This window comes from Akebia trifoliata, chromosome 13 (assembly GCF_017979445.1).
Source record: "Akebia trifoliata isolate Shusen 1 chromosome 13, ASM1797944v1, whole genome shotgun sequence".
Classification (NCBI taxonomy): Eukaryota; Viridiplantae; Streptophyta; class Magnoliopsida; order Ranunculales; family Lardizabalaceae; genus Akebia; species Akebia trifoliata.
In genome coordinates, this window is record NC_141387.1 from 28540771 (window position 1) to 28612859 (window position 72089).

Here is a 72089-nt window from a genome sequence, read left to right on the forward strand (position 1 = left end):
TAGTGCCTTGGATTCTAGCATAAAATCATGGGGATTTGTGTTAAAATTTGGAGGTGCCACACAAAGTTTGGTTAATTTGGTTGGTTGAACCATCCGGAGTTGATCAATTCGAGTCCAATGATTATCTTGTAATTATTTTTAATATGGTTATTTTATAATTTTCTTGTAATTATTCTTTCTCTATGATCAATAAATAAATGGAAAGCTTCATATTTAAGGAAACCTCTCTCAACTTTTAGATTGAGAGAGCTCCTCATTTTTTTTAGAGAATTTCAATATAAGGGATTAGTCCTCTAGGATCCCAGAAAATTTTTAAAGAAACAATAAAAGAAAATTCAAATCTTGGGAGAAATTCTTCCTACATTACTGTAAATTTGGAGTTTTCACTCCCAAGTGTAATAAAAGAATAATTTTAATTCAGATTTGGAGAATTTGTGCAGATCAATGTAAGTAAGATCGAGTTCATGTTAGATTCATAGAATTGTTATCTCAGATTTTAGCTCTTTTTCATTTTTTTTAGTCTGAATTCTATCATGATTCTAGCTTGCTTACTCGTTCTTCAATCAAAAATAAATTTATCCATCGTCAATTAAAGTCTGATTGTTAGTTCTGATCTATGTTTGTAGAAATTTGATTTCAAAATTTTAATGAGTTTGTCAACTTTCATTGAGATGATCTTGGCTGTGATTAGTTCTATCTGAATTTTGTCAATTTTTATTTACTTATCGTGATTTTGATCAGATTTGACAATTTTAATTGCACGATTTCAATTTCTGAGTTTTTTTTTTTGTTTTAATGATGTTCTCTCTACCTTATGTATATGTTTTATTTCCTTGAATGTCTTTTTTATTGTTACTCGTTGTTTTGTTTATTCTATTTCTTTCACATTTGAATTTAAGATTTGTTTTCATTGTTATTCGTTTGGTTTCATAAGTAGATGCCACGCTACTATTTCATAATGTTTTGGTTAATTGCTTTCTTTAGATGTTTTTCTATTGGGAAATGTGTTGGAACACCCTAGTTTCACCAATTTTTGTTGTTTATTAATACTGCGATCACATTGCAGCTACTTTTAATGAAAAGGTATTTTTCTTTTCTTCTCTAGCTCTTTTTTGGATTTAAAGGGGTCAAATTGCTATTTATGTTAGGTAATATTGTTGTATGTTGTGGTGTCGAAATAGCTATATAACGATTTTCAACATGACATATTCTCTTTGAATCCATATTATTTTACAATGTTTTTCTGTTTACTTCTTATCTCCTTGATTCATTTTTTCCTATGTTTTTGTTTTACTTTTGGGCATTTCCTTGTCTTCTTCTTCTTTAGTGTTTTGATTTTTTTGGGTGAGTTGAAAATTGAGTAACACCCCATATTTTGTTCTTCGATAAAATATTACCATTCAAATGGTATTAATTCTTTATCTCTATTTTCTCTTTTGGGGTGATTTGAGATTTGGATTGATACTACTTTGAATTGTAGCATTTTATCCCTTGTGAGGCGTTATGCTGCTCAATTCTTCCTACCTATTTTATTTTTTCTTTGTTCTATTTTTTTAATATGTCATGTGTTTTGAATTAGATGTTCTTTGTAGATTGAAACTTCACCAATGTTATGGTCATTTTTGTACTTGTTGTGATTATCATTGTATTTGCCTTAACTTACTAATTAAAACTAATATAATGATGATCATTACTATGCTTGTTATGATCACTATTGCATTTGGTATTATTTATCATAGTACTTATACTTTTTCATGTTGTCTTAAATTAGATCTATTCACTATCTTTGGAATGTTTGGATTGTTGTTTAGATCGATTATAACATGATATGTTACTATTTTGTAGCGTGATACAATTCTTTGACTTGTTCTCTATCTTTGGAATGTTTGGATTATTGATTTAAGTCATTCTTGCATAATGTGTATATGTTCTTACTCTGATGATCAAACTTATTATGTTTTCATAATCATGTCGTTTTCTTCTAACTATTATTTTTGAATATTTTTTTAAGTAAAAAAAAAAACATGAATTTGTTTTCTTTCCTAAAATTCAAAATTCAAAATAATTTTTAATGTTTTATTTTCAAAATAACAAATTTCCTCACCAAGGGACTGTAATACCCCATATTTTATGCGTATCTTGAGGAATATTTGTAGGTCAAACAAACATGAATTTTTTTTTTTTATTTCATTCTGATAAATCCGACTACATCATTGAATTTCATTTTTGGGACATAAGCTTACTAAACAAAAAAATAAAACTTTTAATGACTATTACGTCTCTGGTACTCTATAAATACTAAACCTAAGAAAATTTACCCATTTTTTACTCCTTTTACACACTACTCTTTTTTGAAAGAAACCCTAGCCTCCTCCCACCTTTCGACTCGATTTCCATTTACTCAAATTCTCCGTTAGGGTTCTTCGTAGGAAGAGAAATCATTCAATTTGTCATAGCCTTTATGGAGAATAGAAAAGCTAAAGCTTTCAATCACTTCTAAGAGGAAATCTTCGAACCAAATCAATTTTTTATGTTCTTCAAAAATTTGCTCGACTTAGATCTAAGTAGGGAACATCTAAATCTTCCTAATAGTCATAGTTTTCAATGCAATTGTAGTTTTTGATTTAAAACCTTATAAGTTTTGTTATAAATTAGGAAGATATTATTCTTTTTGCAAATTCATGTGTAGAATTGTTTGTTTGATTTATTTTCTTTTAGGATCGATTCGAAATTTGTTTTTGAAGAATTGGGCGAATTTGGGGTAAAATCGCCAAAGGAGATAACAAAAATCCCTTCCGCTCAAACGACCCAACAAGCTCGATTGACTCACCTTCAACTTCGGTCGACTGACCATTTGCCCCATGAAAAACTTAAGAGTGCAAAACTCTCAAGTTCAGTCGACCCAAGAAAAGTTCGGTCGACCCACCACCTTGGTCGATCAACTTATTGCCTAACATCATAGTCTTTAGTATGCAAGTTCGAGTTTTGATAGACACGGGCTCTTCCAATTCTTATATTTCTGCTAAAGTTGCACACATGCTAGAATTAAAGATCACCAACATAGGATGCACCTTACAATTATCTACTCCCTTAGGAGATTGACGCATACCTAAATCCATTTGTAAGGATAACACCATCAGAGTAGCTAATCAGGAGATGACCAATAACCTTACGCCCATGTATTTTGTGAGGACAATGACATTCAAAAGATTAAGATATCCAAAAGTAAAATTTAAAGAGTTTAAGAAACGATTAGAAAGCCTCTATAGGAGCAAGTTGAACTATTTGGAAATTTTAGAAGAGACCATCCTTTTTATGACAAAAATACCAATGGTTAAAGACTTTTAGATGTCTTCCAAACGAGTTATCGAGAAGGTAGAATTCTTTATAGACCTAACACCCGGCCCATAACCGATATCCATTGCACTAGATGGCATTGGCAAAGACTCGAGAGTTGAAAGCACAAATTGATGAGCAAAAGTTTGGATTTTATTAGACCAAGTTTTTCACCTTGGGCAGCTCCGATTCTATTTGTGAAGAAGAAATATGTGTTATTACGGTTGTGCATCGACTGCAGAAGATTGAACCAAGTAACCATCAAGAACAAATATACTCTTCCTCGAATATAGGACTTGTTTGATTAACTACAAGTGCCCAATACTTTTCAAAGATCGATATTAGAACTGGATACCACCAATTAAGGATAAATGAGAGAAATATTCCGAAGACCGTTGTAGACACCCCAATTTGCACGAACCTGTTAGGAAGATCCAAATTTCCTCAAGTTGATTCCGATTTATAACTCAAGCTCTTTTGACGGACCCACATTGTCACTTGGCATCATTATTCATGCATACATACATACATACATCATGTCATATAGTTTGCATGCTCAACCTTGTCCCTAATCCATTTTAAACGTATGTCCATCACCCATATCCTAACCCAAGTCCATAAATAAAGTCTATATCCCAAACCCAAAACCAAGTCCATATCCTAAGCCCAAACCAAAGTCCATATCCCAAACCCAAAATGAAGTCCATATCCTAAGTCCATAACCCAAGTCCAAAACCGAAGTCCATACCCTAAATCCAAAGCCAAGTCCATTCTAAGCCCAAACCCAAGTCCATATCCTAACCCAAACCCAAGTCCAACACTAAGCCCACTCCAAGTCCATTCTCTCACCCCTTCACAAGATGACACATGTTGATACCTCATAAGCCCCCAATACCCAATGCATCATCTAATTGGAGGGTCAACTTTCCTTTTGTGAAAACTCAGGAATACCCTTCTCAAAAAGTTTAGTCAAACAAAAAAGGTTATTTAGTATTTGGTAATGGTCCATAAAGGTGAGAGAACTTCCCATTATGCCCTCAAAAGGTGGGAATCTTCAAGTACATACATGGAGTTCTCCCATTGATCCATTTCAAAAATATACTTCCACCCTTGCTTTATGTGTTATTTACAAATGAACCAATGTCTACTTTTCACCTACCACTTCACCTTTACACATGTCATTCTCCCATTCACCCTCCCAAAAGTACTTTGGTTTTTTCATTGGTCAATTTCAAAAATATACTTCCACCCTTGTTTTATGAGTTATTTACAAATGAACCAAGGTCTACTTTTTACTTACCACTCCACCTTTACACATGTCACTCCCTTATTCACCCTCCAAAAAGTGTTTTTGTTCTCTCACCTCTATTTATTAAAAAACCAAGGACCAAAGAATGCTTTAGGATTTCTTCACAAATGTCATTTTTACCTTCATACAAATGGAAAATCCAAAAAGAAACAACCTAAACATCATGTCCATTTTCTTTATTATTAAGGTTGGACCACTTTATCCCAAAAGTTCTCCAAAAACTCTATAAATACCTTCATTTTCTAAGAACAATTTATGCTCTCAAGCCCTCATCTCTAAACCTAAAACTCTACCAAATTCTCTATTCATCTCTCATCTCTTAACCTTCAACTCTCTCACCCTCAACTACATCCTTCAACACTCAAATTCATTTCTCAAGCTCAAGATCATTCAAGACCTCCAAGGGGACAAGGTGGGATAGTAGTTGTTTATTTATTTTCTTTTTTAACTTGCATCTTCTTCCTCTAACCCTCCATTTTTCTTTTTAGAAACCCTTAAGATGTAATGGAGAACCCTCCTTCATCCCGAGTAGATTGAACATCAACCTTGGGCATGGAATGCTTGAGGTGGTTTAGTCGAAAGGATAGAGGTTGAAATCATTTTTAACCCATTCTCATATCATGTTCATAATGTACACTATGCACACACCTCACATATGTTTGGTTATAATGAAGAAATGTGTAACTCTCTTGATGGGGTTAAAACACTAAGTTTCTAGCTAAACATGCATGCATTAAGGTTATGAATCTAAGGGTACTCAATTCATGAAATTTCTCTAAAATCCTAAACCAATATCTCAACTCATGCAAAAGTGTGTTGACTCCATAGAATATCTTCTTCCATAAGATATTTCTTATGTCAACACCAACATCAAATCCTCTTCTAAAGAGGTACATACACATCATGTGCACTCACCCACTTCATGCATCCCATGCACTTTACTTGTTATATTAATCATTTTTAAAATGGCCAAATATAAAGGTAACCACCATAGGTGGAGATAATGGGGTGCTTAACACCTTGTCCATTCTCTAACCGAATCCCTTTACCTAGATCTTAGGTAAATCATACCTTTTCCATGATTGAGAATCACTATAATGCCATAAAAAATGATTTTCAAAAGAATTGATTCGAGTGTCCATTCATACCCATTTACAAAAAAGAATGGTGGCGACTCCAAACCACATAGCATTGAGGTTCAAAAGTGAATATTTTCATGTCTATAACTTGGCGACTCCACTGGGGACATTGCGGGTTCAAACCATGACCATTTGGCCATTTTTTACAACAAAAAAAATAAATTTCAATGTGTTTACTAACATTGTTGTTGTTTGTGTTTTCTTTGGTACTTTACCTTCTTTTTCTTGAGGAATGGTTGTAATATTATTTAACATTTTGTGGGTTGACTGTTTGTAAAAGGAGGTTGATACTTGTTTTTTTTTTAAATGCACTTGTGCACTTATGCTTACATAGCCCATTACACAAACCTTCTCTACCTATAAAAGTTTAAACCCGGATGCTTAGTAGTTTCATGACTCGAGATCGCTTATTTCGGATATGGGGATGAACACATCCAAGCCAATCACCAACCTAACACATGTGTACTTCGGTATGCATTGAAGTTTGAAGAATGGGTAACCGTGAAGCCACCTATAGCCGCATGCATTCAATACGATTAGAGGCTTAGGACACAATTTTGATAAAATGAGTTATCAACCCTCTCATTATTGTAATTTTTTTGATCCAAGGAGATGACTTTATTTATTTATTTTAGCTCACGAAGGCAAGTTGTATAGGTTTTAATCTTGTTTTTGTTTTATTTCTTTACATGTCCCCTTAGGTAAAGGGGGAAATCTTTGTTTATGTTTTGCATCATAAAAAAAAATAAAAAATAAAAAAATTTATGTACCCCAAGCCAAAAAACAGAGGCTATGTACCTCAAAATCTAAAAAAAAAAAAGAAATTCGATGAAAATTAAGGTTGTGGTCCGTTTTTAAATAATGGACCAGTACAAAAGCACTTCGGTCCGCTCATTAAAAACAGACCCAAGAAAAAAAAAAAAAATTTGCTTATTTCGTCCATTACATCAGTCCTGACAACTTTTCTCTTGAACTTTATTTTTCTTTTAAATTTAAGGCTTGGAAATGATTAAATAAATCATTTCTTCGATAAACTCAGGGTCTACCCCTCGTCATTTTGTGGTTGATCCAAATGGAGCTCGCCTACACTCTACCTATCGAAATTGATCTCGACCCAACATGGCCCACTATCAACCTCACCCATAACCACTCCGAATCAGGTCCATAACTCATATCCATTTCTAATTGGGTCTACGACCCATATTTGTTGAACCACGTAAAAAATATATCTTCTCCATTTTATTTATGCTCTTTTTATTATTTTGTGGATTAAATGTCGAAATAATGATCAATGTTGATTTATCACAAAATCGGCATCCACAAATATCATATTTATTAAAATATATAAATAATTAAAACATAACTTTAAAACTCGAATTGAATGTTCATCAAATTGATTCAATTGAAATATTAGAAAGTCAACGCAAATGAGTCAAAGAAAATTATATTGAATTTATGAATGAATTTTAATAAATAAAAAATATTTATTTTTTATTTTTTACATAGATAAAAATATTTTTGACATAGATATTGAATTGGTCAATTTTTTTTGTTTGACTTAGTATATTTTTAGATCAAACCATTTTGTAAAGTTGTTAAAAGGGTATTTCAGGTATTATTATTATTTTCTAAATCGTCAAAAGATACTTAATAGACTAATATTTTTATTATATGTGATATGGTCCCAATAATCTCATTTTGGGATCTTAATTTCACCAAGATTATCAAAGTTTTAGCACTAGTTCCCTTAAAATAATAATAAATTATATTAAATCTCAAATTAATGTGGCTAACAATAGTTTGTTACTAATTTCAGGTGAAAAGGACACATTCGGAAACCAACAAAAAAAATAACAATTACTGTTACAACATGCGAGCAAAAAGGAAGTATCCGGCAAAATCTCGAGGATTTCGGGCGCCACGTCACCGCGTCGCGGTCATTTCGAGGAATTTGTCTTCGAGATTTTTACAAAAGCTTCGGTGGTTGTAACTGATTGGGCCATTTGAATCGAATTATCCGTCAAATCACCTCGATTACCCAAATACGAACATTATAAATTGGGAGGTTGATTTTAGAGAAATGGGCTCTTCTCCTCTTCTCTTCTTCCATAATTTTTTATTTTTATTTCTTAGAATTCTCTGTAATTTCCTTGTGAGAAAGCTCTTGAGTGTGGTAAGAACATCAAGAGTGGGATTTCATTGTTTTTGTAATTCTTTGGAGAGATATAGAAGAAGAATTTCAGATCGATCATCATCTTTTTCACCCATGTTCTTTGCTCTTTTATTAATTTCTGCAATTTTAATTCTTGTGATGATTGGCTAAATTCTCATTAGAGAAGTTAAGAAAGCCATAGCAAATTCATCCCTCTAATATAATTTTAGATTCTTACTTTGTTTACATGTTTATTATTCTGAAAGTTCTCTTATGATTAAGATAATCTAGCTTATAGTCTGATCCAACGTAGATAGCCATTACTTAGATAAGTTCAAGAATGGCTATGCTCTGTGAAAAATCAGAAGATAAGTTAGGCAATCTAAATCATCTTAGTATTTTCATGGATAACTTTTGATTACTTTTAATGGTTCAATTGTTTCACCTTCCAATCCATGAGCAATGACTTGCTCTATGGATTGAGTTATCTCTTAGAACTAATCTATATTATGGATGATTTGCAAATGTTTGATTGACTTCTCTAAGCTTTCTCTCTTAGATTTTCAATCTTTATTTTCTGTTTTTAATTTCAATTGCAAGTAATTTTCATTTCATTTGTGCAACAAATCAATTCTGTTTTTAAATCAATCTGAACCAAAACTTTGTTTTGGTTTCTAACCAAATGAATCTTTGAATCTTCATTGTCCCTGTGGAACGAATTCGACTTGCCCAAAGTCTTAGTTCACATATTAATTTTTGCATTTATTTAGCAAGTTTTACAACCGATCAATGTGGTATTTAAACGCTCTGTATTTTTTATTTTATTAAGGGACTATTCGATACATATTCTCAATAAATAGTCATGCACAATCATTATCTCAAAGGTTTTCTTCAATAAAAATACTTTTCTTACTTAACATAACAAGAAGTCTTATTAAAGATAGTTTTGCTCAAATGGACTACCACATAAGAAATCTAACACAACATCCTTCTAAATTAAAAAACTCAGATAAAAAAATATTAAAAATACAATTTCTTTTGGACTTGATCCAAGGTTTTGAAAATGGACAAGTATTAAACTTCCACCTAATTACCAATTTAAAATTAAAATTCAAGGGTGAAAAAGCACATGTTTTGGTAAAACATTTTCCAAAGTTCATAGAATTTTGTACTTTACAACTAAACATTGAATCATAATTTTCGATCCCACAATGTGACCCCAAGAATCATAGTAACCCTTACTATACTAGTATTTCTTGATTTTTGACTAAAATGACCCTGAATATAATTATATTTGTTAAAAAATTACTATTTTATTTTAATTTATAAAAGATATAATTTAAAAATTAAATTATTTATTTATAATTTCTTTTTTAAAATTTCAAAAAGGTTTGTTTAAAAAAGTAGTTGCACTTTTCAACAACTTTTGTCCTTTTATAAAATTCAAATATTTTGAAAGGAATTGAAATTTCTTTAAAAATTGTTAGTCTTAGGACGAATTATCTTTTTTACTTCTAATTTTTTTAGTCTTATATAAAATAGGAGTGAAACTCACCTTAAGCTAATAAATGACTTCTCACTTCTAATAAATGTTATTTTATTATAAAGACTATGTTGCATATGCATAACAACGGCTCGTCGTTGTGTTAATAAATGTGGGTCGACGATTGAGTGTTTAGGACGCTTTAGAGGTGTACTTTGCACTTCACATCATTGCAAGGAGTATTAATGAGCTCTTTCTTATTTGCTAAGTGTACCACTAAGGTTCTATCTTGATTGTTGGATAAAAGATCGAGTTGATTGGTGGTTTGGAGTTGTTGATTGTGGTCAAGACTATGGGTAAACATTGTTTGACCGCACAATGACTTGTCAATGGATATGACCACGGGTGAATAAGGTTTCTGCAAATGTTGGTGTCCATTCCAAAAGGGTGTGATGATCTAAGAAGAACCCTCAGATGACTGTTGAAGTAATAGTTATGGTGTCTATCCAAAGAGAGACATTCACTCTATAAATTCTAATTTTAAGAACCCATTTTAAAATACTGAAAATTGTAGATTTCTTATATTTTCAAATCTCTCTCTTTCTCTTTTTTTTTCTTGAGCATAAATTCTTAGTATTCAGATCACTTCCTGTTAGTACATAAACAATAAGAGATAATAGAGAGACTGGACTTTGTTATATTTTGAGAATGTATTTGCTTGAACCCATTTGCATTCTCAATTTAATACCAGAAGAGGGCAAATAATGTTTAAAGAAAACGTCGTTACAAAGTGCTTCGAAGAAAAATCAATCTTTTTATTAAGTTTAAATGTGAAAGTAGGGGCATTTGAGGGATTCAAAATTTGGTGTCAAACCAGTTCTACTCTACTTTCTCTCATTATAATAGTATTATCCCCAACTTGTAAATACTGAATTAATGTTACCTGTAGTGCAAAACTCAAAGTTCCAACTTTTTTTTTCTAATTTTTTATTAAAAAATAAAGATATTTTGTTTGACGTATGTATAAAATTTATTTAAAAAGCATTTATTATTACTCATTTCGCAAAATGGGAGTTTGTAAGCTTGATTTCATATGATTTCTTCTAAATGACAATAATGGTAATTATGTTTAGAGTATCACATGTTGGGAAGCGACCATGAAAATCTTATTGTGAAAACATTATTATCGACTCCCTTCCTCCCTTAGGAGATTAAGCAATCCTCGACTTCTGTGGAAACCCAAAGCACCTTCTACTCTTTCTTTACTTTTTTAATTTTCACTTGGTGCGACTCTCTCAATCCTTTTAGTTACCGATAGTATGAATAGTTTGCCAAGTCCCAACACTAGTGCCTGATCGATCGTTGTAAATTGGTGGAAGGGTGGATTGGTCGTTGGATCTCTTCATTTGTGTTAGTCACTGAAATCGCCTCGACCCCTTTTTACTAAATAGTGAAGGGGAGTTTGATTGATAAATGGGGGATTTTGAAAAGCAGGAGTCGCCACCTAGTTTAGGTCTATGAACCGAAAATAACTCCAAATGGATATGGGTCGATCAAAATGATCGGTCTCTACTACGATCCAAAATGGGTAAGGGGTCAGGTTACGGGTTTCGGAAGGTGTTAGGCACCGAACCCGCCCATTCTAAATGATCAGTCTCTACTACGATCCAAAATTATCTTATGGTCAACATACAAAGACTACGATCCCATCATCATCATCAACTTATGTCGGATTTGCCAAATGAATCCTATGACTAAGATTCTCCCCTTATTATATGATTTCTTTGATTCTGTTCAAAATGGAAGGATTGAAAAAGCTTTAATTTAGCACCATGATCTAAAATCAATTAAAAATTTTCACATGAAATATTTTCCGAACATTCAAAATAAGAACTCATGAAAATCCCTTAAATAGGGAAATAGGAAACTGTCAAATTGGAACTTATGAAGCTTCTAAATTAAGAACTTGAATTTTCCTAAATTAGAATTTGAAAAAGATATGGTGAGTTCCAAAATTAGAAGTTTATAAAATGAATTCCCTAAAATGGAAAGTTTCCAAAAATACCAATTCCAAAATTAGAAGATCTTGAATTTCCATACAAGCTAAGCTTCTAAATGAAAAATGTAAATCTTCTCAATTGGGAGATTGCTAAAATATGAAACTTCATGAATATACTTTTTTCCAAAATAGAAGATTATATACTTTCCATATTAGAGAGTTTCCAAATATCAATTTTTCGAAATAAACGTGGTTCATGATCTTTTGGAATAGAAAATTTGAGTAAAAAAAATTCAGCAATTTATGACTTTCAAAGAAAGATTTTATATCATAGGTGAAGAAGATGCTTGTTTTTAGGAGGATTAGCTTGTTTGTAGGTCATGAGTGAAGAAGTGATGTTGTAGCAACTTATTTGTATTTAAATCTTTCATTTCAATGAAAAGAATTATCCAAAAAATTGTCTCAAGAGGTCAGTAACCCTCGAAATAACCATTTCTTTTTCAAAATTTCAAGAAATAAAAGGCTTGCATGTAACACTATTGTAAAAGAAATTTGTTTTAAGAATGCAACACATTATCTATACAAGCATCAAAAACATAATTACAAATTATTTTCGTAAATATATAAGTTAACTTCTTTTTTTGTTTTGTTTTCAAAAACTAAAATCCTTCTTTGCAAGTAATAAATTTATATTAAATATGGATATTTTAAACTAGAATACATAATTCATATGAAAAAATGAAAGATTTTACGTAATATCTATTAGTTTTAAAAGTTACGAAAGTCTTCAATCATTTATAATATGGAAAAAATGGTAAAGTAAATTAGTTCTAGGTACCCATGGGGTAGAATTAAATTGTTCTCGTTCCTATTGAGTTTGATTTCTTTTAGACTCAATTTTAATTAGGTATTGAAATAGGGATCTGAAATCGAGGTTTTCAGTTCCGATTAAATGGGTATTAATAGACACCCCTAGCTACAACTTGGGTGTACTAAACCCAAATTCATTGGGGTTGACTTAACTAGGGTTGGCAATGATCCGAAATATACCCGATGTCTAAATCGATCCGAAAAAACATAAAAAATCATATCTGAATGTACCCCAATTTGCCCTAAAAAAATCCAATCCAAACATATTTTAATTTATTATTATTATTTTTTAATTTCATATAAATACATATAAATAAAATGTTTTTGTTTTTTATTTCCCTCTATATTTTTAGTTGAAAAGTGGATTTTTTTTTTAAATTTTCAAAAATTGATAATTTGAAAATAAGGCATGCGTTCAGATCGGATCGAATCGGTTTCAGATTAAGGATGAAATGAAATGGATTGGATTCAGTTTGCCTATTCATTAATCCGATCTGATTGGGTACATGTTCAAAAAAAATTGGATCGGTATTGATCCATAGTGAACCAATCTATTGACAAGTCCTAAACTTAACCTAGGGTTAGGTTTGGGAACAATTAGCTTGGGTTTAGTCTCGAGTTCTGCAAAATAAAAAAAATAATCGAAATAAATATTGTTGAGTTCAAGAATAGGCATGAGGTTGCTCAATTTGTCCAAACCCAACTTAATATGTTGTAACACAAAAACATTTTCCCATTTCTTTGTTTCTTTCTCATTTACTAATGCATGGTTATTTCATTAAATACTTAATTGCTTTGTTAGTAATATTTTTGTTTATGTAATTCTATACTGTAACATAATGATTATTTAGCATCTTTGAACATTTATTTTGTTAGAAATTGCGATTAACAATAAATAATGGACGTGGCTACTTTAGTTAATCATCTTCTTCTTTTTTAAATTTGCTTATAATTTTATTATAAAAACTTTGGAATACAATTTTAGAATAAATAATTGCAAGTTTTATATTCTTTTAGGTACCACAAAATTATCAAGTACTAGAGCTTGCTTCGGCCTATTTGGGGTTAAGGGGGTAAAAGAGAAAAATAAATAAAGTTGTAGGAGTGTTAATCAAAAAGAAGGAGAAGAAAAAAATTTCCTTGAGATGCGTGTAAGATTGAATCTTAACCCACTCTTTATAGTTGGATAAACATTGGGGAAAGAGAACCGGTGTGTTTAATTATATAAGATTAATGAGGAATGGACCGAGTCGGCTTTGGTTGGGTTCAGATTGAGCATTTCTTGCACTAGGTTGGGTGGGCTCTAGAAAAAGGAGGATTGGGCTACTTAATATTTGGGTCTAGCTTAATCAATCAATTTTGAATCTAAAAATCTAGTTCAATTCTGATCCATTTAATGGTCTACTCTAGGCAGGCTGGATCCGGGCTAAACGGGTCAATTTTTTTAGTCTAAAAATCTAGCTCAAGTCCGAACTATTTAATGGTCTTGGGGTTGGGGTAGTCTTGAGAAAAACTTCAGGTCCAAGTCCATCCTAACAACATTGGGACCAATTTTGAATATAATACTGAAGTATATGATCGAGAAGGGCTGGCTGCAATGGCCAAGGCATCCCTCCAAAAAGGGAGATGTCTCACGTCCTCTCGTTAGGTGATATATGGTGCTCTAAGAGGCTAGTTGCATCACCCCTACTTGTCAGGCCTACGGTCTGGAACTCTATTATTAAAAAAATAAGAAAATACTAAAATATATTCACCTTTCTGTGAAGGACTTTTCTTGCCTCTCCATCAAACGTGCCGTTGAGATTAGAGAAAACATAGATTTCTTAGAGATTAATTTTCTTGGGAATCCCTAACATCACAAGGTTCTGTTTGATAGAGAGGCACGCGGCTAATTTTTGTGCCAATAGAAGTTTTTCTTTTGGGTTAGTTAATGTTTTCAATTTGATTACATAGTCTTCTTTGGTATGATCCCACAATATCATTTATTCTTCAATGACAGAAATATTTCCATTTGCAAACTATTGAATGAAAAGAATGCCTCCCTAAACCCCTTCATGTCCATCATCTCTTACTCACTTAAATTTTCAATCATAAGGTTTTTTTTTTATAAGTGAAATTTTATTTGATAAGATGACGGGTCCTAAAAAAAAAAAAAAAAAGTATACAATCAACTATCTCCCACCTAAATAAAAAAATCTTCAAAAAACAACTCTCTAAACCTTTGAGCTGTTTAAACCACCGAAGAAAAAAAAAAAAAAAAAACCAAGAATATTGACAATTAGCTTTTGCATTGACCTTTCTTTCCCATCAAACATGCCTCCATTCTTCTCTTTTCCTCAATCTCCAACAAATTGCAAAGGGCTTAAATTTCCAAAGAATCTTCCTCTTGTCATAAAAGGAAGTAGACTTTCAACCAACCAAGAGAGAGATAACAAAATATTGTTGACACCAAGAAACCTTGAATAAAGAGAGAAAAAAAGAGCACATTCAGGAAGTCAACTCATAATGAATATGAAGATGATCCGCCAACTCCCCACCCACTTTACACAAATAACAATAATCCACCAAAACAAAACCCTTATGTCTTATAAGATCAATCGTAGGGAGTTTATTCAAAGTCACCAACCAAATGAAGAAAGAAACTTTGGTAGGCAAGGAAGACAAAACAAAGGAAACAGGGAAACAAGGGTTTTGGTTTTCTTTTACAATTGAGTAGATAAACTTAATCAAGAAGCATTTGTCTCGACTACCTTGCCAAACCCGTCGATCTGCCTTGTTCAAGGAAGGGTTCGTAGAAGCAAGCAAGTTTGGGATTGTAGTTACATCTCCAATCTCACTAACATTCAGTCATCTTTTGAGACCGATACCGAGGGATGGGAATCTCAACACAACCCGCGAATACAACACGAAGTTAGTGGGTTTGGGTCATAACAGTACCAACCTTTCTAACACTATTATGAAATTGGTTGGGTTCTGGGCGTCAACCCACTTAAATCGTTTTGACACATTTAGTTATTGTCATTAACGTGTAATTTTAAATATATCAACAATTGTTTAAGAATTTTTTAAATTATTCATTTTTTTTTTAGAATTTTTTCATAATACAATTTTTTTTCCAAATTCTGTCAAATATGAAAGGTGTTTTCAGATATTTTTAAAGCAATTAATGGTTAAGATTTAGTTTGTGAAAGAAAAAACACTTTTCTTACTAATTTATTTATATTTATAATTCTTTACTCTATTTTTTAAGTTTACTTTATTTTTTTCATTGAAATCTAGAGGTATGTAGTGTTTGATTCCCAATATGGGCAAAATGACAATCAAGAAGATTTAAGATCTTACTTAGTAAGGTTAGTATGTCTCATGTGATAATGAAATACACTTTATTTCGCCAATAATAATAATAATGACAAATGCTTTCCTTACTTACCATATTAAGTAGGGAAAGTTTTCTGACCACATCACCTTATGGCATCCAAAAACATGATCTAATGCCAAAGGTTGTAAAGGACAAAATTTTATGAATTTTAAATTTTTTTTTTTTTCAAAAGAAAGTCATTTTTCACTATTGAACTTAGTTTACGGTTGTGTGACATTCTTTTTAGTTATGGTATTTTTGTTTTTGTGATGGAAATAGAACTTATTTTTCCCAATAAAGATTAGAATTTTATTAAATAGGTTATATATGTGTTGGGTCAGGTATACCTATTTATAAATAGGTTAGGTTTGGGATTAAGTTTTTAATACGATTATTAAATGGGTTGGGTTTTAGTTTAGTAAATTTTTATAATACCCTTATTTCAACATGACCCGACCCATTGCCACCCCCACCGATACCCCAGATACACTACTCTCACTCGAGATACACTACTCTCACTCGGAACCAAGAAAACAGAAACAAACATTCTTTTCCTCAAGGACAATGAATACAACCCAAATACAAACTCTACAAGGGAGACTGACTGCACCAACAATTATCCAAAAAACGAATTCAATCACCTCTTCCAACATCATAATGAATATACTCCCCCAAAGTTGGACCCAACTAGAAATACCTCTCCAAAAATCACACCAAAAGGCAATCTACCCGATTTACACTCCCACACCAAAGGATCTTTCCCAAACTTTATTGTAATTATCTTCCTCCATAACTCCTCTTTCTCATTGCGGAACCACTAGTACCACTTACTCGACAAAGTTTGATTCACTAGCCTTAACCTCTTAATTCCAAGGTCACCCACCATCCTAGACTGACAAAAAACTTCCTACTTACAAGGTGAAGCTTGTGATTCCCTACATTGTAATTCCATTAAAAACCTCAGACCAATTTTTCTTGTTGAGCCTCAATCTTTCTCAGCAAATAGAACAATGACAAGAAATGAGTAAGTATGCTAGATAAAGTGCTCCTAATAAGTATCAAGTTACCACCTTTAGATAGATACTTAACTTTCCATGAGCCCTATCTCTTTCTCACCCTCTCCACCACCAACTCTCAAATCAAGACTTACTTGTACTCCGCTCCCAACTTGGCAACCCATGAACTCAGTCCAAGCATCTATGTCAGCAACCTCTTCTATCTCATACAGCTTGCTCTTATCGCATACATATCTCCTATCCTGCAAATTAATAGGAATGCCTAACACAACCTCAAACCAACTCAGCAGCCCCTTAAAAAAACACACTTGAAGACAGTGGAAATTTCAATTGACATAATCGTAAGCCTCTTCTATATCCATTTTGCACACTGAACCTAGTTTTCCCGATCTTTTCCTAGAGTCAATACACTCATTTGCAACTAGAACCTCATCTAAGATTTGTCTCCATTTAATGAATGCCCCTTGCTCCTTCTCAATAATCTTTGGAATCCCACATTTTAATCTTGAGACTAGCATCTTTGCCAGAATCCTATATATCAAAATATATTTTATTATCTTTTAAAACTAAATTTTTTTATGAGGGTATTTTTCTTAGACACATAATGGCTATGGACCGTTTGTATCCAACACCTCTAGATAATATAATTATGTTTTTAAAATAATTTATGATGAGGATATTTTTGTTAGAAGTTTAATGGTGTTGGATGTCTTATCCCCAATACCTTTTGATACATAATGATCCTTTCGAATATTTTTGATAGTTGGACACTAATCAAGTACAGAGGATCCACTCTTTTCAAGTGGCTGCAAAGGGTAATATTTGAGTGATTTATACTAATCAAGTAGAGAATTCGTACTTTGCACTCAATAGAAATAGGAGCATTTTGATAATTTTAGAATAAATACAATTATGGAACTAATATAATTGAGAAAATTGAAAAAATAATAAGGTCGAAGAGAATTTTCTCAAATTCATCAAGAGAGATGATTATATTTTAAAGATTACGAAATAACTTACTCAAGAGTACCCACAAACAAATCAGGAAGACCTGCTTCTTGTTCTCTACTTAGATACAAAAAAATGCGAACAATAAAAATACAAATAATTATATTTTCAACCACGCTACAATAACATACCTTACATAATTTGTTATTGAAAACCAACAAGACCCTAGTAGTCCAACTCTGATGTTCCACTCAAGGTGCCAAGCAAGTGATATTTGGGGTCCAACTCTCAATTAGCAATAAGTGGAGAGGCCTAGGAACTTATAAGGAGAGAGACGAGGCAATTTGTGTTTGATGTGGGACTAAAGTCAACATGCCCCTGCACGTGTAGGCCGGACTTAACCAAGGCACGTGGAGATATGAATTGGGTGAGCGATAGTCCCACATCGCTTGGGTATCATAACTTTGGGCTATATGTAAATTTGGGACAATCCTCAACTTACAAGCCGGTGTTGTGAGGATGAGTTAGGCCCATGGACTTCAACTTGCTATCAGAGCACTAGATTCGTATAGGTCACGGGTTCGAGTCTCCTCGAGGGAATTTTTCACCCTTATGGGTGAAGGGGAGTGTTATCCACCTCTGGTCCTGAGTGTCACGCTCTCACGTATCATGCCACAATCGACCTTCTTAAATTTCTAGTTGCACATTGCCAATCATATCGGTCTTTTGGGATAAATGGTTTGTCAACATGATTAGCAATGAGTGGAGATGCCCAAGAGCTTATAAAGAGAGAGATAAGACAATTTGTGCCCGATGTGGGACTAAACTTAACAGCAAGATGTCCTTTATATGAAAGTTTGATATGTTCATTATGGAGGGCATCTAGTTGAGCTTTTGATCTCAAATTTGCAAGCATGTCTTGGCGTAGATGAATCTCCTCTGCTTTTCACATTATAATGAAAAACAATATATATACACTTCACGAAAAGAACGATAAAGAGTCCAAAGAGTAACTTTCTGTGGAATGCATGGCTTCGAAGGTACAAGTTTAAAGCTAGAGATTGATAACCAAACCAACCAAGTTCAGATTTGGCAATTGTTCAGTTGACGGTCAGTTCCAATTTAATTCACATATGTTTGGGAAAGTTTAAGAAAAAATTCAGGAAATTTTTGGGGGTTATACAAATGATTCCCAAAAACCCATTAACTTTGACCTCCCTAACAACCTAATCTTATTCTTGAGACTTTAAGATTGAAGAAGATAAAATATTGGCGTTGAAGAGGTGAGGAGGGAGTGTCACGCCCAAAAAATATCTAAGACAAACCCCGAGGATTCCTCTGTTAAACCTCCAGGCATGATGATCAACACATCCCATGATAACATATAATAATAGATAACAAATCATGTTTAACAAATTTATCGCAGCGAAAATCTATATATTACCAATAAACTAACAAAGTGCAAAAGCTAATAACATTCAAATCATGACCCAGAATCTTCAAATCTCAACATAATAAGTTCCACCGACTAAAACAAAGACTTAACTACGTATCAATTCCGAATTTAAATTGGCACACAATGCGTTGACATAAGTGTCTCAAACTAAAACATAAAAATAAACAACTACTAAACTTTAATACTACTCACACTAACGGAGGTGGATGCTCCACCACATACTCAAACTCCGGTGTCTCCTCATAAATCTCTTCCTCAATGGCCGACTCTTTTAAAATCGTATGATCTGAAAATGTAAATGGTAGGGCGAGTTACTCAGGCAAATGTCTATCATTCTAAGAATAGTTACGGCCTGAAACAAATAAACATACTGAAATTTAAATCATGCAAGTTTTGATATAACATAGCATTCGGATAAGAACTAACAAAAATAATAAAACGATTCAAATAATATCAATCTATCAGTTCTATCAAATATATCATTAACATTTCTAACATGTTTTCAAAATATAAACATCTATCTATCAACATACAATAACAAGATACATAATACAAACACAACAATATAATCGATAAGAGTTGAGAAACACGCCAATAAAACCACCTCGGCTATGGAAAGTCGATATTCCAATACTGAACATCTGGTGTGGAATCCCACCATTTTATCTAATTTTGTGGCCGATCGCTACAACCACAATTGGGTGATCATTTATTCAACTCAAAATTGGCCGTTGATGAAGGTTCAAACATTTGACCCAATTACATTGGTCATTTGTTTGACAACTAAAGACTAGCCCAAGAGCGAACTCCCTGCATCTAAGCCTATCAAGAGGTAATACATGTGAACTTCGACTATCTCTACAAAAAACATCTTTACACATAGATGTTTCTTAAAAAGAAGAGAAATTCTCACATCTCATGAGCTACATTATTCTCTAAGGTATCCCATACTACCAAAAAGGGAAGGACATCAATTGTTATCATAGATTGACCAGTCACTTCCGAAAATATAGCAACACTTCACTCTTTCTAGGTTTCCTACAACCTTTTTCCAATAAACAAAAATAATTTTATTTGTGTACCTATATATAATTTTTTTTATAAAAAATACAAACAAATGTATGGTAATGCCATCTAGTTACATCCATCTATCAAACCATTCATCCATCAATCAAATCACACGTCGTCGTACGAACGCGACATCCATTCATCTATCTACCTATCATGCATAATGTGACATAGCCACTGCATAAGTTTGGTAGCACATTCCCGTCAATCAATCGAGAACATAAGTTCTCTCATCCATCCATCAATCCATCGATAAAACATCTATCACTCTAAGTAACTACCAAGATACATTTCTTTTTAAAATATTTATGATCCTAAGGTATCAACCAATTCTATATGATGATCTTAGTTGAGTAGAAAGACACGAAACACGATTAAACATAAAATAGTTAAAGCTGTGAAAATTTGGCTAGGCGTCAAAAATGTTATTTTTAACACATGATTTAACAATTTAAAACAAAATCTATTAATTGAAACAACTAATCATGCATGATTTTTGAAGGAAACGACCCTAAATTGAAATCACAATCGAATTCATAGATTTAAAATAATTTTCTACAAAGAGTATCGCAACTAAAAGTTAAAAGGGAAGAAATCCTACTTTGATTGCGTCTTTTACGAATGATCAAATCCGAATGATCGCTTTTGTCCAACCTTGAAAGTTCCTCTTCGACCAAATTCTCGGATCAATAAATCCTCGACGAGACAAAACTTTTCTTCTCTTTCATCGAACTTTAAATCCCACTCTACGGTCTTCGAATCATAGTTTCTAGCTCTAGGGAAACTAGGGTTAGGGTTTTAGTCCGAAGAAGAGATTAAAATCCTATAAATTTTCTTTAAAACTTTAGTATTTATAGAGACCTAAGGACGTACAGGTCATTTGCAAATTTATATATTTTCTTTAAAAATTGTATGTTCTGTGCTCCAATTTGCGCAAACTTATAGTCCATTTTCGGTAATTTTTCGATACAAACCCAACGGTATGATCAGATTTCCCAAATTCTAGTTCCAACAACCTTTTCCCCTTTTGGGTATAAATTTGACACGAAATTCAAGGATTTGACAACTTTTTCATTCGACCTCTAATTAAGGCATGTTTACAGGCTAAAGTAGTTTTTTTTTTTTTTTTGGAACCATTTGAATCTATTGGTCATGTTAGATTTTCTCAAATGTTTGTAAGTTAAAATCTACTTTTAAACCATAGTATAATCTCAAAATTTACAAGGTCATAACTTCAATTTTTTTCCTCGAGATAAGAGTTTAATTTTCAAGTCATTATAGGGAAGAGGGGGTGATTGATTGGCAAATTGCTGGTAAATTCATAGATTTGCCAATTTAATCGACCGGTACATAATTTAGTGGATTTTGCTGAATTTTCGGAAAAAAATTGCTAGCAACATAGTTGGCAAGCCAAACCAACTAACATATGTTTATTAGCCCCTTGAGAAATGTTCTAACAAGCCAAACATAAGAAAAAAACACCTATACCTCATGCTTAAGCACGTCTAAAAATGGGGGGAGGGGGGGCTCAATTATGGCCCCAATGGAGTCAATAATATACCTTTGATAGGCCATTTACATTAATGTCAAGGCATATAACATGCCTACTAGATGATATAAGTTAATAAAAATAAAAATAAAAATATAAAAAAACAAGCAGCAGAGTGTTGAAAATAAGAGAGAAGAAAGATGTCATTACAAAAGACAATTACAAAATTTGAAAAATTCAAATACAAGGTGCCATGACCTTGAAAAGCAATTAGGAACCATTACACTTAGAAGGAAAAAACTACAAATTAAAAGAGAGATGTACACCAAAAACCCTAAAGGTTGACACAATGAAAGATAGAAGATATATTGTAGCAATATACAACATATTGCTTCGGAGAATCTAATTATCGACAATCCCTGATCAACTATTTGTTGTTCAGCAGGTATTTTTTTAATCTCAATTCATTGTTTAATGGTTCAATGGATCTGATCACCTCACCCAAAACTTTAGGATAAGATTTGAGGTAAGTTTCTATACCACTAACATTTTATAATTCTCAATAATGTACTTTAACATGTTATTTAATATTATAACATAAAAAATGTAAATAAATTCATAAAATAACGAAATGATGGTCTTGTAACAGGAGTAATGATTATGATGGTAATTAAATTAGGGTCATTATCTGGTATGAGGGTTGGTAAATATGTGACATAAGAATTAATGTTTGACAGTAATTATATTAGGAGCATTATTTAGTTTGAGAGATTGGTAAATATGTGACATAAGAATTAGTGTTAGATGGATAAAATGGAAAAACACTTGGAGGTCATCATGCAAAAATTAATGTGTACAATACAAGATACAAGACAATCTATGCTTTATGGAATTGAATAACGGTCAATCAAGAAAGTAATGAATCTTCAATGGTTGAGATATATGAGTGTTAAGACTATAAAATACAAATTCAGAATGAGTACTTCAATGGGGTTTTTGATAATAACTTCAGTAGGAGATAAGATAAAGGAAAGTCAATGGTTTAGGCATATACAACAAAGAACAATGATGCCACCACTGTGAAATAAAGTTATAAAATCTAAGGCTCAGAAAAGATGATAAAAACTGAAAATTATGCACAACGCAGTAATAAGAAAAGATATAGAGAGGCATGTCTTAACTAAAGACATGACCCGAGAAATAGTTAAATTCAAAATATGGGATTTCATATCGTGGACCCCAATATTTAGGATTAAGGCGTAGAAGGAGATGGTGATACATACATATATCTAATAGGGTCGGGCTCCAGTGACTCACGAAGAATGACTCATGAGAGAACACGTGATCTCAACAGGTAAACATGAAATTCAATGTTTGGGATTTATACGTATCCAAGTAACACAAATTGCAATGATACTTAATTCGAGGATGAATATCAACTGTTGGATTTCATGTTTACACAGCTGGGATCATATGTTTTTTCCACAAGTCATTCTTCATGAATCAATGGATCCCAACCCATATATATATATATATCGAAGGACATCGAACCAGTGTTACTTAGGCATAGTCACTGTTGTTAGACCATGCACATCACACTTAGATGAACGACAAACCTCTCAATCAATTCAAAATTATAGTACAACGTAGGAAAATAATACCATATTTCCACTCATGGAAGAACTTACTTGATAGTATCCACCATTAGGTCCATTAAAAAGAGCCCAAAACAGGAATCTGTTATATAGAGATGATATGTTGAATTGCAGATCTGAGGAGAAATTGCTCAAACCACCCACCCAATGAAGTATCACGTGTAGAAAAAAGACGGAAGATCATCTTCTCTCGTCTTTATTTTCTCCCGCAATTAGTAAACATTGTATTCTTCTGAAAGTGTCACATTATACATGCCATTGGACAAGAAGTGAGTGCAGCAAACAGGAATTACTAGATCACACAAGTCAATTGAAGAACTATGGGCGATGCACCTGAAAAACCATCCCAAATTATTACTCATCTCATAAATTGATCAAAGAAAGAAAATTAGAAAACTGACTGAGGTTTTAACTCTTCAACTTCAGTACCTAAACATGCTTATCTTCTTAAGTTTTTAGCACAGGCGACCTTCAATTGAGAATTTGACTCAAAATTGATCAATCGATAATTCAGGAATATGGGAAATCTTTGACCAATCCTCCCCTCCTTGTTGGCACCGTTTCTCTAGCAATTCACATTTACGGATTTGTAGAGAACGAAGTTGGGCAGGCAAACCCCCGTCTGGTAGGGATTCTAGTTTATGGCAGGATTCAATTCGCAAGTCTTTAAGAGAAGTAAGGCCTTGCAGCCCCACAGGTAGAGAGCATAGATTCACACATGCTGATATTTTTAGACTTTTAAGTCCAGTTGGGAGACCATTATCGGGGAAGGAAACAAGTTGCGGGCACTTGTAAATGTCTAATTTTTCAAGGGAGGATAACTCATGTAGCTCATTCGGTAGTGACTTGAGATTACCGCACACACTGATAGAAAAATTTCTAAGTTTGGTGGGTAGTACATTTTCCTGGAAGGATGTCAGTTTGGGACAGCATAAAATGTCCAAATGACGAAGAGACACGAGGTTTTGTAAGCCCACCTCCCTTTGCAATTCTGTGAGTCGATAACAGTGCTGAATTCTCAATTCTTGCAGTAAGTGTAGAGGATGCAGCAAGCCTTCGGGTAGGGATGCTAGTCTTCCGAAGTTACAAATCTTCAAGGAGGTAAGAGATGTAAGATAAGGCACCGAGCTTAATATCATCTCATGGCATTCATTGAGAACTAAATCGGAAAGAGATGGAAATTTTGGGAGGGTAGCCATTTTTGGGCACTTCACGATGGTAAGCTTATCAAGGCAAGGAAATTCCCCTTCCTCCACCTCATTCCATCCCTTCAAATCTTTCATTTCTTTGAATTTTAGCGATTCCAATGATGGAAATCCCCTGACATTTCCATCACCAGAAAACTCACGACCAACATACTCCAAACCATTCATTGAATCAATGGTAAGATCTTTGAGTATTGGTAGCTGCCCAAGAGGTGGGAGGATTCGGCAACGGTTACAATGTAAGAGTTCGATGTTCACAATACGTGAAAATGCTGAATCTCCTACCCAATTTGGGAACTTGTCACCGTGATAAGAAACAATCTTTAGTTCTTTGAGGTTTGTGTAGGGTTGGAGACCTTCAAGTACCATCTCATCAACTACATCCGGTGAACAAAGCCTGCTACTCCATTCCAAGCTCAGCTTATGCAGAAGTTGTTTGTTCTTTAAATTTGCCTCCCCTGCTTTCGTAACATCGATGACATCTTCCAGCCTTTCAATCTGAAGGGCACCTCGAATATACAACATGTCCTTCAACTCTTCTATACCACACCCATTCTCTCTGCTCGTAACAAATCTATTCAATGTTTGCAGACAAGTTAATCTCCCAACACCATGTGGCATAGAAACAAGACGCCAACATCCAACTAAATCGAGATGTCGCAAGTTAACTAGGTTCCTCGATTCTCTGGGTAACTCGAGAAGCTTGTTGCAATTCATGAGAGTTAATGTTTGTAAATTGTATAGGCAACTAGTAGACTCAGGTAACCTCTTGATGTCAGTTCGAGAGAGGTTAAGGTACCTCAGATGTTTCAAATTACCAATTGTATCAGGTAATTCGGTCACAGCAACACGACTCAGATCCAATGTGCGTAAGCATTTTAAAATTACAATATAATTAAGAGCGACTTGCAAAGTAGAGATCTCATGAGTACGATTACCAGATAGTAGAAGAAACGTGCGTAGACTCTTTGATGGGGGTAAAGCCTCAGATGTGATTGAATTGAATATGTGAAGAAGAAACGATGCATGCCTGGTCCTCTCTGAGATAGTGCATGAATTATCACCCTCCATTGTAAAACACACATCCCCCGAAACAACTTGTGCCAAATCATGAATCAAGTCATGCATAACAAACCGTTTCTTGTCGATCTTAGAATGCTGAAAGAAGGACCTCAATAACAAATCATTGAAATATTCACGACCTATATCTTCCATGGTTTTCTTTCCCTTAGAATCAACAAAACCTGCTGCAATCCACATCAGGACCAAATTTTCCTTTCAAACTCATAATCTTTGGGAAATATCGAGCAATAGGCAAAGCATTGCCTAAGATGTGTGGGAAGATGATTATAACTCAATCTTAGAGCTGGCAAAATGTCATTTTCATCCCCTTCCCATATATCACTTTTTAAGATCTCCCACTCGTACTCGTCAACCTTAGCGTATAACAGACCCCCGAGCGACTTTGCTGCCAAAGGCAAACCTTTGCATTTCTTGAGAATTTCCTTACCAATCGCCACCAAGTTCGGGTAGCCATCTGAATTCCCATCCACAAATGCTCTTTGTTTGAATAATGACCAACAATCTTTTTCTGATAAACACTCTAAAAGATATGGTGTTGTGTCCATGGTCGTCGAAACTTCTACAATTCGAGTAGTAACCATAATTTTACTTCCTTTCGCCCCAGCCTTGAAGGGTAGACTTACAGCCTCCCATTCTCGCTTCTTTACATTCCATACATCATCTAAGACAAGAAGAAATCTCTTCCCTCTCAGAATATCCTGAAGCTTTTTTTGAAGTACATCCAACTCCATAAGATCACAAGGCGTCCCTGTGGCAGACTCAATAATCGATTTTGTAATCCCTTCTAAATTGAAATCGATGGACACACAAATCCACATTCTTCGCTCAGAAAAATGCTTCTTTACCCTTTCATCATTGTAAACCAGTTGAGCAAGGGTCGTCTTCCCCAATCCTCCCATACCTACTATGGGAATTACAGAAAATTCAGAATTTCGATGACAATCATCCGATACTAAGGATTCCACGATCTTGTCTCTATCATCCACCCGTCCGAAAACATAGGTTTCGTCAATCAACGAACTCGTCTTCAATGGTAGCTGTCTCGTTTCAATAAATCTCGATCCAACCCCCTCCTTCAACTCAAGGTCATCTTTTTCTTTCGCAATGTCATCTAGTTTCCCATTGATCTCCTTTATTTTTGAAGCGTACTCGAAATTGGATACAAATTTTTGGGGAAAATTGGGAGAATTGGATACCTGTTTCTCCTGTTTGAATCGATGAGCTTGGAAGTCGACTTCATCTAATAAATCTTCGATGTCGTAAGCCACATCTTTAAGATCAGTTAGCCATTCTTGGACAGAAGCGTTACTGATCTGCTTCTGCTCTGCATCGCTGAGAACGGCTTGGATCTTGGAAAGAGTTCTGGAAAGTTTTTTCAGATCCTTTTGAACCCCTAACAGAGATCCAAACTCTTTAATTATTGGGTTAGCTAATCTGTCGAAAGCTACCTGAAGAGTAGCAGAAGGAAATGCCCCTCCAACAGCCATAAAAACCAAAGATTTCTTTTTTTTTTTTTTTCTTTCAGATGGAAAAACAAGGAACCCTAAGAACCAGAGAGAGAGAGAGAGTGCGTGCGATGTTTGAGAGAGTGAAAAAAAAGAACAGTTCTGGAGTAACACAAACTTTACTGTGATTCTCACAATTCTGACGTAGACATGCATACGTAACCGTAGATGGTTTTTACCCGTTTCGCGAGGAAATTCATCTATGGTTATGTACACATCCCACGTCAGATTTGTGATAATCGCAGTAAAGACTAAGTGTCATTTCAGCATTTTTCAAAAAAAAAAAAGTGATTTAGAATTTAGACATACAACGACCACTTCTTGATTAATTAAATATTTTTGAGAGACTCTCTATTTTAAACTTATTACATGTGTGCTCCTCGCTCCAAATCGTCTGTGAGAGACTAAAGCAATTTACCTAAAATACCTCATTTTCAATCCTTCGCGTACTTGAGTTTGCACTTCACACATGGCCAAGACGGGATCATGTGTTTTTCACATAATTCATTTTACATCATGGGTTTCAAATATCAGTTTCACGTCAAATAATGCTGAAGTGACCTCATGATTGAACCTCACATCGCACATCCTGAAATGAAAATGTATGAGAATCATAGATATTTTTCATCGATATATGAGTGAAAAAGCGTTTATAGTTCCTATCCGCTTTCACGTTAAGATATGTGATATGAGATCCAATCTTGAGATCAATCCAACATTACTCTTTCACGCCTTCTCTCATCTTATTCATAGATGAGATCGAGTTGTCTTGAACAAATCATCTTGTCACAAATGAGATAGATTGAAAGATGCTAAACCTCTTCATTATTATCTCGTAGAAAATCAATGATTTTCTAACAAAATTTCACCGTCTATTACTCGTCCAAAAGTTCTATATTATTCTCAAGGTACAAAGGAACTAGAATTATAAGGTCAAAAATCTAAGTGAAAAAATCTGATAGAGTCAGGACAATGTTAAGAAAATTCAAGATTTTAGCTAGAGATTGAAAATGAGGGTTTAAGTTCAATTTTTACTAGTCTTTCAAAGAAGACATAAGGCAAGGCATATTGTCGGATGAAAACATAGGGAGGTTACTCAAATATTAACCAAAATGTAGAGGATTGCGCCAACTTAAAGAAATCAAGATGCCATTTGGATAGGACTCCTTGACTATTTCTGACTCTTATGAAGAGTTAGAAGTCATTTGGATGCATTTGGATGAGCAACTCTTTTAAAGAGTTACTCCGCGCAACAGCAAAAAATTACTTTTTGTGAAAAAGTCACTAAAATCTATTTCTCAAAACTCATCTTGCGAGGAGTCAAAATCTAACAATTCGTTTTATCAAAATACCCTTAACTTTATTGAATTTTCTATGAGAATATCCCTAAATTCATTTGCCCTAAACCAAACGAAAGAAACCCATCGTTCGTTTGGCCTCCAACCCTCCATTGCTGATTTTCACTCATTTGGCCTCTTGTCGTTCGGCCCCTTCTTCTTCATCGTTCGGCCTCCATTGTTGACTGTGTTCTTCGTTCATTCAGCCCGCCATCGTTCAACCTCCATTGATGTGTTATTCGCTAGTTCGGCCAACTAGATCACCGTCGTCTTCTTCAGTCTCTCTCCCTCTTTCTACAGATGAAAGCCAAGGTATGAACATTTTTTATGGGCTGTAATTTCTTGTTTGGGCGTAAATGGTTGTTGTAATTTCTTATTTAGGTGAAAATGTGTGGCGTCCCGCCAAACGCTAACACAAATCCCCATGTCAGATCTTCAGGTACTAGGTGGCACTTCGAAATTTCGGCATGGTTTCCTCTGTTTATATTAGCATTCCAATGCGATTAATCTGCACCTGATAAACGACATACAATCCTACATATATACATACAAAATATCATAATAACAGTGAAAGCGCCCTCAATTCGCGGGGTGCGCGGATCCGCTTTTGACCCTTGAGGTTTGGGAGTCGCCACCTAGTTATTACGGTCTAGGAATCGATCAATGACTCTAAACATATAAAGAACTAATCTAGAACAGAAAAAAAAATTGAATTCGGGGATCACATTACGGGGTTGGAAGGTGTTAGGCACCAACCCGTCCGGTCAAAGTCGGTCTCTACTAATTTTCCAAATAAGTTACATTGCTAAAAAAAAACCTAGATAATAAAAAAAAAAAAAAAATTATACCTTTCTGATAATAAAGACCTTGTTCCCTCAGATCCAATAAAAATTGCTCCTTATACCGTACTCCTTGCTTCGTTCTGTCTCCGGATTTAATTTCTGATCTCCGAAGCAAGGTATCTCCCTTTTTTGATCTAGACTCTTTGAGTTTGTTATGGATTTTGGGGTGTTTTTGGAAGGCTTTTAGGTGTTTTTTAGACTAAAATCGAAGAAGGGGTGTTAGGTAAGGAGTTGGGGTTCCAAAATCAGGGTTTATGGGAGGCTAGGGGGCTTTTAGACCTACTTATCTTAGGGTTTATGACTTGATACGAAAACAGGGTGTGAGGACCTCTATTTATAGATTTTTTAGGGGTTGATTTAGATAGAATTAGTGTTTGATTGTAATTCTTTTAATTAAAGTTGTGTTTTAGTTAGACTTGTTTTAGGTAGAGTTGTGTTTTAATTAGAATTGTTTTAGGTGGAGTTGTGTTTTATTAGAACTCTATTAGATAGAATTATTATTTAATTAGAACTCTATTAGGATTTTGACTTTTGGTCTTCTTTGATTGACTTTAAAATTTTGACTTTAGTCTTAATTGATTGACTTTAAGATTTTGACTTTAATCTTAATTGATTGACCTTAATTTTGACTTTAGTCTCACTTAATTGACTTTAATACCTTGACCTTAGTCTTGCTTGATTGACTTTAAAATTTTGGAGAACCCCCCTCTATTATATCTTTAATTTTTTGGACCCCCAAATGGAGGGGTCCTTAAAGAAATATCTCATGAACCCTCAACAATTTTGCTTGAGAGCCCGATTGATCGATTTTTTTAGTTCAAAATTTTAAATTAATTTCATTAATGTTTCACTTTAATTATTTAATGTTTCATTAAGAAATTATTTAATATTAATTTCGAAATTTTTAATTATGAAAATTGTGAAATTACCGTTTTACCCCCGAAGAGGACTTTTCACGTTTTAAGTCATTTTTTAATGTTTTAGGATGTTTTAGAATCGATTTTTCGTACGTAATTCAATGAAAATATTAGTTTGTATCATTTATAAAAAATTTTGTGTGAAATAGTCGTGAACTTTATGAGGGGTATTTTTCGTAATTTTATCAAATTTTGTGAAAATTTGCGAAATGATTTATTTGATTTCGATTTGTTATTTTATGTGTTTGAAAGGATTTTCTAATCGTAACGTAGGCTCTAGGGTTGTTTTGATGTTAGGGGTATTTTAGTAATTTGGTCATTTTTAGTGATTTTATCGTGAAGCTTCTTTTTTGTCTGCAAGATGATGATTTCTATGTTTTTTAGGGTCGTATTTTCCTAGCGTAGCGTGGTTTCTAAAGTTTTGTCAGTTCGAGATACCTCATCCGAATTTCTGAAACATATCTAGTAACAAAATAAAGCATTGGAATAAACATCCATCATTGGGAACCGTTGCGATCGGGTTGACAAGTTGATTAATTAGGCGGATGCAAAAAATGGGGTGTCTACAGATGCCCCTCTTTGGCAGAGGGTTGAAGCAAACTAGATAGCAAATCTATTTTGGTAGATGGTGCGATATCTGAATGCTAAAGCTAGTGACAGTTCATTTTGCAGCCTGATTTAGCAATTCGTCGGGATATTTGGATCCTTGAGCGTAAAACTCTCCCCGAACTAAAAAGTTGTCATGTCCTTGAGCGTGAGCTCTCATGGCAGTGTCAGATCCTTGAATTTTAAAAATTCTCCTTGACTGATATAACAACTGTGCAAGTGTGTGACTTAAAACCTAAGATAAATTTCAAAGAGTTTAAGTTGGAACTGAATAAAATCTAAGCATAATTTGAGCATAATATGAGCATAAACTGAGCATAATCTGAGCATAAACTGAGCATAAGCTGATCATAATTCCAAGAAAACCCTCGAAAAACTGAGTAAAATCCAAGATGACCCTTGGCGACAACTGAGAAAAATCCAAGATAACCCTTGGCGGCAACTGAGCAAAATCCAAGATAACCTTTGACGGCAACTGAGCAAAATTCAAGATAACCCTTGGCGGCATCTGAGCAAAATCCAAGTTAACCCTTGGCGGCAACTAAGCAAAATCTAGGATGACCCTTGACGGCAACTGAGAAAAATCCAAGATGATCCTTAGCGGCAACTGAACAAAACTGGCAGAGGAATGAATGAATTTTGGGAAAGAATGAATGAATTTGGAGAAGACTGATTAGAATGAATTGAAAAACGAATAAATCTGGAAGATACTGAATCTGGAAAAGAAATGATCGAATCCAAGAATGATTAGATCTGAAAAAGAATTTGGGAACGAAAGAATGTCATATCTCCTACTCTAGGTAAATGAATTATTAGTTAATCTCTAGGTACAGTCAAATGTGAGATCCAAAGTGCTTTTGTTTAAACCTCAAGGTTTTATCCAAAAAGTTTTATGAATTTAAAACCTGAGTTTTTATTTCTTTTGAACCTTAAAGATTTCTCAAAAAACTGTTATCAAGAGGGTAACCTTAAGTTTGGGGTTCTCATTATGTTTTAGGATTAACATTGCTCAAAACAAAATGCCCCTAGTTTGACAACGTACGTGGCATTGAAGATAATTGAACACATCGTGCAAAAATTAAAAAAAATGCCCTTAGTATAAGGGGGAAAAGTTACATTAAAAAAGAAAGAAAATGCCCCTTGTATGAAGGTTTGAAATATTTGATTACCACAAACGCAATAAAGATCCAACTTTTAATTTTCATTAATTTTAATAAAGATTTTGAGTCAGGCTCAAGATAACAAAATATTTCCTTTTGAGACTCATCATAGAATTCATCTTTCTCTCCATTGGTTCACTTGGGGAAGTAAAAATTTTCAGATCAATCATAGACAAGATACTTATGGCTTCTGAGTCTATGCTTGGTTTAAGCGAAGTATTAAACTTGATTATTCAGACTTCTGATGTTTCAGCTCGGACTGCTCTCAGCTTGGGATTTTCTTCTGTTTTTCTTTACTTTTTTGCTCTAACTTTTGCCTAGATCGCTTTTCAGGTTTTCAATCTATCGAGCTTACTCTATCTTTTGCCTAGATTGCCTTTACAGGTTTTCGATCTAGCGAGCTTTTTCTAGCTTTTGCCTAGATCGCCTTTTCAGTTTTTTGATCTAGCGAGCTTTTTCTTCTTTTTTCTCAGCTCTGATTGTTGCCAAAGTTGTCCTTTCAGATTTTTCAACCTTGCGAGCTTGCTTTAATTTTTACCTGAGTCGCCTTTTTCGGATTTTCAACTTAGCAGGCTTCATTATTTTTTTTCTCCTCTGAACTTCTAGAATTACTGTCTGATCATGCTTTGCTATTTTCCTTAACTTTTCGTACGGTACTTAGGAGAACTTTTATAGTAAGCTTAGGACTGGGTATAAAAAGAGACGAATTTTGAGGTTCAAAAATCCAAATGCCCCTTGTGTGGCATTTCTTTTATTTTACTTTGAATTTTCTTCCCCATTTTGAAGATTTTTTTTTAAATTTTTTATTGTGTGGGGAAATATTTTTTTATTTTGATGTGGTCGGGCCTAAAGTAACTTCTCAGGTTGCCTTACGTACCCCAGAATTTTAGGATCAGACCAAAACGTAGTTCAAAATTTTCCCTCCCCTGGGTTAGGTGATTGGGCTGAAGAATAAAAAGGTTTTTTTTTTTTTAAAAAAATACTGCAAAGAGCTGTGAAAGGATATATTGAACTGGGTAATAGGAGAATTGATTCGATAAAAAATGGCCTCCTTAAATATAGTATCGTTTGATTTGGTCAAGGTTGGTTGGTTCTAGTGATTCGATTCCATCATGATCTTGTAGTTTGACGACTTTTCCAAGAATATTTTCTTTGATGATGAATGGACCTCCCTAATTAGGTTTGATCTTCCTTTTGGGGTCAAAGATAAGTGTCCAATTTTCTTTAAGTATTAAATCCTCAACTTGCAAGTGGCGAGCCTTGATCTTTCTGTCAAACGCACGGACTATTCTTCTTTGATAAGCTTGCAAGTGGTACAAAGCTCTTAGTTATTTTTCTCCGATCAAGTTTAATTCCTTATACCACTGACTAACCCAATCTATTCCTAACAATTGACTTTTCCTTGAAGGCCTTGAGATACGGGATTTCCATTTCAACTGGTAAGATTACTTCTATATCATATATTAGAGAGCAGAGAATAGCTTCAGTGGAAGACTGCATTGAAGTATGATGTGCCCCTAGTGTGAATGGTAACTTTTCTAACTAATTCTGGTGTGATTGACACATTTCCTTGATGATTGTTTTGAGATATTTTATTGGTTGCTTCAACCTTTCCATTAATCTAAGCACTGTAGAGAGATAATGTGATGTCGAATCTCGAACTTTGAACACAAAGTGATAACCTAAGCTTTGATGTACGACCCATTATCAGAGATCAATACCGCTTCAACTGTTTCATTAATCTGATAATGGTAATTTATTCTAGGAGCTCTACCATGTTGAGAAGTCTAGCACTGATACATTTTGTAAGATTTTCCTTGATCTCATTTTCTCAAGCCAATATTTATCATGTGACAGACAATACCTAAGCTTGCACTTAACATATCCTCATAGGCCCACACGAAAAAGTCTTTTGAAATTTCTGAGAAAATTCATTATCCCTTCGTGTTCCTCTAGGGATAGGATGGTTTCTATTTGAATTTCTTGGGAATTTTTTGTTTCAAGGTCAATGACCTTTACTTTCTCAATTAAAGGTTGAGCTCGACTCTTATCTTCTTATTCAGAAAAGAAATCTATCAAATTATTAGTTAATTTGTTAATGCGCTCGAGGTATTCAAAAATTTTCTTTATCCGATCAATTTCAGATGGGGCAACAGACACCTCTATAGACTCGACGAACTAACTTGACTCAATAGGAAAGAGTAGACTCAATCTAAGGAAGACATGATCTTATTGGAAAAAATGACTCGAGCTAACCCAAATGACTCATGAAAACTCAAGACAAGTACCCACAAGAGTTTGATTAGGATTGAGGACTAAGATATTACTTACAACTGGTAGGATTGAAACACTATGATCTTCAAAAAACAACTGGACGATGTTGAGAAATTTTGAGGTCATTTCTGACTATTGACTTGATATTACATTTAGTCTAACTGACCGGATTTACAACCCTAGCTAGACGATGGACGATTGAGCTTAGATACAATGATAACCCTTAAACCTCTTTGAAGGTGAATTTAACTAATTTCAATGTCACCCCCTTGATAACATTTCAAATGAACCCTGAGATTTTATTGAATTTTGTGCACCAATCCATTAAACAATTCATCCACTCAATGATTATTCAGAAGGAAAATAATTTTATTGCACTCTTGAAAATAATGTTTTTATTGAATAACAATTTTCACAAGTCTAATTATTTTTTGCAATCATTTTCTTTTTAGAAAAACATATTTTGATAATTTTATAAGGTCCATGCAAAAAATAGATTTTTGGTAAAAAATATTTTTCAAAAATTTTCCATGCAAAAATAGATCTTTTGTAAATTATTTTTCCTTCATTTTCTTTTCTTTTGGAAAACATTTTCTTCTAGAAAATATTTTTTCTCTGAAAACTAGTTTTTTATTTGGAAAGCATTTTCCCTTGGAAAATCTTGTTCTTATGGAAAACATTTTCTAAAAATACTTTTTCTTAGAAAACATTTTTTCTAGAAAACAACACTTTTTTTGGAAAACATTTTTTTTAAAGAACACTTCTTTTGGAAAACACTTTTTCTGGAAAATACTTTCCCTTCGTAAACCATTTTTCCTCTTTGAAAATTTGATTTCTATTTCGATTTAAATGGTTCGACCCATAATGATCGTTGGATCGAGATGGACTGGGTCAAGTTTAAAATGGATTTTTTATTGGGTTGGTGTACCCAGTGATACTGTAATTTCAAATCAGGTTAAACAACAAAAAATTTATCCTTGAGGACAAACCCGCACTTTCTTGATCTCATCATTCATATGCATTCATTTCATCATTTACATGCATTCTGATTTCATCATTTACATGCATTCTGATTTCATCATTCACATACATTCATCATTCACAATGTCTCATTCAATGAACAACCTGGGAACACCCACAATAAGTTCGAGTCGTGACCTACAGGGAAGGTTTCTAGACTCTAAGTTTACTACATGCAATGCATTTTTGTCTGGCCACCCTTGCCCAAGCACACTTATATACATTTCGATACGTGGTGACTTGGTTTGATATACCGTATAGGTGATAATATAAAACCTCAACTCACTTCTTTGAAGCCAAAAACAGCCAGTTTGATCTCCAGTTGAGAGGTGGCACACAATGCCAAGCAAGGGTCTACTTAAATACCTCTCGTCTAGAATAGATGTAGTCTATCCCCCTCGTACAGTAAGGTACAACGGGGCAAAATCTCGCTTAGGCACTGGTTTTGACCAAGAAGTGCAATTGATATACTTAGATTATTTTTTACATACCTATGGGTACGAGTCAAGAGTTGTAGCTTTCATAAATGGTTTGACATCCCACGAGGGGACCGACCACATACTAGTACTACGTTGGCAATCGGGACATGTGACTGTGTGGCTCACAATAGGTCAAAGGCTCAGGTCGCTCCAGCCTGGGTGCATCAATATACCTGTCAGAATCACCTGATCAGACGGTATTGATGCCCCAGTTTGATATATCCTAAGGTACGTGACTGGAGTTGCGGTTTTCATGAATGACGTCGCATCTCCGAAGAGACCGGACCACGCACTAGTGCCACGTTGGCTATATAGGATGTGTAAGTGTGCAAAACAGGGTGGGGTGTGCCCGGGGCCTTTTTCAAACAAATGGGCCCATGAGCCAAATCAAACTAACAAGCACAGATATCACATGATATTGTCTAAAACATTCAAAACCCACAACATTAGCATTATGATCCAAGCCTGCATATCTCAATATGTATCTCAATTAAGATCATGATATGTGTATGAGATATCACATAAATATCTACTATCAAATCACTTAATGAATCGATCATCAATCAATAGCATGTGATCAAGCTAATCAAGGCATTAAAAAATGGTAGATATACCTTAGATATGATATATCAAGATATGATCCAATGTGAATAATCTAGATATTTATACATACCAATCAAGATCAATCAATCACGATCACACACATATCACAATGAAATGACACATTCAAGAAAATGTTGAATATCACATGATATATTACAAGTTTAACTACGGAGATTTTCCCAAAAAAAAAAAAAAAATTAATGGTCCAATCGAGGGTTACTCTTGAAATAATCCGAAATTTCAAGGGATATTGAATTGAGGATGTAATAATGATTGATGAGATGATGATGTTTTTTTATTTTTTGTTTTTATTTTTTTTTTTATTATATATATATATATATATATATATATGCAAATGGATTTGATTTTTCTTTCTAATTAAAAAAAAACAACAACAACGAAAAGAAAGAACGGAAAAAAAATAAAAATAAAAAAATAAAAAAATAAAAAGAAAACTATTACTAAAAAAACTGAGAACACAACCTAAAGAAAAAAAAATAAATAAATAAAAACCAATTGGCACACCAAATCAAGTTGCTGGAATTTAGACAATTAATGTCTCGTATCTTGGTGCATTCTGATCTTGAGGACATAAACATAGGCTTATATGGAAATATAAACCATGGTAGGGGATGTGTCAGTTGTTGCTTGAGTCAAATCCGGTCAGAGCTTGTAACCCAGGCTTTTAGATTAAACAATAAAATAAAAAAAACATTAGTCTTGGCCGCCCCATCCTTTCTAGACTTTACATCACCCATAAAAATGCATGTACGAGTGCCTCAGATACACATCGTCAACTCACTTGTTGCCCATGACATGGTAGCCGATTTAATTCGCTTATTCATCGTTATAATACTATGAAAGTATCTTTAAGCCAAGAACCAGCGAAGACCCATCTTGAGATTTACCAACACTTTTGACAACTGAAGTATGAAGTTTCAGAGGAAAGTTATTACAAGGCACAGACCCATCAAATAAAGCCAATTGATCACCATGTTTCAGATATCTTGGATGCTTAAGAGAGAGCTCATACAACTCTTCATCACCAACAGACCGCTTGTCTACCATGTTTGACCTTCAAAATGGTAGTCTGATCAGAAATTTAGTGAATAATCAAAGCTGAAACTACATTTTCGAATCAGATCTGAGATCACAGATGGAAATTTTGGAGACCCTAACTCAAGAATCAGATTTATGAAACGTGGGGTTACCAAATTCGTATCAGTCAATAGAGAAGAAGGAGAATTGATTAAAAGGAAATCTAGATTGAGGTTAGATTAACTGAAAATTGGGGGAAAAACGAAGAGAGACGATGGAGGATCGAAGGGATTTGTAGGAAGAAGTTCGGTAGATGAGAAGCCATAAAATAATTCGCAATGAACAGCTGTGCAGATTGAGATTCCAACAACAGAGACTTTGGATTTTCTACCCTCTTTCAACGCCAACACCCAAATGGCAATCATGTCTTCATACACCCTCTCATCGCCCTCTCAAATCAGCAACCATCCAAAGATGATATCTATATATGATTAGTTCAACATCCAAAAAATTGATCGATTGATTCAGATTTCTTTTCTTTTTGGGTTTTTTGCCTTATTAGTCGAGAAAATCAATGATCTTTTTCTTCTCCTAATGTAGAGAGAGAGAGAGAGAGAGAGAGAGAGAGAGAGAGAGAAAGAGTAAGAAAAATGTCCTCTGTTTGCTGTTTTTCAGCATATGGAGAAGGAGATAACAAACAGTAAAAACTGTTTTCTACTAACGGCACACCACACCAAAAAAAATATTTTTTTGATTTTTTTTCTTGGAACCCTCTCCTCATCATGAACAACATTAAAAAAGACAGTTTTTTTTATTTCTTAATGCATCAGTCACAAATAATTTATCTTCATAATTTATCATCTATGCATATTAACGTACTAAAAAAAAATTCTTCCAAATTTAAAAATAAAAAAATAAAAAAATCCATAACTCACATTCCAACCACCATCATTCCATCCTCGATTTATGTCAATTTGAATCTTTCATTATTTAGGGTCATCCCAAAATGACCCTAGATTGAAACAAAAAGAAAAATTATATGCCAAATCCGAAATATCCAAAATTGAACCAAAGGTACTAATAAAGGATAATACAAACAAAAAATAATAATAATCCAAATAAAAAATGAGTCAACACCCATTATTTTAGACCATTGCCTTCTTGAAATCCTGCATGATTTTAAGGTCATTCCGAATAACCTTTGATGATCCATAAAAAAAGTGTTAAAATAAAATATTCAACATCCGAATCAGTGCTTAATAATTGAACAAAAAAGAATGATAAAAAAAATAAAAATAAAATAAATAACTAAACAAATAACTAAAAATAAAATAATTAAAAAAAAACTAGGTCCTACTGGTAATGTTTCCCATACTTGGGGCTTTTCAAGTTTGATCCTCAAATGTCCCCGGTGGATTCGTCACTGAAAGCGCCCTCGATCCGCGGGGTGCGCGGATCCGCTTTTGACCCTTGAGGTTTGGGAGTCGCCACCTAGTTATTACGGTCTAGGAACCGATCAATGACTCTAAACAGATAAAAAACTAATCTAGAACAGAAAAAAAATTGAATTCGGGGATCACATTACGGGGTTGGAAGGTGTTAGGAACCAACCCCGCTCGGCCAAAGCCGGTCTCTACTAATTTCCCAAATAAGTTACATTGCTAAAAAAATCTAGATAATAAATAAAAAAAGAAATTATACCTTTCCGATAGCAAAGACCTTGTTCCCTCAAATCCAATAAAAATTGCTCTTTGTACCGTACTCCTTATTTCATTCTATCTCCGAATTTGATTTCTGATCTCCGAGGCAAGGTATCTCCCTTTTTTGATCTAGACTCTTCGAGTTTGTTATGGATTTTGGGGTGTTTTTGGAAGGCTTTTAGGTATTTTTTAGGCTAAAATCGAAGAAGGGATGTTAGGTAAGGAGTTGGGATTCCAAAATCAGGGTTTGTGGGAGGCTAGGGGGCTTTTAGACCTACTTCTCTTAGGGTTTATGACTTGATACGAAAATAGGGTGTGAGGACCTCTATTTATAGATTTTTTAGGGGTTGATTTAGATAGAATTAGTGTTTGATTGTAATTCTTTTAGTTAGAGTTGTGTTTTAGTTAGACTTGTTTTATGTAGAGTTGTATTTTAATTACAATTGTTTTAGGTGGAGTTGTGTTTTAGTTAGAACTCTATTAGATAGATTTATTATATAATTAGAACTCTACTAGGATTTTGACTTTTGGTCTTCTTTGATTGACTTTAAAATTTTGACTTTAGTCTTAATTGATTGACTTTAGTTTTAATTGATTGACCTTAATTTTGACTTTAGTCTCACTTGATTGATTTTAATACCTTGACCTTAGTCTTGCTTGATTGACTTTAAATTTTTGGAGAACCCTCCTCTATTATATCTTTAATTCTTTGGACCCCCAAATGGAGGGGTCCTTAAAGAAATATCTCACGAACCTTTAACAATTTTGCCTGAGAGCCCGATTGATCGATTTTTTTAGTTCAAAATTTTAAATTAATTTTATTAATGTTTCATTTTAATTATTTAATATTTTATTTATTAATTTCGAAAATTTTAATTATGAAAATTGTAAAATTACTATTTTACCCCCGAAGAGGACTTTTCACGTTTTAAGTCGATTTTTAATGTTCTAGAATGTTTTAGAATCAATTTTTCATAAGGAATTCAATGGAAATATTAGTGTGTCATTTATGAAATATTTTGTGTGAAATGATCGTGAACTTTATGAGGGCCATTTTCGTAATTTTGTCAAATTTTGTGAAAATTGACGAAATGATTTATTTGATTTCGATTTGTTATTTTATGTGTTTGAAAGGGTTTTCCTAATCGTAACGTAGGCTCTAGGATTGTTTTGATGTTAGGGGTATTTTGGTAATTTGGTCATTTTTAGTGATTTTATCATGAAGCTTCTTTTTGATCTGCAAGATGATGATTTCTATATTTTTTGGGGTCGTATTTTCCTAGCGTAGCGTGGTTTCTAAAGTTTTGTCAGGTCAAGATACCTCATTCGGATTTTTGAAACATATTTGGTAACAAAATAAAGCATTGGAATAAACATCCTTCATTTAGAACCGTTGCGATCGGGTTGACAAGTTGATTAATTAGGCGGATACAAAAATGGGGTGTTTACAAGCGGAAGCTTACATACATCTAATAACGTACGATAGATCAGAATGCGGAAGAAGAAATTTATACATGGGATTATACAAAAATTTCACTCTAACAAAAGTTCTAACGCTTAGAACAAAATTTATAATACTTTTGGACAAATCAATACCACTAGGGGGTATAACCCCAACACTCACCAAGTGACAGACTTTGACTATCTATCTGACCCACCAGATGATTCTCACTCATATTCTACACCTGTTTCGCTAAGCTTCGAATCTGAAACTAAAAAATGGATAAGGAAATGGTGAGTATCAATGGTTACCTAGTAAGGAAGAAAATAATTTATGCCAATAACCTCTCCTAACATGAACGAATAAATATACTGAATCATTTTAAAATATGCAAAGTTTTACAGAAAAAACTACGATTAACTAGTACATATAACCAGGGATGAGCAACTAAAGATTTTAAAACTCACATTACATCGATCATCATTACTCACTATAACATTATCTTTTTATACAAATCCAATTGATCAAATGGAAACATTAAACATACATTTCATTTTATATATTAAAATAAGACAACAGATACATAATACACAATGGTGGAGTATTGGAATTAGAGAGCTGAGATTCACAACCGGATCGTTCCCAGTCGGGACATGATGTTACAATTCTTCTCTAATTTTTAGTTCTTGATTTTATGATCGATCGCTGCATTTACCACGCTTGATTAACCATTTATCTTGCTCAAGTTGGCCGTTTGACGTGATCGTAAGCAATGGATTTCTTTTCGATGTGTCAGAACGTTCGACTACTATAGATTGTTAGTGATCACTGACTAATCATCTTCGTCTATGCCTATCAAGTGTGCATGTGATTCTCAAATATACAAATCATTCGTATACGACCACCTTTAAATTACAAGTTTACTGGTAAAGATAGAAAGGAATAACCTGGATTTCAGTTGTGACTCCACTCTCATACGCGTCCCATACCACATATGAGCTTGGTGGTCCTTGCCGTACATCCCAGGATAGTACACCACTCCGGATGATATGACGCACTATCCCTTCAGGCATTTACAGACACTTTGACAGCTCACAAAATAGCTACATATATATATATATATATATATATATATATATATATATATATATATATATTATTTTCATTTGAAAATAAAAGAGAAATTAACAATACAAGGTTGAGAATGGATATCCAGTTTCCTACCATGCAAGTATGGACACACGATCTAATATAAATAACGGAACGAAAACGTAAACAACGCCTCGCGCTAACAGAAAGTAAATAAACATGTAACAAGTAACATTATCCCTGGATATCCGTTCACCAACCTACACACAACACAACAATGTAAAATGCAGACATCACCACTCGGGTGTGACTCTAACATTTTACCGTTTCATACCATTTTTTTTCTTTGTTCAAATTTTATAGTTTTCAATCTCTCAAACAAAATATCCACTTTCTGATATTCATCAACTCAATATGAGTTAATTGAATATTAAATTATTTTTTCAATTATGAAATTCATTTTTTATCAATAATATTGTAAAAGAACAAAATTTATATCAAAACGAGGTCCGAGTGGTGCACAGGACCCAACTGACAGAAATAACCCAGGGAAATATCCTACCCACGTATATTTTCTTATAAAATACTGTTAAATATATCAAACATGCAAGTTCTGGCGTGAATTTAAAATAACCAATTGAATTCTATATTTTTGAAAACTCACCATAAATTCTTAATAAAATTCTAAATGCAATTTTAATAATCTATGATTACTAATAGAAATTGAGAGTTCCTTACAATCTCTAGGCGACGGAATTAAAGCACGTGCATGAAAATCGAGCTGATCGGCATGGAAATCGAGGTGATTGATTTTCGAAATCGACCCGGTGATTTCGAAGATCTCGATGTCGTCATCATTTCTCCTTTCTACGACGGAAGACGGTTTGACCCCAAAGCGGATTAAATCCGAGGTCGAAGTTACAAAATCCCCGTATATATATACGATTATTTTTTGACGATACGGGTGAAAAAGAAAGTGAAACGAAAAAAGGTAGGGTGGATTTTGTAGAGAATGAGGCTGCGAACGTTTTTCCCTTCTGCATCGGTCGACGACGGCGAACCTTTTGTGAAAGATCTGAGGTTGAAATTCGAAGAAAAAAAATAAAATTTTTTTTAATTGGGTTGGCTGTTGGACAGGTTGGAGAAGACGAAGATAAAAAAAAATTAAAAATTTTATTTATATAAAATTTGGGACGAAATCGATATTTTGTCAATTATTTTGATCAATGATAACTTGACCATCCGTACTTCAAAACTAATAAATGAATACTCTATTTCACCTAATTTTTCATGTCAGATCTAATGGTGTAGTCACTTTCTACAAATTCTATCTTTAACAAAAACTTACATTTTTGACCTGAGGTGACCCCTAAAATTGACGTCGTTTTCATTTTTGACGATAATTCGACTTCCTGATCTCCAAAAATGATAAATAAATAGTCCATATTCAATAATTTTTCATTACGAACCCAATGGTATGATCAAATCTTAATGGTTCTTTTTCTAGTAAAAAGTCACTATTTTAATCTAGTCCGACTCGGTAATCGAGGATTTTGTAACTTTTATATTCGGACTTATATTTGAGCGTGCTTATAGGCTAAAATATGTTTTTCGATCATTTTGAATCCAATGGTGAGGTCAGATTTCATTAAAAATGATAAGAACAAGGTCCTATAATTTTATCCTAAGTCTCACTTTCAAGATTTTCTTAAAATTTCAATATTTATTTTTCTCGAGATACAAATTGAAAACTCGAGATTTTACAAAATGGTTGTTGCAATTTATGGGGCTGTAATTTCTTATTTGGGTGATCGATTTAGGAGAGAGTTAAGATTGTATTATAGAAGGTTTTGATTGAAATGGCCATAGATTGAGGTCTGCGGAGCTTTTTCCCAGATTTGATAAGTTGAATCAAAGCATTTGTCTCCAATTTTGCATCTTGGATCGAAAGAGGATGGACAATAGAGTGATTCACTTAGGCTTATTTTGATGGATCCAAGGTGTTTGAAGATAAGTCTTAGAGAAAAAATTGAGGTAGATGATATATTCGATACAATATTGTAACTAGCCCATGAAATAACACTGGAAGGTGACGTGTTGATTATATAGAAAACTAGATTAGAATTGTTCAAGAAGGCCAAATAGTTGTACAAAACATATGTACGTGCATAATAAAGATGCAAGGATGGGTAAATGCCCAACACTTACATAGAGATATTACTTACAAACCAATGAAACTTGATTGCTCATGGATTTTGATAGACTTCCATCTTGATATGTAAGTTGACTTTCAACTAGTGCTCTTTGAGTTTTTCATCTCACCAATAAATCTCCAACATAGTCAGTTTTGCAAACTTTGCATCAATACTCATGGCTATTTGTGGAATCAATTTGACTATATGACATAGAAGTATAATTATTTTAAGTAATAATTGAGCATTCATACAATTCCTTTGCTAATGTATGAATTTTAGTGTGAATGTGGTCGAGATGACCAGCTGAGAATTATACTAAATACTAAAATAATCTAAGAGCCATTTGAACGAAAAGAAAAAGTGAACCACCATGGATATGCACACTGGATGCCACGTAACTAACATAGTAGGAGACATAACTACACGTACCAAACAATCATGAAACACATATACAGGATAACATAAATTCATAAAAAAGAAGTCTGGACATGAAAAAGCTTACGAATGTTTTCTGTGATGCCTTTTTTTTCAGTAACTTCTTATCTCTAATGCCATCGTACAAAAATTCATAAATATAATAAGCTATATGATTTTCTTTAACAAATACTCTACAAGGATCTTAGCTGCTGCTGTATACTTTTTATCGAACTCAAAAATTGTGTGCATGATATCAGGGACTATACCCTTGGCTACCATAAGGTAAATTAAACCAACTGCCTTATCAACTCTGTGGTTGACACAAAGACAGCTGATTACCCGTCTGAATGTCTCCAAAGATGGAGTAAACTCCTTATTGATCATGTCCATAAGAAATTTATATCCTGGATCAATATTCCCAGTTTTGCAGAATCCATCTATAAATATACGATAAGTAAAACCATCTGGGGAGCAGCCTTTCTTGCCCATCTCACAGAAAAGTTTCTTTGTCATACTAATGTTGAGCTACTCAAAAAATGCACTGATCATGATGTTGTATGTTGCAGTTGTATGGGAGTAGTGAACTTGTTGTCCCATTTGTCTAAATAACTGGTGTGCTCTATCAACATCACCACTCTTACAAAACCCATGAATCAACGTGCGAAAAGTGATGATACCCGGAGTTAGTCCCTTGTATTTCATCCTTGGAAGCAAATCCAAAGCTTCTTTCACTTTTTCTACTTTGCATAAACTCTTTATAAGTATATTATACGTTATAACATTAGGATCACATCCATTCTCTACCATTTCATGGAATGTTTCCACAACATCTTTGGCCTTCCCAGCCTTGCAGAAATCATTCAACACCGAGTTATAATGATCATATCAGGAGTAACATCATGAAAAAAACACTAGAAGGTGATGTGTTGATTATATAGAAAACTAAATTAGTTAAATTTTCTAAAATTGAATTATAGTTATTGATAGGTTAGTTTAATTCATTATGATAATGATTTGTTGTGCTTTATAATTTATGTAAGATTACTTCATTGTCTATCTTATCATCATTCACCGTACATTACTTGATCAATCATCATTTAGTAATAGAGTTGTGATAATTTGACTTAGGCATGTGGCATACTCAATCAACACCCTTGACATGATAGACTCGGGGATCGTAAATCTGCATTCCTCAGTTGAGTATGCCACGTGCCTAAGTCAGATTATCACGATTCTTAGTAATGAGCTTACTAATCCTTCAAATCACATACTAATCAAATTATGTTTTTATCTTCATTTTTTCTTCTAATATTTATGCTTTAAATTTATTTTGATTAGCATTCCTGGTTGTTTTCCTACCATATCTCTTCATGAATTTTCTGATTTGTTCTTAAAAATCTCATTGCTGTAATAGGGGGAAAAGTGTCCTTAAATTTATTATCATCTAAATTTTGTACATTTACTTTAAATGTTAATAGAAAATGTCAAAAACCAACGTAAGAGAAAATAGTTGACTTTTGAATCAGATAAAATAAAATTTGTCTGGACTCGAGAAATCTATAAGACATTTATCGATATATGTCTTGAATTTTTCCAACAAAATCATAAAAATGGCCCTATTTTGGAGAAATAAAGTTGGAAAGACCTTCGATAGGAGATTAAGAATAGAGCAAATGTACACGTTAAATTGAAACAACTTAAGAACCATTGGAATAAAATCAAGCTTGACTAGAAGAGTTGGAATGATTTGATGAATATGAGTGGTATTAGATATGATAGAGTAAGAAATGTCATTGTTATGGATGATGCTTGGTGGGCTGATAGGTTGAAGGTAATACTCTAACCTAACTTATCCAATTGTAATTATTCTATTAAATATTTATATTAATATTTTTTTATAGACACATTCAACTGAGAGTAAATTTCATTCCAAGGGACTCAAATTTGTTAATGAGCTGGACCTTATATTCAGTGGGATTACATCCACTAGTTCTCATGCCCGATCTCCTACAATGAATTATGACAGATGATGATGATGATGATAGTCCTAATTTGGTCTCTGAAACTCAACCAGAAGTGTAATCCGAGACCCAACCTTCATCAAATATGTCTTAAAATACAGATAATATTTAAAGTGAAAACATAACTCGTGTATCTTTAAGAAGGACATCATCTGGTGGGGAGTCCCAGTCATGAAAGAAGAAGGTAATAAAAAATAATTATATATTTGAAGAACAGTTTGGTCAACTTGTTCAAGTTATTAAGGATAAGGGAAAGACTAATTGAAAGCACCCTTGACTCGCGGGGTGCGCGGATTCACTTTTGACTTTTGAGGTTTGGGAGTGCCACCTAGTTATTACGGTCTAGGAGCCGAACATTGACTCGAAACGGATAAAAAAATAACTAATTTACTTAAAAAAATACTGAGTCTGGAGATCACATTACGGGGTTGGAAGGTGTTAGGCACCAACCTCGCCCGACAAACGTCGGTCTCTACTAATTCTCAAAAACTATTATATTGCTAAAAAGACATAAATAAATAAAAAAAAAATATATTTACCTTTGCAACGTAATGTGTTTGTTTCCTCAGATCTGATAGAACAACTCCTCATACAGTACTCCTCGCTTCATTCTGTCACCGGATTCACTTCAGACCTCAAAGACGAAGTACATCCTTCTTAGATATGAATGTTTCTAATTTATTTATAGATTTCTAGGTATTTTTGAAGGATTTCTAGATTTTTTTTTATAGCTAAATTTGGGGTATGGATGTTAGGTAAGGAGTTAGGCTTCAAAATTAGGGTTTATGATAGGTTAGGGAAGTTTTTTGACCTTTTTTTTTAAAGTTTATTTTTTTATACGAAAATAGGTTGTAGGGATCCTTATTTATAGATTTTTTTAAGTACTTTTTAGATAAAGTTAGTGTTTAATTATAATTATTTTAGATAGAGTTAGTGTTTAATTAAAATTATTTTAAATAAAGTTAGTGTTTAATTAGAATTACATTAGATAGAGTTATAGTTTAATTAGAATTCTTTTAAGATTTTGACTTTGGTCTTAGTAGATTGATTAGGGTTTTGATTTGAGTCTTACTTGATTGACTTGACTTTAGCATTTTGACTTTAGTCTTACTTGATTGACTTGACTTAAGCATTTTGACTTGAGTCTTTCTTGATTGACTTGACTTAAAAAATTTAATTTTAATTAGGATTTCACTTTTCATTAATTAATATTGTAATTATTAATTTTGAATTTTTAATTATTAAAATTGTAAAATTACCATTTTACCTTCGGAGAGGATTTTTTGCATTTTAAGTCATTTTTCAATGTTCCAGGATGTTTCGAAATCGATTTTTCGTAAGGAATTCAATGAGAATATTGATTTGTATCATTTATGAAATTTTTTGTATGAAATGGTCGTGAACTTTATAAGGGGTATTTTCGTAATGTTATCAAATTTTGTGAAAATTGGCGAAATGATTTATTTGGTTTCGATTTATTATTTTATGTGTTTGAAATGATTTTTCTAAGCGTAATGTGGGCTCTAGAGATGTTTTGAGGTTAGGAGTATTTTGATAATTTGATCATTTTTTAGTGATTTTTATTGTAAAACTTCTTTTTGTCTACAAGATGATGATTTCTATGTTTTTGGAGTTATATTTTTCTAGTGTAGCGTGATTTCGACAATTTTGTTAATTTGAGATACCTTATCTGAATTTTTGAAACACATCTAGTAACCAAATAGAGTATTGGAATAAACATCCATTATTGAAAACCTTTGCAATCGGGTTGACGAGTTGATTAATCAGGCGAGTACAAAAATGGGGTGTCTACATTAATATCGTAGATTGTGTTACGTTATTAAATAAACTATCAGATGATATTCCATTCATGAATGAATTATATGGTTAGACATGCGATAACTTTGAAAAAAAAAGAGGATTCCGATATATATTCTATTATTTTAAGACGAAAGAGGCACGTTTACAATGGTTGGTGGGTAGAAGGCAAAGGTTAACTGGTAGTAGTTCTGGTGGTTGTAGCAATATGTAAGATTTATTTATGTCGGGTGTTTTTTATTTTTATCTATGTCGAATGTAATGGAGATATTTATGTTTTTTGTTGGGTGTTTTTTGTCTTTATCCATGTTGGATGTTTTTTGTCTTTATTTATATCAGATGTAATGGAGATATTTATGTTATGTTTAAATTAGTATTGATTGACTTATTATCGCTAAATCATAGTATTTTTATTGTTTATAAATTTGATTTTTGATATTTTATGACATATTTGAAAACAAACAGATTTGATAGATTCATCGTCGGATGCATTATTTACGTTTTCATCATCGGATGAAGAGGTAATGGATTTATCATCAACTAAAGACGTTATAGATTTATCTTCAGATGATAATCTGGAACTATTAACAATTGGTATGGTAGTAACTCAGATTTTACCTCAACGAAACATATTTTAAATAAACAACCCAAGACAAATTGTGATTTTACTGGGGAAGATTATATAAAATATGTTTTATCAGAAAATAATTTTATATGTCATGAATAATTTAGAATGGAGAAACACATTTTTCAAAAATTATTATTATCTCTTCACGATGAGGTAAATCTAAAGAGTACTAGACGCGTTTCTTTACAAGTCTCTTTGACAATATTCCTAATGATATTAAGACAAAATGCAAGTATGAGATTGACTGTCAATCGATTTTAACATTCGAAAGAGACTGTAAACAGGCATTTTCATAGAGTTTTGGAAGTGATTTTACGTTTATGTAGGACTCTTATCGTGCCCCAATACTCGAATGAGATTTCTCTTGAAATTTGGACTAGCCGAAGATACTGACCTCTCTTTAAGGTAACTTATTATTATTATTTTTTTGTTATTAATACCAATATATATATATTTTTAATTGATGCATTGTCTTATATATTATTATTTCAATATAAATGATTGCATAAGAGTGATAGATGATACTCATATAGGAACATACGTTCCTATAGCAGACCAACTTCGTTTCTTAGGTTAGGCATAACACAAAATGTGTTGACTATATGCTCTTTCGACATATTTTTTACATATGTCATGGCTGATTGGGAGGGACAAGCAAATGACTCAAATATATTGTTGAAAACCATGAGTGATCCTAATTCAAGATTTTCACATCCACTAGAAGGTCAGTATTTAAAGTATTAATCGAGATAATATTTTATTTACTTAAATACGTTTATAATGGTTGTAGTTGATCATTTTGATTGTTAAGTAAGTATTATTTGATTGACTCTGGATATCCATTGATGGACGATTATTTGGCACCATATACAGGTGTTTGTTATCAATCTACAAGATTTTCAGAGAGGGGCATGGGAAAAAGGGAAGAATGAATTGTTTAATCATCTGCATTCTTCTCTACGTAATGTCATTGAAAGGTGTTTTGGTGTTTTGAGGCGTGATGGACAATTTTACGTGACATACATTAGTATTTATTTGATACGTAACGAGATATTGTGATTGCATGTATGAGATTATATAATTTTTTTCGAAAAGAAGGTTTACAGATGTGGAATTTGCCTAATATGATCAAGATAATTTTGTTAAAGAATGATCCACATCTTTAGATTATAGAAATCCAATTGTGCATTCACATCGTCAAGCAAATAGGGTTATGGAACAAAAAAGAGAAATCATAGTAGAAGTTATAAAAGAGGCTTATGATTCGACATGATATTAATGTATAATGATGGCTTATCTTAAATTCAGTATTTTAATTTAAATGTTGTTAAACATTTGACTTGTTATTCATGTAAGTTGTTTTAAATTTATCTATTTTGATTTTCACACATTTGAAATCTTTTATTGTAGTTTTGATGGCACTTTGTTGTTCGTGTGAACGGGAGTTGGTTATTATTACTATTAGAACCAAATAAAACAAAGGTAGAAAATTTTATCGGTGTCCATATTAGAAGGTAATAATTATCAATAAGACATATATGAACTTATCATATTAATCTTACAATATATATATTTTATTATAATCTGATGAAATTTATTTATTCTTTAATTCTAGAATCATACTGAAGGATTTTTATGGGCTGATGAAGTTGATGTAACTGATAAGCATGTGAAGAAAAATGGACAACAAAAGACCACCAAGGATTTATTTTTTTATACATTAATAGGATGCAATATATTATAGTTTATAACAATTTTAATTTTAATAGGTGTGTTAGTTATGATGTTATTTATTAAATATATATAGATTGCATGTATGAGATTTGTTTAAGTATGAATATATATCAGGACTGGTATATTTGAGACATCTTTTATATATATGATAATTCAACAGGTGATAGGTTAAAGATCCAATTTTTAAGGAAGGTGTTGTCATTTTTTTTTTTTTTTTAAATTTTGAGTATACTAGATTTAAATACACGTTATATGAATATTTATAGTTAAAATGTCAAAAACTGTATAGTTTGAAGGCACATTATGACACTAAAAGATAAAAAATAGTAACTGGTATAATATAAGGGTATTTTGGTCTTTTTTTTTTCAAAAGTCATGAGAAGTCAGTATAGTTCCCAAACAGACTTCCAGCACAAAAATACTTTTGCCAGTATTTCACAAAGTTGATTGTCAAATGCCCATTCTGCACAAAATTACTTTTCCAGCTCCTCCATAGAGTACTCCAGCTCATATTCTTTGGAACAGTAGTTCTGCTCCTGGTATCCAAATAGGACCTTGATCGAGTCAATATCTTCGGCCACAACCCCTATTCATTTAAAATTATTGGAGTATACCTTCACACTTTATCAATTAGAAGGTGACATTTGCAAACATAAATGTATAAAAGGGCTTATTTATAATTTAATACGTTGATTAAAGGTTTTGGGACAATGATCCCAAAGACCTATTTTTTTTAAAATATATACAAAAAATTCCCTTTTAAAAAAATGTAGAATTTTTAATACTTACTTTGTCAAATATTAGTCTAAAAAGGATTTTTTAAGTAAAAATACCATAATTATCTTTTTTTTTTTATAATGATTTTTGAAGTTTAAAGAAATGTGTTTATTAGGGAATATTTGAGGTATTCTAATGTCATACCCCTTGATTATGGTCATCTCTAGATTAATAAAAAAAATGTAAATAAAAAATAAATCCTTATTCTTTCTTTCTAAAACTAGTACTATTTAACTCACATAGATGATGATAATAACTATAATGATGATCATGATGATGATGGAGATGGGTATGATCATCATCATCAAACTGATTTTGTCTATGAATATCATATTGTATTAAAGCATTACTTTAAAACTCGAATTGAATATTCATCAAATTGATTCAACTGAAAAATTAGAAAGTCGACTCAAATAAGTCAGATAAAATTATATTGAATTTATGAACGACTTTTAATAAATAAAAAAATATTTATTTTTTATTTTTTATTTTTTACATAGATAAAAATATTTTTGACATAGATATTGAATTGGTCAATTTTTTGTTTGGCTTAATATATGTTTATATCAAACCACTTTGTAAAGTTGTTAAAAGGGTATTTCAGGTATTTTCTTTGAAAAATCGTCAAAAGATCCTTAATAGACTAATATTTTATTAGGTGGGACTTAAATTGTTTGTATTCATTATGACGCCTCGCCAAACGCTAATACAAATCCCAAGGCCACCTCGAGGCACTAGGTGGCACCTCAAAATTTCGGCATGGTCTCCTCTGTTTATGTTAGCATTCAATGGAACATAAAACCTGATAATCCAAATTATAACAGAACCTGTATATAAAGATGTAGATACAACAAAATAACAGCGGAAGACTAATTACATCTAACATGTAAATAGATCAGAGTGCGAAAGTTTAGTGACATACATGATTTCAAAAATCCAGCCTCACTCTAACACAACCCTAACATTCAACTTCAAAATATGTATACACTTGGACGAACTGACTACACAAAAGGGGTATGGCCCTAGTGCTCATCGGGCAACAAATTCTAGTTGTCCATTTGACCAACCAGAAGCTCCTCAATTACTGACTCTACGCCTGTGTGGCGCCCCGCCAAACGCTAACACAAATCCCAAGACTACCTCGAGGCACTAGGTGGCGCCTCAAAATTTCGGCATGGTCTCCTCTGTTTATGTTGGCGTTTCACGGAACTCAAACCTGATAAACAATACCAAACAATCCTGTATAAAGCAACAAATCCACAGTGACTAAAGGACGAGAGGCAATAGATTTTATGAACAACAAAATAAGCAAGATCAGAGTTGCGCAAAAAGGTATAAAATTACACAGGATTACAAAGTCTATCCTCACTCTAACATAACCCTATCATTCGGCCCAAAAACATAGACCTCTCCTAGGACGAATAGACTCCTAGTAGAAGTAGTCATGACGCTCACCGGGTAAGGGACACTGGTCGTTGATCTGACCAACCAGATGCTCCTCGACGGATGGCTCGACACTCGCCTCCCCAAGCACAAGCTCTGCAACTAAAAAAAAATGGAAGGAAAGGGTGAGTAACAATGGTTACCCAGTAGGTCCACAAACAATTCCTACTAATAACCTCACCTAACGTGATCGAATAATCATACTGCGTTATTTCAAAACATGCAAGTTTTACAATAGAAACTACGATTTAACTGGTACATATAGCTAGGGACGAGCAACTAAACAATTTAAAAGTAACACATAGCATCAATCATCCATACTCATTATACAATTTCCATTTTATGTAAATACAGTTGGCAACATTAAAATAATAAACATGCTTCTCAGTTTGTAATTCGAAATATAACAACAGATACATAATACAAGTAGTGGAGTAATGGAATTTGAGCGTTGGGATTCACGACTGGATCGCTCCCAGTCGGGACATGATGTTACAACATAATCTGGATTTTAGTTCCTGATTTTGTGGCCGGTCGCTGCACTTACCACACGGGTGACCATTTATCCGGCTCAGGCTGGCCGTTTGACGTGACCGTAAGCAATGGGTCTCTTTTCGATGTGTCAGAACGTTCAACTACTACTAGATTGTTAGTGATCACTGACTAATCATCTTCGTCTATGCCTATCAGGCGTGCATGTGATTCCCAAATGACACTCCACTCGTATACGACCACCTTTACAATACACGTTCACTGGTAAAGATAAGTAAGGAATGAACCCGGATTCCAGTTGTGACTCCACTCTCATACGCGTCCCATACCACGTATGAGTGTGGTGGTCCCTACCGTACATCCCAGGATAGTGCACCCCTCCGGATGATGTGACGCACTATCCCTTCAGGCATTCACAAACCCTTTAACAGCTCACAAAATAGTTACGTATATATATAGTTTTTCATTTAAAACAAAAGAGAAATTAACAGAACAGGGTTGAGAATGGATATCCAGTTCCTACCATGCAACTGTGGCCACCCGGCCTAAAAATAAATAACAGTACTCAGCGCACGCGCTAACATAATCGAAAATAAACATGCAACCCTTTCATTAATAACCTGGATATCCTTTCACCAACCTACACACAACATACAATGTAAAATGTAGACATCACCCCTCGGGTGTGATTCTGACATTTTACCGTTCATTCCCTTTTTCCATTCTCTTGACATTCACACTTTTCATCTTTTCACATCGACCATCCATTTTTAATATTTCAAAGTCATTCTTTTGGTCTTTCCATTGAAAACCATCAAAGTTTATAAAAATAAAGTCCCAACGATGCTCGGAACCAAGGCTGTTAAAAATAGAGAAAGCTGGTGAAAATTTGGCTAAGTGTCAGAAACTCAATTTTTCAAAGTTCTCGAAATGGAAAACGGATTTTTCGAAATGAAAGTCTCGATCATGAGATTCGACACCATATAGTTTTTGTAATTTAATTCAAAGGAACGCGAAAGTTATTTCATTTTGAAAACTTGCCGAAAACGTCGAAAATTACGTTTTGTTCTTGAAACCAAAATTCGGATTTTGATCCTTTGAGATTTGGATCTTAAAACCATTCCCTTTATTCCGAAATGGGGGGTAAAACCTTAATTTTATTAAAGAACTTAAAGTAAATGGAAAGTAAAAATTAAATGTTTGCAATAAAGGGTGAGAAATCCCCTTTGACGACGACACTCCTTTGCTTCTACAATGAATGGTGGACCTAACTCTCACTCGATGGAACCCTCGATGAAGATGTGTTAAGATTCACTCGAACCACATGACTGGGTTTAGATGGAGGATGGGGAAAACAAATGAGAATGGGTTAACAAGGAGGGTGAGGTTGTAGCTATCGTCGTGGCTGACAACTTTGTCTCATTCGTCGAAGTTCAACGGTCATTCGTTCTTAACGGATCTTGAGGAGAAGAGAGGAGAACCCTAGGTTTTTGGGAAAATCTGAGCTTTGGATGCTTTGGAGAAGAAAGAAAGTGATTTAAAAGAAAATAAATTTTCTTTTATAACAAGGGCGAGGGCATACTTGTAATTTCCTTATTATTTCTAGTTTCGACCGTAACTTGACTATCCGGACTCAAAAAATGACAAACGAGTATTCCATTTTGAATAATTTTTCGCTACGGATCTAATGGAAATGTCGAATTTTCCTAATTCTCCCTCTAACGTAAATTTTACTGTATGGGTCCCACTCGACGCGAAATCTGAGGATTTGTTAACTTTTTCACCCGAACTTGAATTCAAATTTGCTTATAGGCTAAAGTATATATTTCGATCGTTTTGAAACTAATGGTGAAGTTGATCTTCAATCAAAACGAACATAGCATGATCTGGGTACTTGACTTTAAGTTTCCTTTTTAAAATATTCTTCAAATAAATACTATCTGATTTCCTCGAGATATGAGTTAAAAATACGGGGTGTTACAGCCTGCCTCAGTAACTGCAAATGCTGAACTAAAAAAAATAGGAAGGAAAGGGTGAGTAACGAGAGTTACCTAGTAAGTCCACAACCAATTCCTACTAATAACCCTTCCTAAATATGATCGAATAAAGCATACTGAACATTTTAATACATGCAAAGTTTTACAGAATAAAATACGATCAACTGGTATGTATGGCCAGGGATAAACAACTAAACAATTTAAAAGTTCCACATAACATTAATCATTCATACTCCTTATACATTTGTCCTTTTATGTAAATACAGTTGACAACATTGAAGTAATAGACATGCTTTGCAGTTTATAATTCGAAATATAACAACCGATACATAATACAAGTGGTGGAGTAATGGAATTTGAGCATTGGGATTCACGACTGGATCGGTCCCAGTCGGGACATGATGTTACTATGTAAATCTGTCTTTTAGTTCCTGATTTTGTAGTTGGTCGTGTCTACCACGCTTGCAAGACCATTTATCCGGCTCAGGCTGGTCGTTTAACATGACCATAAGCAATGGGTCTCTTTTCGATGTGTCAGAACGTTCGACTACTACTAGAGTGTTAGTGATCATTGACCAATCATCTTCGTCTATGCCTATCAGGCGTGCATGTGATTCCCAAAATAACACTCCATTCGTATACGACCACCTTTACAATACACGTTCACTGGTAAAGATAAGAAATGAATGGACCTGGATTCCAGTTGTGACTCCACTCTCATACGCGTCCCATACCACGTATGAGCTTGGTGGTCCCTACCGTACATCTCAAGATAGTATACCCCTCCGGATGATGTGACGCACTATCCCTTCAGGGATTCACAGACCCTTTAACAGCTCACAAAATAGTTACATATATATATATATATATATATTATTTTTCATTTAAAACAAAAGAGAAATTAACAGAATAGGATTGAGAATGGATATCCAGTTCCTACCATGCAACTGTGACCACCCGGCCTAAAAATAAATAACAGTACTCAGCGCACGTGCTAACATAATCGGAAATAAACATGCAACCCTTTTATTAATAACCTGGATATCTTTTCACCAACCTACATACAACATACAATGTAAAATACAGACGTCACCCCTTGGGTGTGACTCTAACATTTTACCGATTCATCCCTTTTTCCATTCACTCGACATTCTCACTTTTCGTCTCTTCAAATCAAACCATCCATTTCCAATCTTTCAAAGTCATTTTTGGTCTTTCCATCCAAAAACCATCAAAGTTTATTCAAAATAAGGTCCTAGTGATGCACGGGACCAAAGCTGTTAAAAATAAGGAAAGCTGGTGAAAATTTGGCTAAGTATTAGAAACTCAAATTTTCAAAGTTTTTGAAATTGAAAACGGGTTTTTCGAAATGAAAGTCTCGATCACGAGATTCGACACCATATAATTTTTGTAATCTAATTCAAAGTAATGCGAAAGTTATTATATTTTGAAAACTAGTCGAAAACTACGTTTTGTTCTTAAAATCAAAATTCGGATTTTGATCCTTTGAAATTTGGATCTTGAAACCATTTCCATTATTCTGAAATGGGGGTAAAACCTTAATTTCATTAAAGAATTTAAAGTAAATGGAATTAATGAAATGAAGAGTGGGAAATCAAGTATAGGCAGTGGGGAAGTCAAGTATAGGCAATGGGGAAGTTAAGCCAAGAGTCAGAGTCTGTTTCTAACTCAGGAATATGCTGTCGGCCGCGACAAAAGCTTTATTTTGTCGGTGGAACCGATAGGATGCCTTCGGCAAGTACCAGTGGAACCGACCCTTCCCGCCGACAACCTGAACTTCACTTGAGCTTTCGAGTTTTCGATCCCCTTTTCAGATTTTTCTTCTATTCTTCGAATCATTTGACCCACCCACAAGTTTATAGTTAAAACTTGATAAAACATCATCAAAACATCTACTTCTACCATGAATTTGAAATCAAATACCAAATTTCTACAATTTAAATACAAACAACAAGTTTTGTTTCAAAACCTAAATGCACATTTCGAAAATCTAAAGTTATTAACAAGAATTGAAAGTCCCTTAAAGTTGTGGATGCTAAGGGTATACGCTAGCACTATAAATCAAGATTGGATGGTTTGAGAGTCGAGGTTGGACTGACTTGGATGCAAGACGAATGAGGGTTTGCAAGGTATCCGACAACAACGTTCTCCTTTATAACGAAAGATAGACCTCACTCCTAACTTGATGAAGCCCTCGGATGAAATGTGTTAAGGTTCACTCGAGCTACCCGGCTGGTTTTGATGGAGGATGGGGAAAACGAATGAGAATGGACAACCAAAGATGATGAAGTTATAGCTCTCATCGTGGCCAACATCTTTGCCTTCTTCGTCGAGGTTCAACTCGGCTTTGTTTGCACTAGAACTTGACAGAAATAGGTCGAAACCCTTGGGTTAAAAGTGGCTGTCGTTTGGTTCTTTGGAGAAGATGAGTAATGAATGAAATAAAAGAAATCAGATTTCTTTTATAATAAAACTGAGGGCATATTTGTAATTTTTCATCATTTCTAGTTTCGATCGTAACTTAACTATTCGGACTCGAAAATTGACAAGTGAGTATACCATTTCGAATAATTTTTCGTCGCAGACCTAGCGGTGTCATCAAATTTTCCTGATTCTCGCTCTAATGAAATTTTACTATTTTAGATCCCACTTAACACGAAATTCGAGGATTTGTTAACTTTTTCACCCGAACTTGAATTCAGACTTGCTTACAGGCTAAAGTATATATTACGATCATTCTGAAACTAATGACGAAGTCGATTTTCCTTGAAATTAATCATAGCCTAATCCGGATAATTTACTCTAAGTCTCTCCTTCGATATTTTCCTCTAAATCTCATAATTTAATTTCCTCGAGATATGAGTTGAAAATCTAGGGTGTTACATTAATTTTTAAGAGACTATTCAGTACATATTCTCAATAAATAGTCCTACACGGTCATTATCCCAAAGATTTTCTTGAATAAAAACACTTATCTTACTTAACATAGCAAGAAGTCTTCTTAATGGTAGTTTTGCTTAAATATATTACCTCATAAGAAATTCAACACGACAACCCTCTAAATTTCATAAAAAAATTTTGATAAAAAATATATTAAAAATACAATTTCTTTTGGGCTTGATGTAAGGTTTTGAAAATGGACAAGTACTAAGCTTTCACTTAATTCCCAACTTTAAAATTAAAATTCAAGGGTTAAAAAACACATTTTTTGTTAAAACATTTTTCAAAGTTCATAGAATTTTGTATTCTACAACTGAAGCATCGAATCATAATTTTTGATCCTACAATGGGTCCCCAAGAGCCTTTAGTAAGGGTGGAATTCTTACTATACTAGTAAGACTAGTCATGGTCTTTTGAATATTACATAGTAAAAAAAATGATATCTTGTTATTTTAAAAACTTAGCAATATAAGCTGCAATTTTCTTAACTTTTCACCAAAATGACCCTGACTATAATTATATTTGTTATAAATTTTCTATTTAATTTTGATTTATAAAAAATATAATTTAAAAAAATAAATTATTTATTTTAAAGTTTCTTTTCTGAAATTTCAAAAAGGTTTATTTAAAAAAGTAGTTGTACTTTTCAACAACCAAGGAATTGAAATTTCTTTAAAAACTTTTAGTCTTGGGGCAAATTAACTCTTTTAGTTCTAATTTTTTAGTCTTATATAAAATAGGAGTGAAACTCATCTCAAGATAATAAATGACTCCTCACTTATAATAATTGTTATTTTATTATAAAAACTTTGTTATACATGCATAGCGACAGCTCGTTGTCGCGTTAGTGAACGTGAGTCGACGATTGGGCGTTTAGCATGCTTTAGAGTCGTACTTTGTACTTTACTTCATCCCAATGAGTATTAATGAGCTCTTTCCTATTTGCTAAGTGTAAGAAATGAAGAGAAGCACCATCAATATAAATGGTCAACTTCTCCCCACCAACTAGTGATATTAGGATCAGTGTAGTTGTCAATCTTTTCTCTAATTCTTGGAAGGCAAATTTATTCTTGTCCTCATATTCAAACTTCATGTTCTTCTAAGTTAACCATGTCAAATGTGTTGCAAGGGTGGAGAAATCATCAACAAACCTTTTGTAATAATAGTTCATTCTAAGAAAGCTTCTTATCTCTATAACTATCTTGGGTTGTTTCCAATTTAATATCGTTTTACCTTCACGGGATTTATTGAAATACCTTTTTTTGATCCTACGTGGCCCAAGATTTTACCTTAGTTAGCCAAAATTCACATTTGCTGAATTTAGCATACAATTGGTGTTCCCTCAAACTCTAAACTGTAATCCTCAAGTGTTATTCGTGATCTTTCCTCATTTTGGATAAAATTAGGTTGTCATCTATAAACACAATTACGAACTTGTCGAGATGCTCCTAAAATATTTGATGCATTAAGTCCATAAATTTTGCAGATGCATTCTTCAGACCGAAAGGCATCATTAGATACTCAAAGTGTCCTAACCTTATGCGAAATGCGATCTTCGAAATATTTCTCTCCTTTATCCTCAATTGGTGGTACCCAGATCTAAGATCGATCTTTGAAAAGTATTGGGCACTTGTAGTTAATCAAACAAGTCCTATATTCAAGGAAAAGTATATTTGTTCTTGATGGTTACTTGGTTTAATCTTCTGCAGTCGATGCACAACCGTAATAAAACATCTTTCTTCTTCACAAATAGAATCGGAGCTCCCCAAGGTGAAAAACTCGGTCTAATAAAACCCAAATTTTTGCTTTCAACTCTCGAGTCTTTGCCAATGCCATCCAGTGCAATTGATATCGGTTATGGGCCGGGTGTTAGGTCTATAAAGAATTCTACCTTCTCGATAACTCGTCTGGAAGACATCTAAAAAGTCTTTAACCATTGGTATCTTTGTCATAAAAATGATGGTCTCTTCTGACATTTCCAAATAGTTCAGCTTGCTCCTCTAGAGGCTTTCTAATTGTTTATTAAACTCTTTAAATTTCACCTTTGGATATCCTAATCTTTTGAATGTCACTATCCTCACAAAATAGTCTACATGGGCATAGTTTTGGACTAAACATTCCACCTCAATGATCAAGTCGAATTCTTGGAACTCTAAGAGTTTAAGGTTAGTGGTCATCTCCTGATTAGTTACTCTAATGGTGTTATCCTTACAAATTGATTTAGGTATGCGTCAATCTCCTAAGGGAGTAGATAATTGTAAGGTGCATCTTATGTTGGTGATCTTTAATTCTAGCATGTGTGCAACTTTAGCAGAAATATAAGATTTGAAAGAGCCCGTGTCTATCAAAACTCGAGCTTGCATACTAAAGACTATGATGTTAGGCAATAGGTTGATCAACCAAGGTAGTGGGTCGATCGAACTTTTCTTGGGTCGACTGAACCTGAGAGTTCGCACTTTCAAGTTTTTCATGGGACAAATGGTCAGTTGACCGAAGTTGAAGGTGAGTTAATTGAGCTTGTTGGGTCGTTGGAGCGGAAGGGATTTTTTTTTATCTCCTTTGGTGATTTTACCCCAAATTCACCCAATTCTTCAAAAACAAATTTCGAATCGATCCTATAAGAAAATAAATCAAACAAACAATTCTACACATGAATTTGTAAAAAGAATAATCTTTTCCTAATTTATAACAAAACTTATAAAGTTTTGAATCGAAAACTACAATTGCATTGAAAACTATGACTATTAGGAAGATTTAGATGTTTCCTACTTAGATCTAAGCCGAACAAATCCTTGAAGAACATAAAAAATTGATTTGGTTTGAAGATTTCCTCTTAGAAGTGATCGAAAGCTTTAGTTTTTCTATTCTCCTTAAAGGTTATGACGAATTGAATGATTTCTTCTCCTACGAAGAACCCTAACGGAGACTTTGAGTAAATGGAAATCGGGTCGAAAGGTGGGAGGAGGCTAGGGTTTAAAAAAAAAAAAAGAATAGTTTGTAAAAAAAGAGTAAAAAATGGGTAAATTTTCTTAGGTATAATATTTATAGAGTACCAGAGACGTAATAGTCATTAATAGTTTTATTTTTTGTTTAGTAAGCTTATGTCCCAAAAATGAAATTCTGTAGTCGGATTTATCAGAATGAAATTAAAAAAAAAATTCCTGTTTGTTTGACTTACGAATATTCCTCAAGATACGCATAAAATATGGGGTATTACAGTCCCTTGGTGAGGAAATTTGTTATTTTGAAAATGAAACATTAAAAAATATTTTGAATTTTGGATTTTAGGAAAGAAAACAAATTCATATATTTTTTTTTTGTTAAAAAAATATTCAAAAATAATAGTTAGAAGAAAACGACATGATTATGAAAACATAGTAAGTTTGATCATCAGAGTAAGAACATATACACATTATGCAAGAATGACTTAAATCAATAATCCAAACATTCTAAAGATAGAGAACAAGTCATAGAATTGTATCACGCTACAAAATAGTAACATATCATGTTATAATCGATCTAAACAACAATCCAAACACTCCAAAGACAGTAAATAGATCTAATTTAAGATAACATGAAAAAGTATAAGTACTATGATAAATAATACTAAATGCAATAGTGACCATAACAAGCACAGTAATGATCATCATTGTATCAATATTAATTAGTAAGTTAAGGCAAATACAATGATAATCACAACAAGTACAAAAATGACCATAACATTGGTGAAGTTTCAATCTACAAAGAACATCTAATTCAAAATACATAACATATTAAAAAAAATAGAACAAAAGAAAAAAGAAAATAGTTAGGAAGAATTGAGTAGCATAACGCCTCACAAAGGATAAAATGCTACAATTCAAAGTAGTATTAATCCAAATCTCAAACCACCCCAAAAGAGAAAATAGAGATAAAGAATGAATACTATTTGAATGGTAATATTTTATCGAAGAACAAAATATGGGGTGTTACTTAACTTTCAACTCAGCCAAAAAAATAAAAACACTAAAGAAGAAGAAGACAAGGAAATGCCAAAAGTAAAACAAAAACATAGGAAAAAATGAATCAAGGAGATAAGAAGTAAACAGAAAAACATTGTAAAATAATATGATTCAAAGAGAATATGTCATGTTGAAAATCGTATATAGCTATTTCGTCGCTACAACATACAACGATATTACCTAACATAAATAGCAATTTGACCCCTTTAAATCCAAAAAAGAGCTAGAGAACAAAAGAAAAATAACTTTTCATTAAAAGTAGCTGCAATGTGATCGCAGTATTAATAAACAACAAAAATTTGTGAAACTAGGGTGTTCCAACACATTTCCCAATAGAAAAACATCTAAAGAAAGCAATACCAAAATATTATGAAATAGTAACGTGGCATCTACTTATGAAACCAAAAGAATAACAATGAAAACAAATCTTAAATTCAAATATGAAAGAAATAGAATAAACAAAACAATGAGTAACAATAAAAAAGACACTCAAGGAAACATATACACAAGGTAGAGAGAACATCATTAAGACAAGAAGAAAACTCAGAAATTGAAATCGTGCAATTAAAATTGTCAAATCTGATCAAAATCACGATAAGTAAATAAAAATTGACAAAATTCAAATAGAACTGATCACAGCCAAGATCATCTCAATGAAAGCATCATTTTGTTTCACCTTCTCATAACTTAGAGGACCCGATTTTGGGAATTGAGGGATAGTGATGAGTTCTTCGTTGATCTTGTCCCCAATGCAAAGAGAATGATCCATGATCCAATCTCACAATACAGCAAGGTGATCAGTTTTGTTCTGGATCTTAGAATTTTTTTCTAAGCTCTAAATTCAAATCATGATTGAAATATTCTCTCGATCAGACCTGAATCAAGAATTTAGATCTAAATGAGAAACTCATTAAATTTTGAAATTAAATTTCTACAAATATAGATCATAACTAACAATCAGACTTTAATTGGCGATGGATAAATTCATTTTTGATTGAAGAACGAGTAAGCAAGCTAGAATCATGATAGAATTCAAACTAAAAAAAATGAAAAAGAGCTAAAATCTGAGACAATAATTCTATGAATCTAACATGAACTCGATCTTACTTACATTAATCTGCACAAATTCTCCAAATCTAAATAAAAATTCTTCTTTTATTACACTTGGGAGTGAAAACTCCAAATTTACAGTGATGTGGGAGGAATTTCTCCCAAGATTTGAATTTTCTTTTATTATCTCTCTAAAAATTTTCTGGGATCCTAGAGGACTAATCCCTTATATTGAAATTCTCTAAAAAAAATGAGGAGCTCTCTCAATCTAAAAATGGAGAGAGATTTCCTTAAATATGATTCTTTCCATTTATTTATTGATCATAGAGAAAGAATAATTACAACAAAATTATAAAATAATCATATTAAAAATAATTACAAGATAATCATTGAATTCGAATTGATCAACTCATGATGGTTCAACCAACCAAATTAACCAAACTTTGTGTGGCACCTCAAAATTTTAACACAAATCCCTATGATTTTATGCTAGAATCCAAGGTACTAAAAACACTATCCAAACATGATATTAACATAAATATGATTATATAGTGATAAGAATAATAATATGCATGACAGTAGAAAAAAAATAATATACAACCAATGAATATTAGAGTGTAAAAACAAAACACTAATATTAACCTATGATCCATTTACAATACTCCAAATATGCAATCTCAATAAAATAAAACAAACAACTAAACTCTAAAACATCCTTAAGTAGATGAGGGCTGTTATTCATCAGTACAAAAGAACTCCATGTATCACTTCAAAAATTACTCTAACTCCATAATAGTTGTCAAAACTGAAATGGTGAAAGATAGGATAAGTAACATGGGAGTTACCTAACTGAAAGCGCCCTCGATCCGCAGGGTGCGCGGATCCACTTTTGACCCTTGAGGTTTGGGAGTCGCCACCTAGTTGTTAAGGTCTAGGAACCAAACTGACTCTAAAAAAGGACAAACTAATCTACGAAAGAGAAAAAGAGTCCGGGGATCACGTTACGGGGTTGGAAGGTGTTAGACACCAACCCTGCCCAGCTAAAGCCGGCCTCTACTAACTTCCCAAATAAATCACATTGCTAAAAACCTAGATAAAAATAAAAAAAATATGAAAATTTTTATACCTTTCCGATATCAAGGATTTTGCTCCCTCAGATCTGATAAAAATAGTTCCTTGTACCGTGCTCCCTTGCTTCGTTCTGTCTCCGGATTTGATTTCGGATCTCCGAGATCAAGGTATCTTCTTGTTTTTGGATCTGAACTCTTCCAGTTTGTTACGGATTTGAGGGTGTTTTTAGAGGGTTTTTAAGTATTTTTAAGACTAAAATTGAAGGAGGGATGTTAGGTAAGGAGTAGGGGCTCCAAAACTAGGGTTTATGGGAGGCTAGGGGGGCTTTTAGACCTACTTCTCTTAGGGTTTATGATTTGATACGAAAATAGGGTGTGAGCACCTCTATTTATAGATATTTTTAGGGGTTGATTTGGATAGAGTTAGTGTTTAATTAGAGTTCTTTTAATTAGAGTTGTGTTTTAGTTAAAATTGTTTTAGGTAGAATTGTGTTTTAATTAGAATTATTTTAGGTAGAATTATTTTTTAGTTAGAACTCTATTAGATAGAGTTATTATTTAATTAGAATTCTATTATGACTTTTGGTCTTATTTGATTGACTTTTAATGTTTTGACTTTAGTCTTAATTGATTGACTTTTAATTTTGACATTAGTCTTGTTTAATTGACTTTAATTTTGACTTTAGTCTCACTTGATTGACTTTAATACCTTGACCTTAGTCTTGCTTGATTTACTTTAAAATTTTGAAGAATCCCCTCTAAAATATCTGTAATTCTTTGGACCCCCAAATGGAGGGGTTTTTAAAGAAATATCTCACGAACCCTCAACAATTTTACTTGAAAGTCCGATTGATCAATTTCTTTAGTTCAAAATTTTAAATTAATTTCATTAATGTTTCTCTTTAATTATTTAATGTTTTATTTATTAATTTCAAAATTTTTAATTATGAAAATTGTGAAATTATCGTTTTGCCTCCGGAAAGGACTTTTCACATTTTAAGTCGGTTTTTAATGTTCTAAGATGTTTTAGAATCGATTTTTAATAAGGAATTTAATGAAAATATTGGTTTTTTCATTAATGAAAATTTTCTTGTGAAATGGTTGTGAACTTTATGAGGGGCATTTTCGTAATTTTGTCAAATTCTGTTAAAATTGGCGAAATGATTTATTTGGTTTCGATTTGTTATTTTATGTGTTTAAGAGAGTTTTTCTAAGCGTAACGTAGGCTCTATGGTTATTTTGAGATTAGGGGTATTTTGGTAATTTGGTCATTTTTAGTGATTTTTATCGTGAAGCTTCTTTTTGATTTACAAGATGATGATTTCTATGTTTCTGGGATCGTATTTTCCTAGCATAGCGTGGTTTCTACAGTTTTATCAGTTCGAGATACCTCATCCGGATTTCTAAAACATATCTCGTAACAAAATAAAGCAATGGAATACACATTCATCATTGGGAATCATTGCGATCGGGTTGACGAGTTGATTAATCAGGCGAGTACAAAAATGGGGTGTTTACACTAACATGAACAAATATCTCAAACTAACAATCACTTAAATATGATAAAAAATCATTCTAATACTTTTGGAATACATGCAAGTTTTTTAGTATAAATAATAGCAAAATATTCAAATCATACTAAATATTTTAAATAACCGCAGATTTTGTCATAACATAAAAATTCTTAAATAAATAATAATTAAAGATAACTAAATTTTCATATCCATTATCAATATTCTAGTTCTATTCTTAAAATAATATAAAAAAATATCGAGTTTCAAAACCTTGTGAACATTTTATAGTATAATGTAAACCAATCTGGAAAATAAATAAATTATATCATCAACCTATAAATATTCCAATTATCTTTAAGGCAAATAATTGTTTACATTTAAATTGGTGTATCATAAATAAACAATAGGGTGTTACCAATAATTCTCTAAAACTCCTCAACAAAGAGTAAAAAATATTTAGGTTGCTGCCAATGCCAACGATTTATTCGATTTTCCCTTTTTTAAAACAAACTCACTTTGATCATTATCAAGACATGAGTCTTTTCTTTTACCATATTGCTGAACTTATTTTGTTTTATTTTTAAAAAACATATTCTCGAGTTCAAAACAGTATGTAAGGATTTGCTAAAAAAATGGCACTTATTGGAGTTCAAAACAGTGTATAATGGTTCGCTTAAAAATTGCCTTTGAACGCAGCCCTTACTCGATGATCTTAACCCAACCAAAAAGCAAATACATATGGTTCTGTTCTCCCTTCAATTCCTTGATCTACAAAGCCATCAAATTCTACCATTTTGTGGAGCAAATTTGTAGACAAATCGAACCTGCAAGAAGAGCTTTGGAAATAATGACAGACTTTGCAAAATCTGGCCATTTCCTAAGGTTTCTTGCCGATCTGAATCGGCAAAAATTCTGCACGTCTACACCATGGATTCTCATGAAACTGAACCTTCAAGGTTGATGAGGTTCAATGATTTCAGATTCCGCGCCTCTAAATCAGATGAGATCAGAAGTTTCTTTGAGTCTTAACGGCTTTGAAATCGACTTAAAAGAAGGTTCGATTGGCTTGAAAGAACAGGTCGATCGGGTTCTGTTGAAGATACCATGAATATAGCTGAAAACCATTTAGAATCGAGGGTCCGGCTGGTCTGATGGAAAAAACCGATCAGTTTCTATCGAAAAACTCGAAGAACATGGCTGAAAATCGCTATTGGATTGAATGAATTAGCCGATCGACTTCTATTGAAACTGCGAAGAACACGGCTGAAAACGGATTAAGAAGACGGCTTGAGGTCGAAAGCAAGCTCAAACGTCCAAGCTTTGGATCGTTCGAACTTCGCAAACAAAAAAAAAACGGGTTTGAAACCCTTGAGGAATCGATCTCTGTTGAGAACTAACTGGAGAAGATGATGGTTTTTTTTTTTTAAACAAAACAATTTTGAAAGGGTTAAATGATAAATAGATAAATAGAAGGGGTCTTCTATTAACAGCACACCAATGAAATCACTAATGGATTTACTAAGCACACACCACCAAAAACTTCTGTCGGCAGATAAAAATTTTAGAAATTTTTTTTAATTTATTAAAATTTTATATGCTGTCAATGGACAGCATGTCTTGCCTACTAAAAAAATATTGAATACTTACGTAATTAGCGAAAAAACAAATAACTAATAAAAAAAAATCCTCTTTAAAAAAAAAAAAAAAAAACATATCAAACATGCTTCCTAAAAACAACAATTTTTTTGTTATCTAAACATGGATCGACATACCCCAAAAGGAGAAAAAAAAATCCTTTTCGTTTCATCATTTCATCCTCAATGATCATCATTCCACCCTCAACAAAATTATCCATATTGAAATATCGCACTATTTAGAATCATTCCGAATAGCCCTTGATTAAATCATAAAGATTAACATGTTGGATCTAAGTACTCAAAGTAGAATCAGATAATTAATGATGTACTCATAAAAAAAATAATAATACACGAATAATAAAAAGAAACTAACTAAGAAACAAACTAAAACAAAAAACTAGATCATTGGCAATGCTCCCATACTTGGGGTTTTTCAAGTCTGATCCTCAATGTCCCCAGCGGAGTCGCCACTGAAAGCGCCCTCGATCCGCAGGGTACGCGGATCCGCTTTTGACCCTTGAGGTTTGGGAGTCGCCACCTAGTTGTTAAGGTCTAGGAACCAAACTGACTCTAAAAATTGGCAAACTAATCTAGGAAAGAGAAAAAGAGTCCGGGGATCACGTCACGGGGTTGGAAGGTGTTAGGCACCAACCCCGCCCGGCTAAAGTCGGTCTCTACTAACTTTCCAAATAAATCACATTGCTAAAAACCTAGATAAAAATAAAAAAAATATGAAAAATTTTATACCTTTCCGATAGCAAGGATTTTGCTCCCTCAGATCTGATAAAAATAGCTCCTTGTACCGTGCTCCCTTTCTTCGTTCTGTCTCCGGATTTGATTTCGGATCTCCGAGATCAAGGTATCTCCTCGTTTTTGGATATGAACTCTTCAAGTTTGTTACGGATTTGGGGGTGTTTTTAGAGGGCTTTTAAGTGTTTTCTAGACTAAAATTGAAGGAGGGATGTTAGGTAAGGAGTTTGGGCTCCAAAACTAGGGTTTATGGGAGGCTAGGAGGGCTTTTAGACCTACTTCTCTTAGGGTTTATGATTTGATACGAAAATAGGGTGTGAGCACCTCTATTTATAGATGTTTTTAGGGGTTGATTTGGATAGAGTTAGTGTTTAATTAGAGTTCTTTTAATTAGAGTTGTGTTTTAGTTCAAATTGTTTTAGGTAGAATTGTGTTTTAATTAGGATTGTTTTAGGTAGAATTGTTTTTTAGTTAGAACTCTATTAGATAGAGTTATTATTTAATTAGAATTCTATTATGACTTTTGGTCTTATTTGATTGACTTTTAATGTTTTGACTTTAGTCTTAATTGATTGACTTTTAATTTTGACTTTAGTCTTGCTTAATTGACTTTAATTTTGACTTTAGTCTCACTTGATTGACTTTAATACCTTGACCTTAGTCTTGCTTGATTTACTTTAAATTTTTGAAGAATCCACTCTAAAATATCTGTAATTCTTTGGACCCCCAAATGGAAGGATTTTTAAAGAAATATCTCACGAGCCCTCAACAATTTTACTTGAAAGTCCGATTGATCAATTTCTTTGGTTTAAAATTTTAAATTAATTTCATTAATGTTTCTCTTTAATTATTTAATGTTTTATTTATTAATTTCAATATTTTTAATTATGAAAATTGTGAAATTATCGTTTTGCCCCTCGGAAAGGACTTTTCACGTTTTAAGTCGGTTTTTAATGTTCTAGGATGTTTTAGAATCGATTTTTCATAAGGAATTTAATGGAAATTTTGGTTTTTGTCATTTTAAAAATTTTCTTGTGAAATGGTTGTGAACTTTATGAGGGGCATTTTCGTAATTTTATCGAATTTTGTTAAAATTGGCGACATGATTTATTTGGTTTCGATTTGTTATTTTATGTGTTTGAGAGAGTTTTCCTAAGTGTAACGTAGGCTCTAGGGTTATTTTGAGATTAGCGGTATTTTGGTAATTTGGTTATTTTTAGTGATTTTTATCGTGAAGCTTCTTTTTGGTTTGCAAGATGATGATTTCTATGTTTCTGGGGTCGTATTTTCCTAGCGTAGCGTGATTTCTACAGTTTTATCAGTTCGAGATACCTCATCCGGATTTCTGAAACATATCTGGTAACAAAATAAAGCAATGGAATACACATTTATCATTGGGGATCATTGCGATCGGGTTGACGAGTTGATTAATCAGGCGAGTGCAAAAATGGGGTGTCTACAGATGCCCCTCTTTGGTAGAAGGTTGAAGCAAACTAGATAGCAAATCTATATTGGTAGATAGTGCGATATCTGAATGCCAAAACTAGTGACAGTTCATTTTGCAGCCTGATTTAGCATTTGGTCAAGGTGTTCGGATCCTTGAGGGTAAAGCTCTCCCCGAATCAAAAGGTTGTCAGGTCCTTGAGCGCAAACTCTCACTAACAGTATCAAATTCTTGAATTTTAAAAAATTCTCCTTGACTAATGTGACAACTGTGCAAGTGTGTGATTTAAAATCTGAGCATAATTTGAGCATAATCTGAGTATAAACTGAGCATAATTTGAATATAAACTGAGCATAATTTGAATATAATCTGAGCATAAACTGGGCATAATTCCGAGAAAACCCTCGGTGGCATCTGAGCATAGTTCCGAGAAAACCCTCAGCGGTGACTGAGCATAGTTCCGAGAAAACCCTCGGCAGCATCTGAGCATAGTTCCGAGAAAACCCTCGGCGGTAACTGAGTATAGTTCTGAGAAAACCCTCGGCGGCATCTGAGCATAGTTCCGAGAAAACCCTCGGCGGTAATTGAGCATAGTTCCGAGAAAACCCTCGGCGGTAACTGAGCATAGTTCCGAGAAAATCTTCGGCCGCATCTGAGCATAGTTCCGAGAAAACCCTCGGCGGTACCTGAGCATAGTTCTGAGAAAACCCTCGACGGTAACTGAGCATAGTTCCGAGAAAACCCTCGACGGCATCTGAGCATAGTTCCGAGAAAACCCTCGGCGGTAACTGAGTATAATTCCGAGAAAACCCTCGGCGGCATCTGAGCATAGTTCCGAGAAAACCCTCGGCGGTACCTAAGCATAGTTTCGAGAAAACCCTCGGCGGTAACTGAGCATAGTTCCGAGAAAACCCTCGGCGGCATCTGAGCATAGTTCCGAGAAAACCCTCGGTGGTACCTGAGCATAGTTCCGAGAAAACCCTCGGCGGTAACTGAGCATAGTTCCGAGAAAACCCTTGGCGGTATCTGAGCATAACTGACAGAGGAATGAATAAATTTTGGGAAAGAATGACCGAATTTGGAGAAAACTGATTGAATTGGAGAACGAATAAATCTGGAAGATAATGAATCTGGAAGAGAAATGATCGATTCCAAGGATGATTGGATCTGGAAAAAAATTTGGAAAATGAAAGAATGCCATATTTCCTATGTGAGATCCCAAATGCTTTTATTTGAATCTCAAGGATTTATCAAAAAGTTTTATGAATTTAAAACCTGAGTTTTTATTTCTTTTGAATCTCAAAAGTTTTTCGAAAAAACTGTTATCAAGAGGGTAACCTTAAGTTTGGAGTTCTCATTATCTTTTATGATTAACATTGCTCAAAAATAAAATGTCCCTAGTTTGACAATAAACATGGCATTGAAAATAATTGAACACATCATTAAAAAATGCCCCTAGTATAAGGGGGGAAATTGCATATCTAGAGGAAAAAGAAAAATGCCCCTTGTATGAAGGTTTGAAATATTTGATTACCACAAGCGCAATAAAGATCCAACTTTTAATTTTGATTGATTTTATTGATGATTTTGAGTCAGGCTCAAGAGAACAAAAAATATTTTCTTTTGAGACTCATCATAGAATTCACCTTTCTCCCCCTTGGTTCACTTGGGGAAGTAAACATTTTCAGATCGATCGTAGACAAGATACATGTGATTTCCGAGTCTTTGCCTGGTTTAAGCTAAGTATTGTCTTTGATGATTCGGACTTCTGATGTTTCAGCTCGGGTAGCTTTCAGCTTGGGATTTTCTTCTGTTTATTACTTTAACTTTTGCCTAGATTGCCTTTTCAGGTTTTCAATCTAGCGAGCTTGCTTTAGTTTTTGCCTAGATCGCCTTTTCAGGTTTTCGATCTAGCGAGCTCTTTCTTTTTTCTTTGCTCTGATTGTTGCCAAGTTATCCTTTCAGATTTTCAACCTTGCGAGCTTGCCTTAATTTTTGCCTAAGTCGCCCTTTTCGGGTTTTCAACTTAGCAGGCCTTATAATTTTTTTTTATCTTTTTCTTCTCCTCTGAAGTTCTAGAATTACTGTCTGATCATGATTTGCTACCTTCCTTGACTTTTTCACATGGTACTTAGGAGGACTTTTATAGGTAGGCTTGGGACTAGGCATAAAAAGAAAGGAATTTTGAGGCTCAAAAACCCAAATGCCCCTGTGTGGCATTTCATTTAAAATCTTTTCTTGAACTTTCTTTCCCATTTTGGATGATATTTCTTTTTCCTTTGAATTTTTTTCTTTTTAGATTTTTCCTTTGTCGAGGAATCTATTTTTTTTTATTTTGATGTGGTTGGGCCTGAAATAACTTCTCAGGTTGCCTACGTACCCCAAATTTTTGGGATCAGACCAAAACGTAATTCGGATCTTCCCTCCCCTAGGTTAGGTGATCAGGCTAAGAAATAAAAGGCACAATATTTTTTTGAAAAGGCTGCAAAGGGCTGAGAAAGGAGATAATGAACTGGGTAACAGGAAAATTGATTCGGCCAAAGATGGCCTCCTTAAATGTAGT

The 72089-nt window shown here is 33.4% G+C and overlaps 1 protein-coding gene across 1 annotated transcript; it reads right to left on the reverse strand.

The window, feature by feature from the left end:
* Window positions 1-19026: 19026 nt before the first annotated feature.
* On the reverse strand, window positions 19027-27128 carry LOC147388209 (putative disease resistance protein RGA3). The gene is given in 4 exon segments (XM_086420643.1): window positions 19027-19352; window positions 23312-23611; window positions 23708-25754; window positions 25757-27128. Coding segments are annotated over 2 exon segments (3285 nt in total). The 5' UTR covers window positions 27054-27128; the 3' UTR covers window positions 19027-19352; window positions 23312-23611; window positions 23708-23766.
* Window positions 27129-72089: the final 44961 nt, after the last annotated feature.